The sequence below is a fragment of the Pinus tabuliformis genome, chromosome 1_2, assembly GCF_031772625.1.
Source record: "Pinus tabuliformis cultivar Carrire ecotype Pingquan chromosome 1_2, CPIR1, whole genome shotgun sequence".
Taxonomy (NCBI): domain Eukaryota; kingdom Viridiplantae; phylum Streptophyta; class Pinopsida; order Pinales; family Pinaceae; genus Pinus; species Pinus tabuliformis.
This window is the reverse complement of record NC_142298.1, coordinates 1291772276-1291844364: the sequence shown is the minus strand read 5'-3', so window position 1 is coordinate 1291844364 and position 72089 is coordinate 1291772276. Positions and strand designations below refer to the sequence as shown.

The following is a 72089-nucleotide window of genomic DNA, read 5'->3' as shown; positions in this document are numbered from 1 at the left end:
ATTATTAATATTGTAATTACTATATTAAAAATAGGTTTTTTTATAGGAAACTAATAAGGGAGATTCAATTAACTACCTAATTAACTAATATTATAAACTTTTAATGGAGAATTATTATTATTATTATTATTATTATATTATATTATTATTATTATTATTCTTATTATACTGTTGGGTTAATTTTTCTGATTAGGGGAAACCAGCTTCCACTGATCTCCATACCGTTGTCTCTGTTGAGATTGTGCGGGTGTTTGATAATCTCCAGGGCTTCTCTGATCTTTCGCTTATGGTGCTGTTCTTCCTTGGCGATAATGGAGGCGCTTTCCAAGAGGACATGGTGCTTAGTTTTTGACGAGTGTTCTGCAAGGGCGGAGGAACGAGATCTTTCATTTTTAATATCAGCCCCATGTTCTTTGAGTCTTGTCTGCAGAGAACGACCAGTTTCACCAATGTAGCTTTTCCCACACGAGCAATCGATTTTATAGACCCCTTTAAGTTGATGTTTATCAATGTTATCTTTAACTGATCTCATACTTTGCCTGATTGTCCCAGGGGCTGAGAATTGCGTGCTTATGTTTTTCCTTTTTAGGACTTTCGAAATCTTATCTGTGACTCCATGAATGTAAGGAAGAAAAACCCTACCACCCTCAGGTTGATCTCTGGTCTTAGGTTCATGAGATAACAATCTTTTCTCGGCTTTCTGGATTGCTCTTTTAATCTCGATTTCTTTGTAACCTAAACCTTTAAAGGTTGAGACTAAATGCTTCTTTTCTTCATCCAGATGATCAGTGTCGGAAATTCGAAATGCCCTGATAGCAAGAGTGTTTAGAACACCAAGCTTCTGAGCTGGGTGATGGTGGGAGTCAGCATGGAGGTAGTTCTCAGTATGGGTAGATTTTCTGAAAACTTTGTGCCCAATGGAGCCATCATCTCTTCTCATGATGAGGATGTCTAAAAAAGGAATGCTCCTGTTTTCTTCAAGCTCCACCCCAACCTCAACCACAGATAACTCATCATACCCCACCTAAGAAACCTCAAATTCCTACTCAACCCAATCCAAATGCTAACAATAAGAAATCACAAAAGGTCTATAGTGGAGGAAATACTATCTTCCTTATGCTACGGAAATCCAAGAGATCAACCTTTGGTCTAGGAGGGTGCTCCCAGATAATCACCCACCTTCTCCACCTAAGAGATTGAAGAAGAGAAGGAAGAGAGTTCCCCTCAGTCAATACCCTCCATTATCCTGAAAGGTTGGTCTACCCTAACCAACAGACCCCAAAAGAGGTTGAACTTTTGGGAGAATTGAAAGATTTGTGTGTCAAGATAACCCTTCTCCATGCCATTAAAGATTAAGGACAAATAATAAAAATTCCTAGGAGAAGAAGATGAGATACCCCCACCATCAACTTTGTTGGAAAACTATCTGTGAGGCGGAAAGAGTCGATAGTGCAGACACAACCAACCTCCCTAGGAGCCTAAGACTCTCTAGTGAAAAACAAGACAAACAAGAGCAATCCTTCTCTAAACATGCATTTACTATATAAGAAATCAAGTGTTTAGATCCTACTTGTAATCCAACGCTGTTGTAGCAGTCCAGCCTCACTGATCCGGATGAGCTCCTCCTTCACTTTGAAACCTGCATCCACTAACAATCAAACGATTAAATAGCACTTGATAATCTCATAGAATAAAACATATTTAACACATAGACCAAGGAGTACATGAAACAACTCATAAATAACAAGTTATTGAGAAGAATGGACTCATTTGCATTAATAGGAAAAAAAAGGAACAATTACAACCTGAGGCTTGGTGTTGTGCAAGTCCCTCCCAGGGTCCATCAAGAGTTCTCCTTTACTTTGACAAAGCTCACCCACTTCCAAATAGAACAAGCAAAGGTGGCAATCTCTCCTCACAAGCTTCTAAATGGGAGTCCTAATTCCAGCAGCATCTACCCTCAGAAATGTTTAGCTTCCAACCTCCCCTCCTTCTGGCCCAATGCCTGTATTTATAGTGCTCTAGAGGAAGTTATTCAGGTCCACCATCAATGGGATAAGCCCCTCTTTGGATGGGATAACTCCCTTATTGATGGGATAAGTTCCTCTTTGGTAGGGGTACATGAACCATCTGGAGGCGCTCAATACACGTCGACCAACCTTCTAGAATGCTCTAGAAATGACCACAAGTAAATTTTTAAAGATGAAACTTGCGCATTTTGACCTTTACAGGGGTACGCACCTGCCCCTTTACATACAGAGTGTACAAGTACGCAGCTTTTGTGAACATTAGGTGCGTACCCGCAGATAAGGTTGAGAGAACCTGCGTACCCAGAGATAAACACATTTACAAAGACTTTCTCTCTTTCTTGGAGTTTGACATGGAGATCAGAGGCATAAGACTTGCCCAGGAGGATAGCATGACTGTTGATAGAGCCACACCAACTGTAAATAGTCATGGTGACATTTTTTAGTGTAACAGATTGCCCCCTAAAGTGCGAAGCCTGTAGTTGATTAGGGTTTTGTATTATCTAGGAAGGCTGAAGCGCTTTATCATTTCAAGGATTATCTCATGGAGATCCTGGTCAGAACCTGCAATTTTCAACACAAAATACATGTATAAGATTATATCATCGCTGAGGTAGGCATTCCCATACTCAGATCAAAACTTTAACTAACAGACTAACTATTCTGATACAGGAATGATCTTGCAGTACATCATAATTATAGACTTTTGTAGACACAGTATGGGTGCAGCCATCTGTTTATGATTAGTATACTTAGATAATGAATACAAAACTCCTCGCAGCCTGGATGGTGGAAACTAGATCCAGGGTCTTCATTTCTACTTCCCGAATTGGTACGATTCTAGCCATGCGAATAAATGAGTTGATGTCGAACATGGTAGAAACCACTTGATTACCAGTCGATGATGTAAACTGTTAACAAGTGTGAGAGAGACCACCAGTAATGTCAATGGTTCTCAAAGTACCCAGTACAATCCATGAGATGTGAATAGATGAGTTGATGTCGAACATTTCACGGAGTCCTTTGATCGAAAGTCAATGATGTAAACTGACGTCAAAGGCGAGAAACCTGCCATTGATGCATGCAGACTTCAAGGTACTAACGATTTGTAAGTCATCTCTCTAGATAAAGTGCTGATGTCGATAGAAAGCGACTCGTTGCAGGCAAGCCCACAACACGAAATCATTGTTCAAGTTGAAGAAATGTTGTTGTAAGGACTGACTCAGGGATGGCCAAATGGATGACAAGTATTTTGCAGATGAAAGTTTTGCTTGCAGACCTCTTGAACACATAACGACACAGCAGATGGCTTGGTAACGAATGACTCAAAGTTAATCCCCGGAACCCGGCTGAAGACTTTCAATGTGGTTTGATCAACTGTGAGGTAAAGGATTTCCCAACCCAGGTGAATGAAAAGTGTCGTGTTCAAGAGAGGTAATAAGGTTTCTTCTGAGACAAAAGATAACAAATAGGCTCATTCTTCTCTCTTTTCCCCCACCATTTCTGGCAAGTACCTCTTTATTTTTAACAAGCTTGAGGAGGATAACATATGCTTGATTATAAGCTCATCCTTCGGATGAGTCCAACTTAGTTTAGATTTGGACCCTAAGAAGGAGTGGTCCGTTCCTGTTTGTAATTGAACATGTCCTTTACTGTGAAATTTTAACGAGTCCAGTATAGGAAAAACTCGGCGTTTTTCATTTTTAGAGAGTCTGAAAAAACTAAAGAAGACTCCAAGGTGAACTTTTTCGTAAATTTGTGTCTCCCAAGCCCGAAAAAGTATAAAATAATACCTAAGAGAACCGCTTGATCTCGCGACCAAGGAGTACTTTCATGATTAGTGTCTCTGACCTGAAAAGTAAAAAGCAATCAAGGACACGTCGTTTTATTTCCGTATCGAGTTTGAAACGACAAAAACCCGGCAATCTTTTCCTGTTTTTACGGTCAGAAAAGAGCTATAAGGGGACCGTCTTTTAATTCCGTTTTAACTAGTGTAAAAGAAACGCTCGGCGATGTTTTCATATTTTAGGAGTCAGAAAAGGGCTTAAAAGATGACTCTGTTGTTTCACTTTTTCGTAAGTTTTAACGAGTTCGAAAAAATGATAAAAATGTACTCATATGGCCGACTTTCAATTTAATTTACGAGCAGGAAAAGACGGAAAGAACTCAGCATTTTCATTTGTTTTACGAGAATGAAAGATAGAAAAATAATCTCGGTATTTTCATGAGTTTAACGAGTCTTGAAAATAACTGAAATTGACTCGAAATAGGTTTCATTTTTACAAAAGCTTGAAACAGAGAAAAACTATGCTTCAAAGTAGTTTCATTTTTTCACAAGCTTGAAACAGAGAGAAAACTGTGCTTGATGCCCCCTAAGGATAACTTCTAGAGCGCATGCCCCCCAGCTTCATTTCATTCAACTAAGTACAAGCTGGATGGAATGAAGGCTCATGAACGAGATCGTTTGAAAGACTCGACCTAAAACTGTAAGAAAATTATGAAAAACACTGAAATAACTAACCTAAATATACAACTTAACATTTTAGATCTAGACAAACTCTCGACTCAAGTAGAGGAGGATTTGTTTCATTTTTTAACGAGCTAGACACAGGAAAAGAACTATGCTCGGATCCGATTTCATGTTTACGCAAGCTTGAAACGAAAAACTATGCTTGTTATAAGTTCACATGCCCCCAGCTTAATGACGCAAAACGAGGGACATGCCCCCCAAGCTTCACTGCATTCAATGAGGTGGATGGAATGAAGCTTTACTTTCAAGATCTTGGAAAGACTTGTGGGGGTTGTTTCATTTTTTAATGAGCTTGACACAAGATAAGGAACTATGCTCATGTCTACTCTTTACAATCTACCTAACAAAAACTCTACTTTAAAAACCTTGATTCATTTTTTAACGAGCTTGACACAAGACAAGGAACTATGCTCTAAAATCCTTGTTTCATTTTTTAATGAGCTTGACACAAGACAAGGAACTATGCTCATAAAATCCTTGTTTCATTTTTTAATGAGCTTGACACAAGACAAGGAACTATGCTCATGACTACTCTCTACGATCTACCTACTTAACCTACCCTTGTTTCATTTTTAAACGAGCTTGATACAAGACAAGGAACTATGCTCAAAAAGTTCACATGCCCCCAGTTTAATGATGCAAAATGAGGTACATGCCCCCCAGGCTTCATTGCATTCAACCAGATGGATGGAATGAAGGTTTACTTTCAATATTTAACTTGAAAAGGGAGTTGTTTCATTTTTAAGGAGGTTGACACAAGAAAAGAACTATCCTCATACCTGATTCATTTTTTTAACGAGGTTGACTCAGTAACAGGAACTATCCTCTAACACCCTGTTTCATTTTTTAACGAGGTTGAGACAAGAACAAAACTATCCTCGTACTCACTGATTCATTTTTTAACGAGGTTGACACAGTAAAAGGAACTTTCCTCGCACTCCTTGTTTTGTTTTTTAACGAGGTTGATACAATAAAAAACTATCCTCGTGCACAATGATTCATTTTTTAACGAGGTTGACACAGTAAAAGGAACTTTCCTCGGACCAACTGATTCATTTTTTAACGAGGTTGACACAGTAAAAGGAACTTTCCTCACTCACACTGATTTATTTTTTAACGAGGTTGACACAGTAAAAGGAACTTTCCTCACAATATTGATCATGGCTTCCAACTGGAAGAAAGACATGTCAATGGACACACCTTGATCATGGCTTCCAAGAGGTCTTCATCAGAAGGAAGAATACTTCTCTAGAAGGAACACATGTCAAGGGACTCAAAAGGGATAAGAACATCGTGTTCAAGTAATCCCATAGAGTTCTCCATGTCAATTACCGGATCTAAATCAAAGGAAGATGAGCAAACAGTGAGAGGTTCACTTACATCGGTAACTGAAAACATGGGACCAGTTGCCACATAATTAACCCGTGGCAGGGTAGATACCACTTTAGAATCAGGAATATTTAGGGCTGTCATATTATTGGTAGTTGAAACAAGACTAGGGAACGAAAGCTGGTCTACAGTCACAATACTGCCATTGTGAGGGAAATACATCACGCGAAAGAGTGTCGATACGACAACTTTCATTGCATAAACATAGTCTCGCCCAAGGAGTAAATTGAAATCCAAAGGACCTCGAACTACCATAAGATCAATACAGACAGTTTTACCTTCCAAGGTAATAGAAAACTTAGGAAGGATCCCTAAAGGTTCACTAATGGTTCTGTTAAAAGCTTTCAGATTCTGCGTAATAGGCGCAAGTTGAGGGGAACCCAAAGCTTTCCAAACAGTTGAGGATAAAATACTAACAGAAGCACCTTCATCTACCTGAGTACGATGTATGTCCCTACCACCAGCCTTGACAATGATTTGGAAAGGGATGGAGTAAGGAAGACGAGGCTCTGTCAGTCTATTCCAATCAAAGGAAAAGACCTCAGTACTTGGAGGGGGTTCTGTAGAAACAGGTGAAATGCCCCCCAGCATAGAAGAATCTGATGTAACAAGAAGAACCTGAGCGGTATGAAGTTCACTCTCCAAAGGGAAAGTGGGATCGACCGAATGTGAAATTGAATCGACCACTTGATCAACTAATTGATCATCAACCTGAGTGACATGAGTTTCACTCTCCAATGGAAGAGTGTGATTGACTGTACTTGAATTTAGATCAATCACTCTGTCAGTTGACGGTAGGTTGTGAGAAAGTTTACGGTAACCAGTTGGAAATTCTTGCTGTGGAACAGTAAGGTTTTCCAACAATGTTGAGGCTTCATCCATGTGAGGGAAAATGTGAGTTTGATGACTCCCTTTTCATAACTTACAAGGAAACCTAACTTTACCCTTTTTCCCAGAAACCTGACTATCACTAGTTGATGGATCAATGGAAAGTTGATGAGATTTTTCTGACCATACTTCCAAGACCTTTGGAATACCAGGACAATTGACAAGGAAGTGTTCACCCTTACAAAGCCTGCAAGGGAATTTGGGTTTACGATGCATGTCGGAGTTTTCCTCAACACAACTAACACTTACAGTCGTGATTGGTTGGTTGACTTCTTTCTTATCTTGCTTCTTCTTCTTCTTCTTCTTCTTCCCTTTCTTCTTCTTCTTAGCCTCCTGGTTACTAGCATCAAGGCTTTTACCAGGCGAAGAGGAAGAAATGGAGGAAGAAAAATTAGGCGAAGAAGGTAAAGGGTCAACAGAAGGTTGGTGATGTTGAGATGGTGAACTCTGTTGAGGTGAAGCATCCGATTGAGGTGGAACAATTGGAGTATTTTGGGCCAACGAAGTTGAAAATAACCATATCAGTAAACCTATTGTAAATCCAGATAATGACAAAGTAGCCATATAAGGAGGACCAACATTTCCAAAGTAAGGAAAAGTACTAGGATTCTCATGAGGAGGGGTTCCTAGGTTGATAAATTCCGGAAAATTTGCCATTATACTCAACTTCAGTGAATTTTATTAACAATTTAAAACTAAAATTAACAATTCACAATTCACACCTAACAATTTAAAATTCACAATTCACACCTATGGTCTCTAAAAGTAAAAGCAAACAAATTAACATGCGCTATCAAATCTAGGAGTCAAACCACACACAAACAGTAGCCTTCCGGACAGAAAACACTAGTTGGTGATGAAGCCCAACATCGTCGAATTCAGTACAGAAGTGGCGGGTGGAACAGTTACCCCGGCAACCTGCTTAATGAATAGACCGGCACAAGTTCCTCCACTTTAACCGTCTCGAGTGAAGTGAACCCCCCGGAAAATCCAAGTGAGTCTAGCCGACGTCTGCTCCAGGTACAGTGGGATCTTCCCTCCACCGTCACCTTGGGTAGAATCCTAAAGATAATGGTCACTAAGGTTACCAACAGCAACAAATGCACCTGGGGGAACAGTCTACACTCCGACAGCACGCAAGGGCAGAGTATCAAGCTCAATCCCCTTGCCGGCTCCTTGACAATAATCCAAGGTTTACCGACAAGTGACCCCTGGCTCCTCGACAATGGTTAATCTGAGGTTTACCGTTTGTAATACGTGCGTGTCTGGCGTCGTTCCCAATGAGGGAGGATTGATCCCCTCACTGGTTCGGACACGAGCTCGTGCTTCTCCTTTAAGAGGAGCTTTCCCAGAGTACAAATGAAACAGTTGGATTTATCCTACCACAAGATGAGCTACTTGTTTGGTTTTACTGTCTTGGAGAGTTAATTACTCTCCTACTCCAAGACACTAGCCTAAGCTATGTTGGTGTATCAGAGCCCTAGAAATGTAAAAATTACTAGATGAATTTTAATTAAGCGCTGTGTTATTAAGGCTGTTATTACTCAAATGGGTAAATGGATACGAAACCAATGGTGTTATGACCCGACTCAACTGAATGCAATCGAATATGATAATGCAATCCTTTCAATTCGATGAATCCTAACTAGAGTAAGGAGAGAGTTTCCATTCACTTCCAACAATGCAAAAAATTGATCACTAAGAGAAAATATAACAAATTCTCTAATGCACTAATTTCATCAAGAAAAACTAATGCAAATCAATTCCAAACCATTTTTTTTTTATTTTTATTTTTGTGTAAATTCAAATCAAAGAAAATTGATCTAAATCTACGATTGATTTTTCAGAGTGTAAACTATGCAATTGTAATCTATGCACAATTCACTTGAAAAGTATGCAAATGTAATCTATGCACATTTTTCATTCATATTCTGAAAATGAGAATTCTAATTATGCAAATGTAATCTATGCAAGAGAATTCTCAAACACAAGATGATTCTAATGTAATCTAAGAACCAATCAAGTGCAAGTCGAGAAAATTGGGTGAGAGTTCCAAAGATCAAAAAATAAAAACACTCAAAGGCGATTAACACTCATACACAATTTAGCAAAAAGATGCAAAATTGTGAAAAGACTGAGACAAACCTCCAAGTAATGACCAAAGGAAATCAAATCAAGAATTTCTCAAAAAAGAGACTCAAAACACCCAATTGATGAAAGCTTAAAACAGGAATGCCAATGAAACAAGCTTAGGTGAAGATTTATGGCAGGTAACCAGTGGATCTGGGCAGTAAAAACAAATTGAAAACAAAATTTAAAGAGCAAAAAAGCAAAAATTGAAATTTTCTCAAAATTGACAGGGGTACGCAGGTCATACGTTTACACAGGCGCGGGTACGCACTGTGCACAAAGACGCAGTGCGTACAAGTACGCACTGTGTCAAACCCAGAGACTGCGTACTGCTGGCAAAGCTAAGAAAAATAAAAAACTAAATTGACTCTAAGCTAACCCACCCAAATACACAGCTAGACAACCAAAAATCAGAAAACAAGCACTTTTTCTCAGACCAAAATATCAAATCAAAAAGAACTCAAACACATTCATGGAGTCCCCAGCGGAGTCGCCATTTTGTCAGGCGGAAAGAGTCAATAGTGCGGACACAACCAACCTCCCTAGGAGCCTAAGACTCTCTAGTGACAAACAAGACAAACAAGAGCAATCCTTCTCTAAACATGCATTTACTATATAAGAAATCAAGTGTTTAGATCCTACCTGTAATCCAACATTGTTGTAGCAGTCCAGCCTCATTGATCCGGATGAGCTCCTCCTTCACTTTGAAACCTGCATCCACTAACAATCAAACGATTAAATAGCACTTGATAATCTCATAGAATAAAACATATTTAACACATAGACCAAGGAGTACATGAAACAACTCATAAATAACAAGTTATTGAGAAGAATGGACTCATTTGCATTAATAGGAAACAAAAGGAACAATTACAACCTGAGCCTTGGTGTTGTGCAAGTCCCTCCGAGGGTCCATCAAGAGTTCTCCTTTACTTTGACAAAGCTCACCCACTTCCAAATAGAACAAGCAAAGATGGCAATCTCTCCTCACAAGCTTCTAAATGGGAGTCCTAATTCCAGCAGCATCTACCCTTAGAAATGATTAGCTTCCAACCTCCCCTCCTTCTGGCCCAATGCCTGTATTTATAGTGCTCTAGAGGAAGTTATTCAGGTCCACCATCAATGGGATAAGCCCCTCTTTGGATGGGATAGCTCCCTTATTGATGGGATAAGTTCCTCTTTGGTAGGGGTACATGAACCATCTGGAGGCGCTCAATACACATCGAACAACCTTCTAGAATGCTCTAGAAATGACCACAAGTAACTTTTTAAAGATGAAACTTGCGCATTTTGACCTTTACAGGGGTACGCACCTGCCCCTTTACATACAGAGCATACAAGTACGTAGCTTTTGTGAACATTAGGTGCGTACCCGCAGGTAAGGTTGGGAGAACCTGCGTACCCAGAGATAAACACATTTACAAAGACTTTCTCTCTTTCTTGGAGTTTGACATGGAGAGCAGAGGCATAAGACTTGCCCAAGAGGATAGCATGACTGTTGATAGAGCCACACCAACTGTAAATAGTCATGGTGACATTTTTTAGTGTAACAATATCTGATCTGATGCTTAGAAGGGTGATCTCCCCAAAATACCTAGACCCTGGTAGCCTAGTAGTGGATGTGCACATCGATGGCATTATGGTCCCTAATACCCTGATTGATCCTAGGGCTGCAATCAATGTGAGGACTAGGGAAAACATGCTAAAGCTCAATCCCCAAGGGGCTTTGAGAAATACCACCACAATGTTGCAGCTTGCTAAGAGATCCACAGTAGCTCCTAAGGGAGTTATTGAGGATTCCATGGTCTCCATTGACTCTTGGGAGTATGCTACTGATTTCCTCATCCACCAACTCAAAACCAAGTTTGATATCCTCTCATCTTAGGAAGGCCTTGGTTGGCCATTGTTGATGCCTACATTAGTTGTAGGGTTGGGAACATGAATATCAAGAATGGACATTTATAAAAAAAAAACTTGTGTTGTATCCTCTTGCTCAACCTTTTATTGAACATGATATACCCATATGGTTAGAGGATGAGGAAGATGAGTAATTGTATCCCACAACCCCCTACCCATTCCGCATTCGAGATACTATTATAGGAAGGGGGAAACTTGGTGAACATGAGCTTATTGACCATATCTTACAGAACCAGCCTCCCGCTACCATACCAGTTGAGGAATTGTTGAAAGATTCCATAGTCCCTGGACTGACTTGTGCTCTTTTGACTCTATCCTAGAACATATCAAGATTGTATAATTTTTCCCATCGATAACTCTAAATATCAACCCCTCTCTCTCAGCCAAACATGAAGAATAGTTGTGCAATGTATTGAGGCAACATCTAGATGCTTTTTCTTGGGATTATAAGGAAATGAAAGGTGTGCATCCCTCAATTTTCACTCATCATATTTACATCGAGAAGGGATGCAACCTTGTGTGCCAACCCTACAAAGCCCAACTCTTAAGGACATTATGAGAGAAGATTTACAAAAGCTACTGGATGCAGGGTTCATATACCCCATTTCAAATAGTTAATGAGGTTCAGCTCTTATTTTAGTTTACAAGAATATTGGGAAGTGAATAATATGAATTGATTACTGGGAACTTAACAAGCCTACAAAGAGAACCATTTTCCTTTTACCTTCATTGACCAAGTCCTAGATGATCTTGCGGGAAATAAATTATTCTCCTTCATAAATGGATTTAGTGGATACAACCAAATCCATATAAGCCCTGAAGACCAATAGAAGTCCACATTTACATGTACTTGCGGTATCTTTTCCTATAGAGTTCTTCCATTCGGTCTGTGCAATGACCCTACAACTTTTCAAAGGGAAGTTCTGAGTATTTTTGTTGAATTTTTTCATGACTCTATTGAGATATACATGGATGATTTCACTCCTTATGGATGTGACTTCCAGGAATCTCTCTCCAATTAGTGCAAATTATTGCAGAAATTTATTGAAATTAATCTCTCATTGAGCCCTTAGAAATGTGATTTTTTGTTGAATGCAAGGACTTTCCTTGGCCATTCTATATCCAAGAAAGGGATACAAGTTGACCCAAAAAGGATTTCCATCATCAAAAGGGTCCCTATCCCTTAGAAACAAATAGATGTTAGGGGTTTCCTTGGATTAGATAGGTATTATCGGAGACTCATTAAAGATTTTAGCAAACTAGCTTCACCTTTGTTTGGATTGATGGCTGAAGATTCATATTTTTGTTGGACAAAAAACTGTCAAGAATCCTTTGAAATACTAAAAGAAAAGTTGACCACTGCAACCATCCTTAGGGGTTCGAACTAGGCATTACCTTTCCATATACACACAAATGCCTCACATAAAGTTATAGGGGTTTCCTTAGGACAAGTCGAAGACAAATTACCTTATGCTATATATTTCATTAGTAAGAACCTTTCGAAAGTTGACTTAAATTATACTGTCACTGAAAAGGAACCCTTGATTGTGGTGCATTCTTTGAACAATTTTAGGCATTATATCATTGGTTATCAAACTTTGGTTCACACTAATCATGCAAACATTAAGTATTTAATGAATAAACCTGATGTCAATGCTAGGATAATTACATGGTTGTTATTATTGGAGCAATTTGATTTGATTATTGTTGATAAACCAGGGAAATAGAAAGTGGTTCCAGATTTCTTATGACTACTAACCGTTCCTACAGGAAAGGAAGAAATGATATATAATTGACTTCCAAATGAACATATATTTGCCATCTCAGTTCTTTCTCCTTGTTTTGCTGATATAGCCAACTATTTGGTTGCTAGGAGGTTCCCTCCTAACCTATCCTCCAAGGAGAAAAGAAAGATTTTTAGGAAGAGATCCCCATTCACGTGGATTGGGGGAAACCTTTTCAGATTATGGCCAAATCATATCCTGATAAGATGTGTGAGGGAAGAATATGTCTTTGATATTCTCTTGGCATGCCATTATGGACCCTGTGGGGGTCACTTTGTTGCTAAGAGGAAAACCCTGAAAGTTTTACACTCTGGTTATTATTGGCTCACTTTACATCAATATGCAAGGAGGTATACCACCAAGTGTGATCAGTATAAAATAATGGGTAAGACAGCACCCAAGGATGAAATTCCCTTACAACCTTAAGTGAATCTAGAGCCATTTGAAAATTGGGGCATGCATTTCATTGGACCTATTGATCCCCATCAAGACAAAAAATGTATATCATTGTATGCATTGATTACTTGGCCAAATGGGCTGAAACAAAAGTAGTAGAGGCAACAAATGAGCATAAGGCGGTTGAATTTCTGAGGGAGAACATATTCTAAAATTTGGTTTTCCAATGGAAATAGTCATTGATCAAGGATCACAATTTACATCAAGTTTGATTGAATATCTTATGGAGCAACACCACATCAAGCATAGAAAATCTACTACTTATAACCCTCAATAAAATGGGTAGGTGGAAGTCACAAACAAAGAATTGGAGAAAATTCTTACCAAGGTTGTTACCAGCAGTAGAAAATATTGGGCAGACGGACTTATGGAACCCACTTAGGCCTACAACACCACTTGAAAGACTACGACTTGATTCACTCCATTTGAACTGGCCTATGGGAAGAAGGCTTTGTTTTCTATTGAATTTGAGTACAATGCCTTGAGGATGGAAAATAAATTAGACTTGGATCTCACTATAACACAACAGGAAAGGCTACTCCAACTCAATGGTCTAGATGAATTTGGAATGAAAGTTACCATAGACACTGAGGTAATCTAGCTACAAAGGAATATTTGGAATAATAAGCACATCAGGGAAAGGAATTTTCAAGAAGAATATTAGGCCCTGATGTATGATTCCAGATTCAATTATTTCAAGGGGAAGTTAATGATAAGATGGTTGGGTCCCTATCTGGTATAGAATTGTCATGCAATTGGGTTTGTCCAAGTCATAACACTTGATGGGGAAGGGATTCCCTTACTCGTCAATAGTCATAGGTTGAAGTTGTACAAGAAACCTTTTTCCAAGGAATAATTTGTCAGTTTAGTCAGCAAAGATTTAAATGTGATTGGGAGGCTCATAACCCTCAATCCATGAAATCTAAAAAGAAAAAAGAAAAATAATAAGAGGGACTAGATGAAATCTCTATGAGGCATCTGAGGCCAACCCCTCAATTGAAAACCTCTCTAAGGTAGCCTAGGAGAAAAAAAGGCAAAAATAAAAATAAAAAATTCCCAGGTGGAAACCTCCTATGAGGCGCCTAGGGTAGGCATGCAGGTTGAAAACATATGGAGAGGCAGTTTAGTTTTCTAAAAAAAAAACAAAAGAGAAAAAGAGAAATACAAGGAAGGATTTCTTACACCAATTCTGCTAACATTTTCTTTTTGCAAGACTCCAAATAATGACATAATCGTGGTGACAGATCAAAATCTACAATTATATTCCTCCATTCTTCCACCTATACATTTCATTTCCACACCCTCCACTCACATATCCACCTCTCTCCATCATCCAATCCACAAAAGACTACAATTTTGCCTCCACGTTGTGATGCTACAGGAGGAAATTTTCCTCCTCGTTGTGATGCTATAGGAGGAACCTGTAATGCTATAGGAGTTTCCTATAAGGTTATAAGAGGAGTATCAAATGGGAAAAAGAAACTATAAGGCTATGTTGTCTCTAGGAAATGCTAATAGGGGTCCTCCAATGTCAACCCCAGCACCCATCCACTCCATCTAGCCAAACATTTGTTTAAAAATTCCACTTTGTCATGCATCTAAAAAAAAGCACAAAAAATCCATGTTTTCTATTATTTTATCACCTACACCATTTCCTCAATATCCTAATCCTATCCTAATGCCTCTCATCACTTTCCATCAACCTAGAATGAAAAATGAAGACTTGAAGGGAGGATTAAATGACTGCCACATGAAGGGGACTCCTCCTAGAGCAGCCTGTACAGACACGACAAAACTCCCTAAAATTATTTATTTCACCCACATAGAGCATCATGGATCCATTTATATAGAAATGGGTAGGCACATAATCCTTAGGAAGAATGCCATCTACTCCATTAGTAGCAGCTTGGACACAGGGAAGGCACCTGCATAGATAAAAGTGTTATCTGTCAAAAAATAATAAAGTTGTGAAGGTATGAATAGAAATAAGCCAAGGAAATCAAATCCCTCAAGATCATGATGTTATGAGGCCTAGCTCTAGCATGCAACCATCTCGAACAATTCGATCCATAGGTAGGCTCAGGTATGACAACCCTCACCTCTTCCCTATGCATAAAATGCTAAATGGTGTTAATGGTCGAGGAAGGAGTTTTAATAGGATGGAGGTGGCTAGTGAACTTGGCCACCCTCGGGTAGTTAACTAAAGTTCATATTAAGTCACCCATGCAATGTGGAGATGTCAAGTCAAATGGGGTGGTGCTTACGAGGGTTGAGGTTATAATCACAAGGAGAGGGGTAATGATTGCAAGGAGTGGGGACAACAGTTTGAAAAAGGAAACTCATGTATGTTCCATGTCACCAAAGCATTCCAAGAATTTACCACAATGGGAATATAATGTATTGGGCTCGACTCCATTTTCACTATTACTCATTTCAAAAAAGGAAATTATAGGAAGATCAAGTTGTGGCTATCATACTACCTAGGGTGCACCGAGATGTTTCAAACTGTGTTTGCGGGTGCTACAAGAGGAAGCTACAAGAGGGTCTAGATTGCTTGAGGAGGGCCAAGAAGGAGCTACACGAGGGAATTTAAGGGTGAAAGAGATCCATAGTGACCCGAAATTGACTTCAACCCTCATGCACATACAAAGTTGTTTTAAAAATGAGTAATTGACTTCATCCATCTTTGATTTCCATACAATTACACGAGAAATTATGCTTGAATTTGTTAACCTGTAATATACAATTGACCAATAGATCTTTTGGACATTGTTATGTATAAAGGAAAGATAGGGGTAGAGAAAAAGAATTTATTTTGATATAAATTCTAACATCCTGCTGCCTCACTGATAAAAAAGAGGTTTAAGATTGTTTCTACCACTGAGATTACTCTAAAGAAAATTGAATTTCACACCTAAGTAACACCAAGAAGGGGTGGTAGAAGAAATGGGGTTAGGATTTAATAGCATAGAACCCACAGACACCAAGAGAATTCACCAAAACCCACCCATAGTGAAAACTTTTAGAAGGCATCAATGGTTCAGTTTCTTTGAACGTTTAAAAGGGTATGATGATGATATCACATGATTTTTCCATGGAATTTCATTCTAAAGGAGAATATAGTTCCACCACTATTGTTATACGATTGGCCATCTCTTTAAGCACTGAAACTATAAGCAGAGTGACCACCTTACCCATGGGAACTCGATGGAGAAAAGAGGACAAAGAATTGAATGTCATAGCTAAGAAAAACATCTTCATTCATTCAAAAAAAAAAACAAAACAAAACAAAAAAAAAACAAACAAAACAAAACAAACAAAACAAAACAAAACAAAAAAAACAAAACAAAAAAACCTTTAGAAGAGAAGAATGGAGTAAGAAGGGATAGTCTACCTCACACCTGTGATGACATGTCTTATAACATCCTCAAATATGTATCTTGTAAAGGGAGATTGAGTGTGGTATATGCCTACCATTTCAGGCTACCCCATGAGTTAAGATTTAAGGTAGAATTGCCTCTCCCTCAATGACTTAGCGTTGCCTATTTCCTCCTACAATCAATAATTCAAATGAGCCAAAAGGTGAGGGGAGGAAAGCATCAACACATAGCCCACCATGACCTCATCACGTTAATTATGATGGATGCTTTGAGGAACTTAAGGAACCCTATCCTATGGAGTGATTTTGTGAACATGGATAGGGAGTTCTTCATTGAAATCCAATCCATCACAATTGGAGGAACACTGACCTCTAAGGCTGGAGGTAAGGGAGAAAAAATAGAGGAAGAAGAGGCAAGAAAAAAAGAGGAAGAGGAAGCAGAGATTAAGGAAGAAGAAGAAAAGAAACAAGTAGAAGAAAAAGAAATCCCTAAGAAGACTTCTAAGTCCCAAGGAAAAGATAATTAAGGACATAGGTCAAGTCTCTCTCCAGGGAATATAGAACAAGAAGTGGCTACTATATTGGCCACATTTAGCACACAGCTCAAGCCTAAAAGGAGGCAGTCAAGGAAAGGTCCCCTATATTTTGAAATAAGGAAGAGAACCCGGATCAGGTAGGGGAAACCATAGCCTCCTTCAAAGGTCCCTATCACTATTGAGGAGCCACCTACCGATTCCACTTGGACCCCCACCATTGTTTCTTTTCAGTTTCCTTAATTGTAGCACAACTGAATGTTATTAGCAGTTTTTCAAGTCCTAAATTTCTGAAGCCATTTTGAGGGACTAAAAAACGTTTTTAGGGAAAACAGAGAGACTAGAAAAGTCCCAAATTGGTTTACCAATTTATTTACAGCCTCATCTTTGAGATCTTCAAAACGAGGTATTATGATATCCAAATGGAGATCGTATTCCAAAGTTCAGACCATGGGAAGTTGATGTACCAATTTACCCAAACGCGACCCATAATTTTGGCACTTCATCTCCTATGGTTAGGTTTTTGGATGTTTAGGGTTTTCAATTATTTCTCAATAATAAATAGGCCTTTGAGCCTCTTTGTAACATAGTTCAAAGGCATGTTCCGCCACATCTCTTCTCAGAGATAAGCTACCATCGCCTGAGCTAGTTTATTTCCATTTCAGTACGTAAGCATATTTCAGTTCTTTGATATTAATGAAATGAATTTTTATTTCTGCTGCATCTCTGTGTTTATGTGTACATCTATATTTTGTTGTATTCCTACATAAGTATGGATCAGTAGGATCAGAGCGGTCTTCTCTTTCTCTATTTTTCTTTTCATGTCCCCAACGAGGTCAGGGTATAAGGAGTTAGGGCTCGATCTAGTTGAAACTTTGCAGGACCAACCTTGCAACCCGCAATGGCCTCCCATGGCAAAAGAAAAGAAAGATGAGGGGTTAGGAGATCCTTTCACAATATTCCTTCAATAAGCCCTCGAGCGACAAAGGAACAGGATGATGGATAAATTTGCCCATATCCTTTAGCGGCTACACACAGGCGATGCATCTTTATCTATCAGCCACTCTCGAGGTGCCACTCCTTTTAAGGTACAGGTTAACATTGACATTCCCATATTTGAACGACAAATAGATGTAGACACTTTAGATAGATGGTTAAATATGTTGGAAGGATATTTTTCAATTCATGACTTTTCCAATCAGGAAAATATTACTTTTGCACTCCTCAAAGAATCCCCACATGTCAAGGAACAATATTACCATGTCGGGAGCTATGAAGATAAATACATAAAGTGGACCACGCTCCAGCAGGGAAGGGACCAAGATGTGTCAAAGTTCCAAAATGTTTTCCATGCCCTTTGCACGAAGTTGGGTATCAAGGACTCAAAGCAGTATTTGGTACTCAAGTACCTCGTTTGTCTACACAAGTACCATGGACACGATGGAGTTCCTGGAAATCTCCTCGCTTGGCATCGCCTATTGATACGTTTTCAATATAGACTAAAAATTTAAACAGAAGAAGCGAGACTTTCAATCTATGAATCCAAAGCAAGGGAAATGTGCCCCCAAACAATAGAACAAAGGAGAAATCCAAGGCGGGGTGACCTAGGAACCCTTTTCAAAGCTGCAAAAAAATAACAACACACCAAAGGCAAATAAGGATTTAGGGAAATGGTGTGAGTTCCATAAGAGCCCCACTCACAACACAAGTGAGTTTTGAGCCAAGAATTCGCTGGTGGCTGAGTTGAAGGCTTCCCAATCAGATACATGATCCGACTCTGAGTCAAAAATTGATAAGGTGAATGACAAATGGAAGCAGATTATTAATGCGGAGCCTAGTGCCACCATTGCCACCACAAAGATCTAGAAGGATGAGCTTGGAGATCCAGAGGAGGGGGAGCGACTCTTCCACTCATAGATATGGGTGAAGAGTTCTTTATTGCAGTTCATTGTCGACAATGGGAGCCAAAAGAACCTCATTTCAGCGAAGGTCATGAAGAACTTGGGCCTAACGACAACACCACACCTAGAGTCATTCACCATCGGGTGGCTTCACCAAGGGCGAGACCTCCACATCAGTCAACAATATCGCCTTCCCTACAACATCACACCCTTCACAGATGATGTATTGTGTGATGTTTTCCCTCTTGCATTTTGTGATGTTTTTTGAGGCCAACTATACTTGTGGAAGCGACATGTTTTTTATGAGTCTAGGCCTCACACTATTATTATTATTTTGGAAAATAATTTGTACAAGATATCAAAGGTAGCCCTGCCTACCTCCATCTCTTTGATAACTACAAATAAATGTAGTAAGATCATTTCCTAGACTAGGAAATTTGTTTTCCTTATGATTCACCCTCAAGGCAAGAAGAAGGTTGTGGCCACGGCTTCCATACAGGGTCCCTTCACACAACAACAACATATGTACAAGTTCGTGGCATAGTAAAGGGACATTTTTGCCTCACCTACAGGGGTACCTCTACATGGTCTGGTCAAGCACTCCATCTATCTGATCCCGGGCACGTCGCTACCCAATGGACCAATCTATCAATGCTATGTTCTGGACAATGATGAAATCAAGAGGGAGATTCAAGAGTTGTTGCAGAAAGGGCACATCAGGACAATTTCATCACCTTGTGGGAGCCTGATCGTGTTGGTACAGAAGAAGGATGGGACATAGAGACTGTGTATTGACTATCAAGCAATGAACAAGATCACTCTTTAGAATAAGTATCCAATCCCACAGATTGATGACCTTCTGGACTGGCTCAAGGGGGGCAAATATTTCAGCAAGATTGTTGGATTATTAGGGCCTAACCCAGGTTCAGAGGTGATTTAGCCAAACAAATCCCATTACTACTAGCCCTTTCAGCAACAGTCCATGGAGCACAGACTCAGGTCTCACCCGAAGTAGTATGGGAGGGTGCTAGAACCAGGTTTCTGTACCGTGGATATGTCTGATGAGTTCAAGTGGTCTGTGCGCAAGTCTCTTCGCGCACTTTCCTCTACCTTGCAGCCTGAGATACTACCTTCGCAAAACCCTACTCAAGGGTTGAATGCTATGCTTCTGCGTTATGACCCAAGGCTTTACTGATATTCCAATGTTAGTTGATTATCTTAGCCTACTTGCATGTTTTAAGTTATACTTAACAATATAAACCATTCATACCGATGCACGCAATAAATAAATAGTATATTCACAAATTATAACAAACATGCATTAACCAAAGAATAGATACACAAAATTATGATAAAAAATCTCTTTATTAATTCTTTTCTCTGCTACAGACTCGACTCCACCCTGCGCACTCAGCTGCATAGCCTTCTCCTACTCTATGACCCAAAGACACAATTTACACTTGGTCACTCAGACTCTTGCTTCTCTACTATTTATTCTCTTTTACACATAGAGCCTCGCCTTATTTATACAATCCCATGGTCCGCAAACCATGGGTAGGCCATCATTACATTACAAAACTAGGGTTGACATCCCTGTGACTCTAACATACTTCCGCATCTGCAATTCGCGGAGCTTTACAACACAATTTCGTCAAAACTTGGGCTTTGAGCCCCAAAACATGCCTTGTGGGCGATTCTATGCCCAACAGGACCCCAACACAAACATCATGACTCACCCTCAAGTCACTCTGTAGGTGCGTCAATATTTGTGCTGAGTCCCTCCAACTATTCTTGAAATAAGATGCTGCTTGCTGGATCTGCTGCATATGATGTTCCGAGACCTCTGTGTCCAAACTATTTCTCTTCTCCTGTGCTAGTATCCCTTGCATTTGTTTATAGTTCCGCGCCTTTCGTCCGAATCCTTGGAGCATGAAAATTGTGCTTCCACTGGTTAGTCAAATAGTCGGGCCACCAGTGTAGGTCTTCAAGCGGCTACCATTTACATTGTGTGGAAAAGGTTCTCCATTTAGTATGACTAGCTAGACCGTGCCTCCATCTGTGACCTCCTTAACCACATATGTTCCCAGCCAATGCACTTTGAACTTTCCCAGAAATTTTTCAAACTTACTGTCATACAGCAGCACTAAGTCATTTACCTTGAAGGTGCGCAACTTAAAATGGAGATCATGCCAAGCATTTTCACACTACTTTTGTACTTGCTAATGAAAACTAGCCAAGAACTATTCCTCCTCAAGTTCTTCCAATTGTGCGAGCCTTTCTTCCAGATATTTGTGGTTCGTTATACCTGTGAGTGCTGCTATGCGCAGACTAGGCACAATATATTCCATTAGCATGACAGCTTCCACGCCATAAAATAACCACAAAGGTGTTTGTCCCGTCAGTTTCTTGTACGTTGTCTTATAAGCCCATAGGACTGCCGGTACACACAGGTCCCAATCACTTCACTACGCATTGCACACTTTGGTTAGCGCGGTCTCTAGTATTTTGTTGAATGCTTCTACTGTCCCATTGGCTTGTGGGTGATATGGTGTGCTCTTTTGATGATAAACCTGGAACTCTTCTGTGAGTGCGCTGATGGTTTCATTCAAGAAATGTGTTCCACGATCACTCATTAAGATTTTGGATAGCCAAATCGAGTCAACACATGTTCAAACAAAAACTTCACAGCCATGGCGGTTGTGTAGCCTTTGACCGGCTGCGCTTCTGCCCAGTGAGTCAGGTACTCTGTCGCGGTGATGATGTACTGCACACCATTTTTCCCTGAGGTTTGATAGGTCCTACGAAGTCGATTACCCATTTCTTGAATGGCTGTAGCGTCATTTGTGGATTCAATGGCATCTCATCCCTCCGTGATGGTTTTCTGGTCCTTTAACATATATCACAGGCCTTACAGTGTGTTTTTTAAATTCTGGTGAAGGGTTAGCCACCACAATCCTGTGCACAGAATCCTTTGTGCGGTCGCTCATCCTACATAGTGTCCTCCTACAACACCCCCCATGTGCTTATGTGAGGATCTTACTTTGTTCAAATTCAAGTACGTACCTTCGCAAAATCTCATCATTTCCCATTTTGTATAGGTGCCCGCGATGACAGAAAAATCTGCTACGCGCACTACCAATTCACTCTTTTGTTAGATGGAGTATTCCTTCGGCACAATCCCCGTTGTTAGAAAATGGATTATATCTTCTAAGTGTCTGTACGTGACATGTATAGCAAAGAGTTGTGCCTCAGGTAATCCTTCCTCCAAACTAGTACGTTCCTCGCCTGTCTCAATACGCGACAAGTGATCTAGTCCTGCGTTTAGGCATCTAGGTTTTACCACAACCTCAAAGTCATATTCTTGGAACAATAAGAGCCATCTACATATGCACCCCCCCAACACAGGCTTATTGACCAAGTATTTTAGTGCGGAATGGTTTGTATACATCTTGAAATGTCCTCCTAGCAAATAGTGCCGGTATTTTTGGAGCACGTACACCATAGCCAATCACTCACGCTTGGTTGTGGAATGGTTCTTTTCAGCTTTGGAAAATCTATGACTTGCAAATGTGATAGGGTGATCCAAACCTTCTCTGCCCTCTTGTGTGAGCACCACTCGTAGCACGATACACGACGCATCAACATGGACATGAAACTCCACATCCCATTTTAGGAAGACCAGGATTGGAGCAGAGGCCAATTTCCCGTTTAGGACATCAAGTCTCTTCAGGAAATCATCATTCTAGCAAAAAGTGACATCGCTTTTCAATAGTTTCTCCATCGGCGCGGTGATTTGGGCATAGCTTTTAATGAACTTCCTATAGTACCCTGTGTGTCCCAAGGTAGCGCACAACTGTTTAATACTTCGTGGTGCTTCCAAATTCAGAATGACTGCAATCTTCGCGAGGTCTACCATTAGTCCCTATTTGCAGACCACATGTCCCAGTAGGTTCCCAAAGGGAATGAGGAACATGTACTTCTTAATATTCAAAGCAATCTCGTGTCATCGGCAAGTATCTACCATCAAGTGTAAGCTTGCTACGTGGTGCTTAACCAATCCAAACACAATCCAATCATCTAGATAGACCTCCAGGAATTTGTGGATATATTCTTTGAAGGTAGCAACAACTATGGGTGAAACGATGTCTGGCACGCACTTTAACCCAAATGGCATGACAGTGTACTAAAAATAGCCCCATTCAATGGCGAAGGTGGCCTTGCTCCTGTCTTCTGGTGAGATTTTGATCTAGTGGTACCCTGAGAACCCATCGGTGAAAGAATATGCTTCTTGCCTGCCAACATTTTCTAATAATTCATCTGCAAATGGTGTCGGGAATGGGTTGTGTACACAGGCATCATTCAACTTCTTGAGGTCCATGCATATTCTTATCTTGCCCTTCTTCTTTTTCTCCAACACTGCCATAGGGCTCACCCAGTCAGATTCTTCCATCGGCTCAATAATTCCGACTACAAGCATTTTGTCTAGTTCTACGTGGACCTTTTCCTTGTACCTCAGATTCAAGAGGTAAGGCCTCTGCTTAACCAGCTTCACATCGCGTTTTAGGGTGATCTTTATCATCCTTAAGTCACTAACGATCCCTTTTAAGTCCGTAATCTTGGTCAAGAATAAGTCTTGGTACTCGCAGAGTAACTCAATGACCTTATCCACCATGGCATCATCCCAATAATCATCGAGCATTGCATACTTCAGTTTAGCCTCCATCCCAATGTTTATGTTCTCCGGTTTTAGCGGCACGGTGATGTCAAGATCTTCAATAAGTGGTCCTTGAACCTCGTGATAGCCTTTAGTTTCTAGAATTTTAATTTTCTGTGGATCCTCATCCTCCTCCTCAATATTTACATTATAACACTCCAACACGCAACTCAGGTAGGTTGCCCATTCCGGCTGAAGCACTTCCATTGGCTCCTGGGGTATTTTGAAGATAGATGCTTTTACTACTTGTAGCGCATCATCAATATTATCCCGCCAATGTGTTGGAAATAATACTGAGAGGGGGGGTGAATCAGTATTATCAAGTTCTTTTAACAAATCTTCCTTATTTATAATTTGAATTATTTTTGCATATCAGTACCATAAAATAATGAGCATGAACAAGAAAAACACATAGTCACACCAAAGAACACCAGATGTAAGGTGGAAAACCAATGTGGGTGAAAACCACCTGCTGCAATATGTCTCTATCTTCTTTCAAATTAGAACTCCTTTTACAATGATTTTGTACTGGTGCAGTCCTTTACCAGTACACAGGCTGCAACCTGTAGAGAGCTACAACTCTCTCTCGTTTTCCAGTCTTTCCTGGAAGGGAGCTACAACCCCGTTTCTTTTCTTACAAGGACCACTTTTCATAAATTTTCAAACTGGATCCATAAGCATCAAATGATCATCAAGTACATGTAAATTACACAGTCAACTGCAGTAACCAGATCAACAGTAACAGAACTAACCCAGAACACCTTATCAACAAAAAATTCAGTAAACATAAGATCTTAAGACAGATACGCAGTATTTCTTTCTCTGACCCGCGTCGCTACGCACTTCACCTTTTGCTTCCCTGCGTATACCCATAGAGAGCCTTCTGCTGCACCGCGTACCCACGCACTGGTTCTTCAATCGTGTTGCGTACTGTTACTGTAGGTATGCACCCAGAGACACTATCGCACCGCGTACTGTTACTGTAGGTATGCACCCAGAGACACTATTGCGCCGCGTACTGTTACTGAAGCCACGCACTCAAAGATACTATCGCACCGTGTACTTTTGTTGTACGTACGCACCTAAACCTTCATGTTATCACATAAGATGGGGATGGGTGGTGTACAAGTGATTTGAAAGTCCTGCAAAGTCTGCATCATCCAAAGGAGTTGAGTGCAGCAAGATGCAGCAGCAACATATTCCGCTTCGGCTGTAGACAAGGCAATCGAACTCTGTTTCTTGCTGAACCAGGATACTAGTCTGGAACCCATAAAGAATGCACCACCACTTGTGCTTTTCCTGTCATCCACGCTTCCGGCCCAATCTGCATCTGTATAAGCATGAAGTGTGAGATCTGTATCTCTAGGATACCATAAGCCATAATTTTGAGTCCCTTGAAGATATTTGAAAATTCTCTTCACTGCCTGAAGATGAGTCTCCTTCGGATTTGCCTGAAATCTTCCAACTATTCCAAGTGCATGCATGATGTCGGGCCGGGTACCTGTCAGATAAAGTAAACTTCCAATCATAGATCTATAGGTTGGTTGATGCACTGCTGCAGATTCATCATTTGCACTGAGGCTACATCCTGTGACCATGGGTGTACATACTAGTTTTTCATCTTCCATGCCATATTTCTTCAAAATCTGTTTGAGATACTTGGTTTGAGACAAAAAGATCCCTCCTTTTTTTTGGATTTGCAAACCAAGAAAATATGTCAGTTCTCCCAGCAAGGACATTTCGAATTCTTTCTGCATCACCAAGGCAAAGCTTTGACTCATAGCTTCTTCATTGCTGCCAAAGATAATGTCATCTACATACACAACAAGTATTAGCAATTTGTCATTTTCAACTTTTATATAAAGATTGCTATATGTTGATCCTTTTGAAAAACCTTGTTGATGAAGATATTTGTCCAAACGATAGTACCAAGCCCTTGGAGCTTGTTTGAGACCATAGAGAGCCTTTTTCAATCTACATACAACATTTGGATCATTTCCAAGAATGAACCCATCTGGCTGCTCAATGTATACTTCTTCTTCCAAGTCTCCATTCAGAAAGGTTGATTTCACATCCATTTGAAATACTTTGAAGTTTTGAAAGCTTGAGAGAGCAAGGAACATTCGGATGGCCTCAAGTCTTGCAACAGGAGCAAAGGTTTGTTCGAAGTCTATTCCTTCTTGCTGCGCATACCCTTTAGAAACCAGTCTGGCCTTGTTTCTAATTACTTCTCCATTTTCATTCAATTTATTTTTAAAGACCCATTTTGTTCCGATAACATTCTTATCCTTTGGTCTAGGGACCAGCTCCCAAGTCTTGTTCTTTTCTATCTGCTCAAGTTCTTCATCCATTGCTTTCACCCAACATTCATCTTTGCATGCCTCTTTCACATTTTGTGGTTCACTAGAGGAGAGTAATGCCAAATAGCTTGAAGCTTCTGCAACTGTTCTTCTTGTTTGTACACCTGCTTCTTTCTACCCCATAATCTGAGATTTTGGATGATTCTTCTGAACATATCTGAATGGAGTCTTTTCTTCTATTCTTGTCTGCTCCTCTGGTTCTTCTTGAGGTTCTTCTTCTTCATCATTCTGTCTTTGAGGGTAGCCTTCATCTTCTTCGATGTCTTCATGATGTACTTGCCTAGGAATGTATCCCTTCTCATCAACCACTACATCAATGTTGTCAACAATTCTGCCAAGTCTTATATTGTAGCATTTGTATGCTTTGCTATGTGGAGAATAACCAAGAAGAATGCCTTCATCTGCTCTAGGTTCAAGTTTGCCAAGTTTCTCATCAGTATTCTTAATATAACATTTTCTCCCAAAGATTTTGAAGTGCTTTACCGAAGGAGTCTCACCACACCAGAGCTCATGAGGGGTTTGAGTGCTGTTCACCCGGACATTTGTTTTGTTGAGAATAACAACCACAGCATGTGCAGCTTCACCCCAGAAAGTTGCGGGAGTTCCTGATTCATCAAGCATAGCACGAGCCATTTGTTGGACTGTTCTGTTCATTCTTTCCACAACTCCATTTTGCTGAGGTGTTCTAGCTGTAGAGAATTCTCTTCTTATCCCATGTTCTTCACAGAAGTAGAAAAATTCATTTGAGGTAAACTCCCCACCTCTGTCGGATCTGAGGCACTTAATTTTGTGTCCTGATTCATTTTCACCCAAGGCTTTGAAGGATTTGAATTTTTCGAATGCTTCATCTTTGTGCTTCATAAGTCCTAACCAAACAAACCTGGAAAAGTCGTCAATGAATAATATCAAGTATTCTTCTCCTCGAGGTGTCCTTTTCCTGAATGGACCACATGTATCTATATGAACTAGCTCAAGAGGCATGCTAGCTGATCCTTCCTTCTCCGGAAAGTTAGTTCTGGTTTGCTTTCCAAACTGACATGATTTGCATATGGTGTTGTCTGGAATTTTGATATCTGGAAGATCACAAACTGCCTGATATCTGCATGCTTTCCTTATTTGTGAAAAGCTTAGATGCCATAACCAGTGTTCATCATCCTTGCTTAGATAGCATTGTTGTTGTCCTTCTTCAAATATGTATAGATTATTTGGAGTTCTTTTACCTTTGATAATTGTTTTACCTGTATCAAGATCACGAACAAGACATCCATTTGATCTGAATATCACCTCGGTTCTTTGATCACACATCTGGCTGACACTTAGAAGATTATGTTTCAATCCATCAACATACAAAACATTTCCAGCTTTGACCTTTTCTTTTAACTGAGCAATGCCTTTTCCTTTTATAGTTGCAGGAGTATCATTTCCAAAAGAAACTTTCTTTCCTTTTTCTAGAGCAGAATATGATTCAAGTTTTTCTTTATCACCTGTCATATGCTTCAAACATCCACTGTCAATGTACCATAGATTTTCCTGTCCCTCTGCATAAAATGCTATCCCACATCTTTCTGGTTGTGGTTCCTTTATTCTCCATGTTTTGGTGCTTGAGGCTTGTTCCTTTGTCTGCTGAAACCTGCTCCTGCATTCAGAATCTTCATGACCAAAGTTATTGCAAATAGAACATTCAACTTCATTTTCAAGAACCTAAAAGTTGTTATAGGTCCTTTTTGTAATCCCGGTCATACTTCTTTGTTTTTGAGCTTCTCTAGTCATGATCGTTTTATATGCAACACATTGAGCTGCTTTGTGACCAAAGTTATGGCAAGAAAAGCATTGTCCATTGAAGAAACTTCTGCGGTTATCAAATCTACCAGCCAAATGATTGTAATTTCTGTTGTCATCCATTCTTGAACCAAATTGAGAAGATTTTACCTGTGGCTGGTTGTAGCGTTTGTTCACCCTTAAGACGGATTGCCCCTGATAGTCTCTGTTTGCAATTCCTTCCTGCTTTACCTGATGGTCTCCATTGTGCTTTTTCTCATTTCTTCTTGCTGCATCAAGATAACTTTTTGAGGTGGATGCTTGAAAAGTTTCTCCATTATAGCCCAGACCTGTCTTATTTAGTGGAGACCGCTGTACATTGATAATCTCATCCAAAGTTTCAGATCCTTTGACAAACTTAAGATTAATAGCTTTTGTTTTCTCAATCTCTTTTCTAAGACCAACAATTTCACCTTCTAATTTTTCAAGATGTTTTTCTTTTTCATCAATTTGAAATTGTAGAGTATCAATGATCATATTCTTTTCTTCTATACATCTCTTGAGTCTAGTAATTTCTTCATAGAGGTTATCCACATCTATAGCATCCATATAATCATCATCTTCAAATGCCATTAACAATTTATATTCATTACCTCGTTCATCTTCATCACTGTTTGATAGACCATCACTATCTTCATGAGTGTAGTAGCTTTTCTTATTTGCACTTTGTTTCTTGTTCCATCTAGCAGGTTCCTTTCCTTTATCCTTATAAGGACATTTTGCATCATAATGACCTACTCTTCCACAAGCAAAGCATTTAAAAGGTAGCTTACCTCTGAACCTTCCAGAACCCCTTTGAAGATTTCTGACAAAATTTGATTCTTCTTCTTCTTCTTCTGGCACGTCACTTGCTTCATAATAATCTCCTTTACCTGAAGCCTTGAAAGAAGCTTCTCTTCTGCCTGAAGGACCTCCCTTTCTCATTTCATAAGCAGTTAGAATTCCGTGAAGCTGAGACATAGTAAGAATTCGTAGATTTTCCTTTTCTTCTATTGCAGACACTTTAGATTCAAACTTGAGGGACAATGATCTTAGAACCTTTTCAACCACAATAGCCTCTTTTATTTCTTCACCCAAATTTTTCATGCAATTAACAATCTCATCTACCCGAAGAAAATAGTTAGCCACACTTTCATCATTATACATCCTGAGATTCTCATACTGAATCCTAAGAGTTTGAAGTTTAGCACGCTTTACCTGTTCATCTCCTTCGTAGCTCAAGACAATCTTGTCGCATATTTCTTTTGCAGATTTATATTGCATAACCTTTACGAATTCTGTTTGAGATAAGCACCCCAGCAAAGTATTGACTGCTTTAGCATTTGTTTCATATTTCTTCTTTTCGACCGCATCTGTAGGAGTAGCTGAAGGAAAAGTGTAGCCTGTATCTATGATATCCCAAGCTTCTGTACCAAGACATTGAAGATAGGCAGTAACTCTTACCTTCCAATAATTGAAGTTTGTCCCATCAAAAATTGGTGGCCTGATTGATGCTTCCCTCTCGTAGTTTCTCATGATGAATGATCTTCCTTCAAGTGATCAAGCTTCTCCGAAGGACCTGCTCTGATACCAATTTTTGGAAATAATACTGAGAGGGGGGGTGAATCAGTATTATCAAGTTCTTTTAACAAATCTTCCTTATTTATACTTTGAATTATTTTTGCATATCAGTACCATAAAATAATGAGCATGAACAAGAAAAGCAGATAGTCACACCAAAGAACACCAGATGTAGGTGGAAACCCAATGTGGGTGAAAACCACCTGCTGCAATATGTCTCTATCTTCTTTCAAATTAGAAACTCCTTTTACAATGATTTTGTACTAGTGTTGTCCTTTACCAGTACATAGGCTACAATGTGCAGAGAGCTACAACTCTCTCTCGTTTTCCACTCTTTCCTGGAAGGGAGCTACAACCCCCTACTTATTTTCTTACAAGGACCACTTTTCATAAATTTTCAAACTGGATCCATAAGCATCAAATGATCATCAAGTACATGTAAATTACACAGCCAACTGCAGTAACCAGATCAACAGTAACAGAACTAACCCAGAACACCTTATCAACAGAAAAATTCAGTAAACAGAAGATCTTAAGACAGATACGCAGTATTTCTTTCTCTGGCCTGTGTCGCTACGCACTTCACCTTCTGCTTCCTTGCGTATACCCGCAGAGAGCCTTCTACTGCACCGCGTACCCACGCACTGGTTCTTCAATCGCGCTGCGTACTCTTACTGTAGGTACGCACCCAGAGACACTATCGCGCCGCGTACTATTACTGTAGGTACGCACCCAGAGACACTATCGTGCCGCGTACTGTTACTGAAGCCATGCACTCAAAGATACTATCGCGTCGCGTACTTTTGCTGTACGTACGCACCTGAACCTTCGTCGCACTGCGTACCCACGCAGTTCTCCTTCTTCTTCTCTGCGTACCCACGCAGCTCTCCTATTTCTGCTCTGCGTACCCACGCACCTGTACCATTAATCACCTGCGTACTTCTAATTAGGGCCGAATTGGCAGTCCACCAGTGTGGCACAGTTAGTCAGATGCCCAAATCTGATCATGCGCTCGAAAGATCACCCTTCACAGATTCGCTTTTAACTTCACTTACATATAGATCAAGCTTTTAAGACCATAACCCAATATTTCAGATCTTAAGATATTCAATTGCAAAAGATGCTTAGCCAAGTGATCTCCTTTGCTTTATATAGGCAAGCTCCTCCTAAAATCATGGATCAATACCATAGATAACCCATACAAGGGGCCCAAAAACATGGGGCTCAATAATAATAATAATACCATGGGCCAAAACCATAGAATCAAGAGCGGCGGGCTAAATACCATGGGCCAAACATAGGAAACCCCACGTGAATGCGCTTCTCTGCCTTGAAGTAAGTGAAACTGGGGGTACGCACCTTCTAAACGGGTGACCTGCGTGTCTGGGCGCGGTCCCTTCATGGTGTACCTACGTGTACGCATCTTTTGAACTGTTCTCCTGCGTACTTCTTAATTTTCAACATTTTGAGAGCCTGATCAGAGCATTGCCACTTGAGGGTGTTGCCATCAAGTACAACATCTGTAACATAGAGCCATACCAGAATCATAATGCCAACACAATGATCCTCAAACGTGAAGTTTAATAGGAATCCTTCATGCAAGATATCCCATTCACTCATGCCATGGCGGAGCTCCATCTTAATATACCAATTCATGGGTATGATATCCAGGGTATGACAGAACAGGTGCACCCACTCAGGTTGTGGTTCTTCCCTATAGACCTTGGTCCATTTTGCGAGTTGTGCACGTGGATCATCCTGTCTATCATATTTGTCTATTAACCGCATCTTAAGCGTCCGAAACTATATGCGCATCATCCTTCTACATTCGCGCCAGTCCTCAAAATTTTGTAGGTGCGTACCCCACCACCTTGCAAGCGTAGCACACAGTACCCATTTTAGAGCATCTAACCGTTGCTATTCCGACACTTCTTTTTCATTTTTTTCAGGAAATCATCCACCTCGCTCAACCCATCATACATAGGCATATCTCTTACCTCCATTTCCAAGCAGCACAGTGACCTTATCATCATGTTGCAGTTGAGTGTGGTTACCTCGTGCAGCTGGTTCTGGCATCGTTCTATTTCTTCGTCCGAATATGAGGTGCAGGCACTTTCATGCTCCCACGAAATCCTGCCATCCGTTGTTGGATTCACCTAGTCCTTCTCCCGTGTGGTTCTTGTAGGCAAAGTCTAGATTGTCGTCGCTCTCGCAGTTGCGCACTGGCTCTATGTAGCGTGATCCTTCTGCAGGGTCTAAAGGTACCACTACACGCAGGGAATTTTTCTCAAAAATCATCTTACGCTTCTTTAGATTTATCACTCCATTCATGTCAGTGGCCCAATATATTCCCAGTAGTGCAAGATAGGGATTGTTGTCATCAACAATCTCTATCACTTCAAAATCTGCAAGCGTGCTCGCACCTTTGATATCTACCGTTATTCCCTACAATCATCCCATAGGTAGGATCTTTTACTGGTTTGCCATTTGCAATTGAATAGGAGACCATTGCAACGTGGGCTTGCCCATGCACTCCCATGTCTGCTTCGTCAGGACGTTCGCATCCGATCCTAGATCCAAAATCACTTGATCCATTTCATATTCCCCAATCTGCACGAACAATCTCACCTCTCTTCCTGTTCACGTTGTGTGCTTCACGATCTTCTGGACTATGCGTGGTTCTCTTGGCATGTTCCCAGCACATCTACTAATGAGTTCTTGCAGCCCCTTCAAAGCCTTGCTGTCGCACTGTAGCTTCATGCATGTCTCCAGAAAGGTAGTGAGCATTGATGGGTCCATTTCTGGTTCCAGCTTGTCTTTACAACCTGAAGTGGAGACGTCCATGAAGCTCTTCTTAGCTTCCATGAATGTCTCCTTAGTGCGCTCCAAATCAAATTCTCGTTCCTTTGTTGGAGCCTTGCGAACCCAACCACTCTCTTTAGGCTACTTACCTTTGTCATCTCCTATCATAATACCACTTCGGAGCATGATATTTACATTCAGGTCTTATGCTTACGGCTCATACCTCATCATTTGTAGGTTTTGAGTTGGGGGAGGTTGGAGTGTTCCTTTATCGCACAACCTCGCTATCAGCATGGGACAGTCCTCCGTTTCGTGATCAAACTGGGTACAATATAAGCATGATGGTCTCATCGGATTTGTAGAATCATGGGCATAATACCCTGGCCCTCCGCAATTGTAACAAATCAGCTGGTTGTGACCTCTTCCTAGTCCCATTCCACCTCGACCTTGTCCGCGCCCTTGAAATCCAGTGTGTGTCACCCCTACATTTTGATCGAGGGCTTGTGTTTTGGTCTGCACTCTATAGGTAGGAGTCTGATCCTTCATCAGTTCATAACTTCTACAGGTATGCTCATCGTGGCCTACTGACTTGCAGAAATTAAATAACAACTGCTGGGAAGTCTGTGTATACTTCTGTAATAGATGGCAGTTATATGTAGCATGATTTCCTCCTATCTGACAAATCACGCACCATAATGCAGCCACCATGCTTAGTCCCACTTATGCCTCTGGCCTTAATGGCATTAGCCCTCCTCCTACTAGGTTGTTCACGAATACTGGACAATGGTCCTTTTCATTTCCCTGGCCTTTGAACTTTATGCACCATACCTCTTCGCGTGCTTCTGGGTGAGTTGTCCTGTCTTGTTTCAAACTCTACATCTCAAGACACAAGTTTTTCAACTGCACGTGGATTTGTTGGGCTCCCAGGTTAGGATCTTGTATCAGGGTCTCTTGTAGTCTCATTGCGATTTCCAAGGCTTCGTCCTGAGTGGATAGCTTCTACTGTGACAGCGCGTTCCTTAGATATGGCATTAGTGATGCTACGAACCTGTTGATGCGGCAAATTTTTGCTATGTCAACAAGGGTAACCAACCCGATCACAGACCCCGATTAGATCTGCTTTTGTTTGGAATGGCTAGTTCCAATGGGTTTTAAAGGACTCTGTAAACTATTATAGGTGTTGAAATATTGCTCCTCGGAGGAAGACTTCCATTAAATCAACAAAAGAAACAACTAACCTATATGTATCAGATCCTATCTATATTGATTCTAACTACTTATGCTAGTCCTAACTATTCTAATATATCCTGTAGGAGCATAACAAAAAGAGATTAAACATCATATATAGATTCCAAGTCCAAATGAATCAATTACTGGTTCATAGATGAACAAGGCTGTATTAAATCTTAATTGCAATCTAATTACTCATACAGGAATACACATTCCTTTCCATACAAATAAAACTTGCAACTGATGTTTAACAAGGTTTCGAATCAGCAACCGCTCATGAATTAACCATGGTAACAAATTATATTTGAATAACCAAGACTAGTCACGAACTGTCTATTATCAATATGCACAAAAACAAAACATATTTATATTTATGCCAGCAACAACACCTTGATTCTAAACACATGAAAGAAAAGGAAGATAAATCGGAAAAAGGCTCCTTCTTGACCCAAACAGTCTTGTTTATTAGCACAATAAATCCAAAAGTTGTTCTGCCCAAAAAAAGTCCTCTACCCATCTCCAAAGGTAATACTTGTGTAGAAAAGACTGACCCTTCATCTTCCCCCACCCCAAATTTCCACCTTCTTGCTCTTTTCCATATACACATTAAAATATGCAGACGTAGAATCGATCGATGAAATGGCTAACACGTAGAGGGCATATCTACTAGAGCGCTTCATTTCTTGGGGAAATGAATAGATGTTGATTAAAATAGAATGACTGTGTGTCATCTCTTTGCACCTAGATTGAGCGGATGTTATTCACTATTATTTCTTGAAGGAATCTGAAGACACTGCACTCATCATCCCACATCTGGCATGATTGAAGGTGTGTTTGGAGGTAATAACATCTTGATGGATCAAGGCTGTCATGAGCGCTTCCTCTTGAGATAGAGCGTTCCTCCATTATGCTCTATGGCGGTTCATATCCCTTTCTTGTAGAGTATGTCCTTTCAATATCGACATCGGTGGTGCAGAGATGTCGTCTTGATATAAATCGCATTTATCCATTACCAGGTCCACTCAAACTCGCCTTTCTTCTCTTGGTCTTTGCCTGCAGAAATAGTTCATATTAGCTATGATTATGAGAAATATGACAAACATTCGCACAAACAAACCTTGCATTCAGTCACAGTTTCTATTTAATCTCGCAACGCAGAGCAACTATAATTATTAAACCACTGAACCTGTTGTAACATGTATTCTTGTTGCCCATAATATTCATTTTTATTCAGGAATCGCTTGAATGCTTCAAAAGTGGACCATTCACTCTATTCAATTTTCTTTTAAAAACCCAGACCACAACACTTTATCGAAACACGTGGGAACACACAGGAAAACCCACAGCTGAACCATAAGGCTAGACTTCAAATACTAGACACCCAAATCTATAATTATCGTCGGGTCTGCTCATTGCCCCTTCACATATCACATGTCACTTCGCTTTCTCTGACTGTTGATTGTGATTTGCGATTAGTCGGACCCGAAAATATATAAGTTGTGTTTAATAGTCCTGGCAGGTCCGCCATATCGCATCGTGCCTTATGTATAAGCCTTGGGCTCTACCAATTGCAATTTGTGATAGGCCGGATCTGAAAAATATATGTGTTGTAGTTAATAATTTCGGTGGGTCCACCATATCGCATCGCGCTTTATGTATAAACACTGAACTCTACCGATTGTGATTTGTGATTGGAGAAGCGGACCTGAAAAATATATGTGTTATGTTTAATAATCCCGGCGGGTCCGGTGTATCGCGGTGCGCCTTATGTATCAACATTGAAGGTGTTGATTGCAATATCCAATGCAATCAGAGACTTGATAGCATCGTAGTAACTCATGGGAGATAGACCTTAGCCCTTTACCAATGCGAAAAGCAATATGTGATGGAGGAGTGGTTAAGCGATTGCGATTAGCGATGAAGGAATGCATCGATAGATGTGTAAAGACCAAGGAAGCATGAAAAGGATAAGTTATGCATAGTTGTATAGTATTTCTACTTTCAAAGCATTGATATAGAAATAAGGACTTGATAGAAGGTTTTGAGGGTTCAGTCCATATACACACATAGTAAAGAGTGGGGGTTGGTTATATGTGGAGCCATAGAGCACCATGAAGGTTTATGAGGATTGAAAAAGTCCCGATGAAGGATATGAATGAAGGGCTAGACTGGGTTATAAATGAATCATGCCGCAAATATTTATTCAGGGGGGTCTTAACCATTAAGAATTGAAGATTTGACTCGATAGAGAGTTAAAATCCCTAGGATAAAAAAAATCATTCAAAGAGTTATCATTCAGAGAAATGAAAGATCAAACTTCTAGGGGACCCATTCAAATTTGCTACCAGAGAAGGTTTTGATAGGGTGGTGGTTGTGGCCACAACAAATAGCGAACCATTGGGTGAACTAGTTATCTTTGTTACCAAATAAACTTTGGATCAATGGAACATCAGGGTGTTAAGATGAACTTGAAATGCAAACTGTATAGATGGATAGGCAAGGGTTCCACTTCAACATTAATAGAGTTAGGCAGGATAAAGACAAATAAATTCTACTTATTGATAGGGTTTTGACAGGCATTCCCCAGTGGTCGTATTATGGGATTTCTTGACCTTCCTTTACCTATTTCCTACTTTCAAAATCCTTTCTGGTCCATCACCGGTCTATCAATACCTGTTTAGGTGTGTACCTCAGCTCTTTATCGCTCATCAAAATTAAGGTAGATATGTTTCTCTACACTTTATGTAAGAATTTTAGTGCTATACTTTCGTATGATTGAATGGGACTCAGTAATGGATCACACCATATTTTTAAACTGCTTAAGTAAGGTTGGGCTTGCTGTGTCAACTGGTACTCTGATTCCAACAACAGTCCCTACTCCAACTGACTTCCCAAACAACCTGTCCTTCCAGATTGGCACAAGGACTCAAGATTTCATTTTCTTTTACATAAGGCCTTCTAGTTTCAGGCAAAAGTACTAGAGCACAATTAAATTTGCCACAGGATATACGACAACGAGTTTAGCCCATGAGAGGAGGTTTACTTGTAGATGAGAGAGATTGGAAATTTAAGTGTGGTGGACAAAACCAATGGAGAATGACTGCAAACCTCATAGACAAGTATAGTCTAGGTATGGATGGGATCTTAAAAATGCAGCATTCCGCCATGCCAGTCCATCTGTGGTTACACATTTTTCATTTTATAAAGATGCCCCTACATGCTCCGAGTATCCAGGTTATCAAGAAATCCTACCTAGTTCCCAACAAATGTCAATGAGTGGCTTTGATTTGAATTTCACCGCTGATTTTCCAGTTATCATAGGCTCATTGAAAGTTTGCTTGATTTGCAAGGTAACGATGAATTTAGGATTGGCAGAGTCAACAGCTGGTTACTGAGGGAAGAAAAAAGCTGAAGGTGGGGAATGAGGGAAATCTGAAGAGAGTTATAAAGGTGAAAATGAGACTGAAGGACCAAAATAAATTGGCTGAAAAGGAATGTAATTCAAAATAGAAGGAAAATAAAATTTGCGAAAAAACAAGAACGAACGAGATGAAAATATAACTTAAGCTAACAACATAAATAAAATGAATCCTAAAATACTCAGGAGGTAACCACCATGTGGTGGCTACTGGAAGTATCTCTTAAGATGTTGGCCATTAAGAGGGAGTTTTTCAGTTTCTCCCTGTAAATTTTTCAATCTGTAAGTTCCCTGACCAAGTTTTTCCTCAACTGGGGACGGCCCCAACCATAACCGTTGGAATTTTGTGTGGTTACCTTTTGGCTCACTCAACTTGTCCCATTTCAAGACTAGCTCTCCTACTTGGTAATATTTTTCTCCTACCAGATGGCAATCAAACAATCTCTTCACAATCATTTGGTGATTTCTAAATTTATTTCTAGTTTTATCTCTCAATTCCTCCAACCTCACCAGTTGGTTGATCCTTTTTTGAGGTAAGGCTGAAGGGGTCCCTCTCGAAGCTTGGGAGAGCTATAAAGAGGGAAGGGTTACATTAGGACGCAAGATGGATTCCGATCCATAGATGAGGAAGTATGGGGAGTTTCCTAATGCTATTTTTGGGGTGACCCTATTAGTATGGGGAGTTTCAGTCCATCTAGTGAAGTAGTTGGTTGTCGTGAGTATATACTTATTTTGCTGTGAAGAGTTTGGAGTGATCTCACCTATGACATCTAGGCCACATTGCTGGAATGGACGATAAATCATAATGGGCTTGAGGGGAACAGCTCACTTTCTTTCTCGTCCTATGGCAGTTTGACATACCTTGCATTTCCAAGCATATGCATGCGAGTCTCTGAACAATGTGGGCCAATAATATCTAGCTCTTAATATTTTGTGAGCGGTGGTCTCTCCTCCATAGTGACCACCTGCTGAGCTGTCGTGCATTTCTTTCAAGATGTGATTGGCATCATCCTTTTCCAAACACCTCAGCCAAACTCCATCGTAGTTTTTTCTGTATAATGTGTCATTGGCCAAGTGATAATGATTAGATTTCAATATGAGCGCTCTCCTTTGTGATGCATCCATCTGCTCAGGACATGATCCCCGTGTTAAATAAAAGCATATGTCATAATACCACGACTCAAGGTCCAAAGGGACTTTCGACGTTTTGCACTCACACATCAACATCTCATTAATCCATAGGGGCTCTTCCCTGAATTCTACTTGTGCATTTTGTATGCTCTCCACTTCCAGTTCTTCGGATGCCCCTTCTTTATCCGCCAAGGCTTTTGCCTCGAGCTCACACAATCCCTTCCCTCGAACCATCTTTGCTAGCTTAATCTCAAGGTCATATTCTTGAAGGGTGGTTATCCAATTCCCTCTCCATTCACCCATTTCTTTCTGCACGAAGAGGGCTCTTACAATAGGGTGGGGAACGATTACTTTAGTCCTAAACTTTAATAAATAAGGGCAAAAATGTTTTATGGATTTAAAAACCGCAATACCTTGTTTCTCCATGTCTGGGTAGTTCAGTTCTGATCCCTGAAGATTAGAGCTCATATAAGAAATAGGGACTTCATTGCGATCATCATTTTTTTGGGTGAGGATTGCGGCATATGAAACATCAGAACCAAAATTGTACAAGAAGAATTCCTTGTTGAAATTGGGGCTAACCAATGCAGGAGCTTCTGCGATGGCCTCCTTAATTCACTGAAATGATTCTTAGCTTCATCACTCCACCTATACACAACATCTTTCTTCATCATTAGCTACATGGGATGCACTATTTCTGTGAAACCTGAAACGAATTTTCTAACGAAATTAATTTTCTCGAAGAAAGATTGCATTGCCCTTTTATTTGCAGAGGGTTGTATTCTCATGATGGTCTCTATTCTTTTAGGATCAATAACAATCCCTTATTTAGAAAGGATATGACCCAATAGTTTCCCTTCTATAACTGTGAAGACGCTCTTCTTGGGATTCAACGATATTCCTTATCTTCGACATCTTTCGAAAATATGTTTTAGGTGATAAATATGATCCCTTTTGCGATACAAATACACAATAATGTCATCCATGTACACTACTACTGATCTATTAATCAATCCTTGGAAAGATATGTCCATAGCTCTTTGAAATGTGGTGCCCACATTAATAAGTCCAAACGGCATTTTACAGTATGCGTAAGTGCCCCATTTAGTGTTGAAGGTTGTCTTAAGCTGATCTCCATTAGATACCAACACTTGATTATATCCTGAAAAACCATCCAATAAGGATAACATTTTAGACCCAGAAATGCACTGAAGAATGTGTTCCATAGAAGGGACAGGATAGTTATCTTTCTGTGATGCTTTGTTCAAGTTTCTGACATAGATACATAACCTGATGTCTCCATTTTTCTTTCTTACTGGCACGGGATTGGCTACCCAACGGGTGTGCCTGAAGGGAAAAATGGTATTTGCGCCTAGAATTTTGTTTAATTCTTTCTTCACCAATGGTTCCAGGCTTGGATGCATCTTGCAAAGCTTTTGTTGGTATTTCCTAACATCCTTCTCCAACAGAATCACATGTTGCATAACGCTAGTATCAAAGGTTTTTATGTCGCCATATGTCCATGCAAAGATGTCCTTGTACTCTTTAAATAGCTTAACAAATGAAACCTTTTCTCGTGGAGAGCATCCCAAGCCCAAAATAACAATTTTTGGGTCTTCTTTGGTTCCAAGGTTGACCGATTCAAACTTATGGATGAGCTATGCATTTTGCAGTTAGTCAGCTTCTTAAATTTATCATGCAGGTCATATAAGTGCTCCATCTTGACAACTGACTTGGGAATAATATTGAGCTGCTCCTTTTCCTCATCTCCACTCCTATTCATAAGATTTCCATGCTCTTTTTCATCAATGACTGTGTTTTTTAATGTTTTTTTGCCATGAGGGAACTCAAGGATTTTCTCATCACCCTCCAACACCTGCCAATTCGAGATGTTATCAGGCATGGATGGTCTGAAAATCAATTCAACGTAACATTTATTCTTGTTTAGTCTAAGATCAGGCAAAAGTTTTGTAGCCATAGTAGCCATCAGATCGGCATCTTGGTTTGCCTCGACGTATGTATGTGATATTAAAAGAATCAAAATTGTCAATTAAGCACCATACCTCATGTTGGTATCTTACCAAGTGTGGCGAATTGCAGTGTATCCTTTTCCTTACCTAGTCAACAATTATCTGTGAGTCACCAAAAAATTTAAGATTTTTTACCTTCATATCATTGGCTTTTTTCAGGCCTTGTAGAAAGCCTTCGTATTCTGCTGTGTTTTTGGTGCATGCGAACTCCAACCGGCTGGCCATGAGATGTTGATTCCCTTGTGGGTCAATGATAATTCTCCTAGCACCTGCACCTTCAAGGCAGTTAGAGCCATCAAAGTAGAGTGTCGAGAAAATAGAATCTAATGTTGCATTAAATGAACTACTTCCTATGAAATTGGGTCTATCATCTACTATATTACAGGATGGCTCATCAGTTGGACTATGGGGGAGAGCTTCCAACTGTGTGTTTGTCACAGTTTCTTCAACTGTCTCTGCATGGAATTCTCTGAAGCAGGTTTCAATGGCACAAATGTCAAAAGTATAATTCCTAATGATAGAGTTCATAAACATTATAGTTTTATTAGGGCCGTTTAGTTCTATCACCACATACTTCATGTATCTTTCTTGATCAACTCTCAACATATCACCTTTTCCCTTCTGAGGCAGCAAGAGACGGGACCAATCAGCTAAGAAATATCCATTTAGCTTTGCTGACCAGTCCCTACTAAGCAACATTCCATAAGCCTCAAGTATGTCTACTACCACTATGTCAATGACTTCTGTGTACTGTGGTTTGGTAGCCATCTGAATCAACACATCTTTAATTTCCCCAATTCATTTCACATTTGTTCTATCTAATTACATAATTCGAGTTCCTGTTTTCTCGGGTATCACATGAGGTCTTTTAGCAACAGCGTAAGGCATAACAGTGGACAAGGCACCAAAATCTACCAAGCAATTGTGTACGTTCATGTTGAAGATTTCAAATGTGATAAGGAAAGGTGGAGTCATGGATTTTGATTTCCTTCCTATCATGGCCGCACTGACATCTTGGGGGGTTCGATTCATTTTTTACAGAGTGGCTTCCATAGCTAATGGTGTTTGGGCTATACTAGGGGTACTAACAGGTCTAGACGCCGACTTCTTGGTTTGGCTACTCGGAATGGTGGGAGATTTGCAATTCCATTCATTCATAGCTTTCAAGAGAAGATCTCTTTGCTGCATTAATTTTAGCAAATCAAAGTATGTGATATTAGCTCAAGATTTCTTAAGATCATCCACAATGTTGTAATCAATGTTATAAACAGCGCAGGGTAGAGTAAACATACCGGTTTTTCCATTCTTAGGTGGGAGTTTACCATTTTGAGTCGCCTTCGTTGCAGTCAGATATGTATTATCTTTCTCTAGATAGTTCGCAACCGGAGTACTCTTGGAATCACCACTAGGTCTACCCTTCTCAACAGGAACTTCCGGAGCGGATGCCTTCAAAGGTCGAACACCTTTCTTTACCTAGTCTGCAAGCTTCATCATGCCTGGAAGTGACCCTTTACTTCATGTGTGGATTTCATTAGTGTGGGTTTCTACCGTACTATCTCCTTCGTCGTCATCGTTCTCATTTGTATAGAAATCCCACAGTACATTGATTTGTTGGGTTGTGTTATATTCTTTCCACGACTAGCCCACATAGTTAACCAGGGGTTAAAGGGGGGGAGGTCACAAGGGATTTGAGGGGCACCCGTAACCCCACTTTATGGGGTCCGGTGTAGCGCCCCAGAAAATTTTGGTTTTGGACCCTATGTTAGGTTGGGCGGACCCACCTATGGTTTTGTGCATGATTTTCGCACATGTTTTTTTGGACGCAATGGTTTTCAGTCCACGGTTTTGGACGCGATGGTTTTCGGTCCATGGTATTGGATGCTTCGGCATGTATAAATATGTATTGTAACATTGAAAGGAACATAATGAAAAAATCAAGCTGGTAGTCCCAGTTTTGGGATCAAGGGGAAAATCTTTGTGTATATGTGTTTTATGTGCTATGCTCTCACATTGTTTATTTTCTGTGTTTTAGAATTCGTATGCAGGTAATTTCTGTATGGGGTTAAAACCTATGTTTGGTATCAAATCTGTTTTGGCTTCAAGAGGATGCCTTTGTTGCTGAGGGGTTTCATTTGAGCTTGTGGTAGACCTTGTTCAATGGGAGATATACGAGATCAATTCTGTTGGTGAAAGAAGATGGTGAGCAATAGAAAGATAGAGATCAAGAAATTTAATGGTCAGAGTTTTCAGTTGTGGAAACTCAAGATGGAGAATCTGTTGGTGGATAAAGATCAGTGGATCGCGGTAGATGCGGGTACTAAACCAACGGGAGTTTGTGATGAAGAATGGAAGAAGTCGGATCGGAAGGCAAAGAGCACAATACGATTGTGTATCTTAGATTCAGTATTGTTGAATGTATCAGGGGAAGCTACGGTGAAGGCTTTGTGGGTGTTATCTCAAAATCAGACCATGGAAGGCTTCTGACCAGGAAGACTTTAAGTAACTATTTCAAACCTACTTTAGGCTAAGGCGTAGCCTCCCCAACCTGAGAGGACTCTCTCAAAGGATTAATGATTTTTTATTATGATTAAGATGGCTAACTCTTATGAAACAAAGGTAAAAATGTAAGTGGTGGAAACACAACTAAAAAGTATCCATTGGGCTTATGGAGTCACAATCGTTTCAGTATAGCAACGAGATCAACCTTACATAGAAGTCAGGGCATTTAGGTTTATACCATTCAGAACACACCAGAAACATATAGGGCAACACAGTTTATAAATATGTGAAGGAAATTAGAGCACAATCAGTGATTTCTAAGTAATCACACATTTATACCACTAAAAATATTGAAGAGAAGATAATACACAACATTCTTAACAGTAAACTCCTTCTGATTCCTGAGAAGTAAAGCCAAGTCTTGTATTACCAAAACAGTCATATACATAGCACAATAGTTCCAATTTCTCTAAAATTTTCCAACCCCAAGTACATTGTTGTTTCTCCTATATATAGAATTCTTTACAAAGCTGACATTCCTCCTCCAGCATGAGGGGAACTCGAATTCTGCTTGCTATGACACCTATTCCAACTTTAACTGTTTATTAAAGGCAACAAACTACTAACTAGATATTTTAGAAACCTAAGACAATTAGGAGTCTAACTCCACATCATGCTGGTAAGAGCATTAATTACAATCAAATCTCATTCTCTGACAAGTGGTCTCCTTCAATTTAGTTGTGGTGGATTTTCAAAGCTCCTTACTGATCCTTAATGTCTTATCCCTTTACGGCTACTAAGAAGTAGGAAACTACCCCTGTTTATATGCTTTTGGTTTCATCAAAGATATTCGGAACCAATTAACCATGTTGATCTTCTTTAATTAGCCAACAATCTATTGGAGTGCCACGTTCTTCATGTGCTGTAAGCGTTTCCCGTATACATATGTGATGACAAAACCTTTTTTTAAAGCTGATTGAAAAGTCATTTACACATACTAGAGGTGATCATTTGTATAACAAAAAGTTTAAAGTTCAATACTTTCTTCTGCTTGTTTTGCCCTGGCTATTTGCTTGCACATTGTATATGACCTTTTTCCTTTCAAAAATTACCCCTCGGTTACTCAAAATTGGTCGACTGAGTTTAATTTTGCAGCTACAGCAGTTTCGTAGCACGCTACGACACTGCTCTGTAATTTCAAAGACACAGCTTAGGATCAAAATTTTACTTTCTTGAGTCTTTCTTTTTTTTGCAATGGCTTTTTCAACTATCATGAAGCTGTCCAAACTGAATATATGGACACCATTCTTCAAAGGTAAACTTCAAGAGGTAATTCATCAAAACTTTGGACTCAGCCTTACTTGCTTATGTGATATCTTTTAGCTACAAATATTCTTCATGCTGGCTTGGTTACTCTTCTTTGGACTGCTTCTCCTGTGGATTGTTCCTGTATTTCCTTCTTTGACCTGAACTTTCCCTTTCTTTCGGTAGACCCCTCCATGGAATTCCTGCAATGTGAATACTAAAGAAGTCTGCATCGTCTCAATCTCTGTCACTGCCTCACTTGCAATGGATGAGGAAAGCTGCTTAGCTTGATTTTCAAAAAATCTAAATTGAAATCCATAATCACTCAAGCATAAGATTTTTACAGATTGCATCTAACTGCCACATTACAAAATATTTACAAGCACGACATTAACACGACTCATCTTTTAATATGGTAAAAGAAACCCACAAGAGAATACTTGAAGTTGAAGATCTAAATAGAAAATAATCTACTCAGTAACAGACAACGTTGAAAGCTCAAATGGCCCTAGAATGGATTTGATTGTGCAAATTCGAATCAGAATTCATATGAATAGGATCCAACGCTTTTACTTAGTATATTATCCACATTGTTGTCTGCTCTGGGGGATATGAAAACACCTAAGCTACATGGCCAAGAGACAACAAATGAGGTATCTGAGAATCAAATTTTGCTGGACGAATTGTTGGCAGATATGGCGGTGTTTGTTATAACAGGAGGCCGATTGGATTTCAGTCCAAAAACTCCACAAAATCCACCAGCGAAACCACCAAGAGCTCTGCGGGGATCATTTTGTAGCTGTGAACAGGCAGAAGTAGTATCTAAATAGTAAATACATATACATGAAATCTCAATTTCATGATAAAGTTCAAGATGATAATTCAGGGTTTCCACTGCATTTATTTTCAGATCTCTTCTTGAACTGCACTATGATGATGGTCATGTTATCACAACCCTCACCTAAAGTTGTTGATGGCGCAAGACATTTGGCAAGCACTTTTTCACAGACTGTTGAAAGTTTATCATCAACATTAATGTGCTCATGTATAAAGTCCACAACTTGTTGGCTAGACATGACATCCCAGACTCCATCGCATGCCAAGACAATGAACTCATCATCCTCACATAGCTCCACAACATTTATATCTGGATTTGCAGTTACAATCTGTTTTTCAGCAGGGAGAAATTTGTTTTGTTTGAATTCCATATCTCCAATAGCCCTCGCCAAATTTAAGCTTCCATTGATACGTCCAGCATGAATGAATCCTCCAGCTCGAAGAATTTGATCCCTTTCGATCTCAAGCTCTGGCTTGTGATCTCGTGACAAGTTGTATGCCTGACCCTTTCTTGAGAGGACACAACGAGAATCACCAGCATTTGCCACAATAAGCTGATTATTTTGAAAAAGGGCAACACATGTCGTGCTTCCAGAAGTTGGCCCAGAAAAATCAGCATGTGGTCCCTGTTCAAATGCCCAGTCATCTACTAGATCTTTATCTTTTTTCTCTATGTTTCTTGGAGAATAAGACCAAATAAATCCCTCTAATAAGTCAGTCAATTTGTTGAACTTATCCCCAAGTATAGCTAATTTCCTCCAGCCCCTTTACCCATGCATCATCTCATCCATCCTGTAAAATTCTCTTCGAATACTTCCACATAAATCACCATTTGTGTATGCCTCACTCTTCAAAACTTGTTTATGAAGATATTTTAGAATAGCCTTCTGATAGATAGTTTCATCAAGTTCCTTTTTCTTAGTGACTTTTAAATTCAGGATACCTGATAAGATGTTTCTGAGATTTGGCACTTGTTTAAGTAAGGGCAGCGTAAATAATTGCTCACGTGGACCACTTTGAGTTACGTCATTCAGGAGCAATTGGGACAGTGAGTTGAAGAAGCTATATCCACCTTCTCAGTCTAAAACAAAAGCAATAAGCATCCCAACTGTGTGACCAACGAAAAGTAACAGAAGAAGAAACAAAGCTTCACTATTGCTACCTTTTGCCAAGATGGCAAAAATTTGCATTCCCATACCAAGCGCTCTTGAGAATATGTGTATGCAGAATGGAACATGATACAGGATACTCATGAAAATGCACTGGATCAAGACCACTGGAAAACTAAAACTGAGCTCAAGATTGTTTACAAGGAATAGTTTCAGACTGCCCCAAATCCAAAGAACAGATGCAAAACCTAGAAGGACATTTCCCCAATTGCTCTGATACCATTTCGAAAAGCCTAATTGAACGACCAAAACCGCAGAGAAAAGTACAGCTACAAACATGTGCCAGTACCAAGACACCTAACGACCTAACAATGAGAATAAGCGGTTTGATATGATAGACGAAGTGTATAAGCTGACAACTGTTGATCTAAACATAACGAGTTTTAATAGATATGACAGCTGGGTGAAATTTGCTATGGATCTGAATGAATCGCTGGTTTCATAGCGTAGCCAGTGCAAATTCTGGGTTTTGTGCTACGAAAACACCTAGATAGTTTCGTAACACATAAAAAGCTTAAAACAAATTTGATACATGGAATTTATGTGAGTTGTGGAACCAGTGATGAATGAGAATGGAGTGTTTGATCTTTATTTAACCATACCACCAAGACTCCTAGGACTTAGATACTAAAGGAAATTTGAAAGAAAACTAAACCCAGACTAACACCAAAATTTTACAATCAAAATGATGTGAGCAATTTAGAAATTGTTTCTTAGGTGATAACAGGTGGCTCCACTTGGGATAGTGTGCTCCTGTAGTATGCTAAGAACTCGCAGGTCCAGTGCTTTATCCTCTTATGAAAAATGGACAATTGCTTAACAATCATCCCCTTCAATCTTCTTGGGTCTTCACCTCGGGCTTAAGCTTGATGATCACTGTAGGAGAAAGAAGTCTATATCTACTGAAAAAATTCTCAGTCAACCTTGAGCTTATTTGCATTTTCCTACCTACCTACCCTATCAACTGCAATCTCCACTTGTAGCTCAAGGAACATGAAATTTCCAATGAAGCCAGTCATCGATGTGATCTGACACTTGAATCTCTTGACTGCATTCAATCTCAAAATAACTATGATAATGAGATGACCAAATCAACGCATAATGTATATGATCTTCATAATGAAAATTAAAATGAAATATTGATGTGCAAAACTTTGCCATGTATTCCTTTATTGGGTCAAAGAAAACATGGCTATTTTGATAATCATCATAACATTCTATCTCTTCAGACAACTGATCCTCAGCCAAACAAAATTCCTTTGATGTGCTATCCAACTGCCTTTCTACATGATTCCCATAGACAATGTAATTTTCCTCACTATTGTGATCATTCTTTGAAGTAATATGTTGCAAGGAATTACAAAATTGAACAACCTTTTCCTCTGCATGAGGGCTATAAAAGCTATTTTCCAATACTTCTTCTTGATGTTTGCAATCAATTTCATACTCATAATGATCTGAAGCCTGACAAGCCTACTGCATCTCTACATCAATCTTAGAGGATGTAATATGATTTTCATAAGTAAACCCCTGCTGATCTTCATGCTGCATTTCATGAGATGTTATACTTTCTTCTTGGTGTTGAAATGAATTGTTATGAAGAGCCTCTAAAATTTCTTCATCCATAAATTCATCATCATCATAACAATCCTCCAAGTACTGAATAATACTTAAAGAATGTCTATAGCAATCTTTGAGCAACAATAAGGAAGGATAACATTCTTTATACATCTCATAGAATTCGTCATGAAAATTAGCAAGTGAATATATTGAACCATTTTCCAAATTTTTATACCAAGACCATGCTTTTCCTTCTAAGGTGGTCATAAACATCTTTATGAGACAATCCTCAGGAAACTGAACCTTAAGATTGCGTACATGCATATGAAACATAACCAAATGAAGAGCAGCATTGTCTTTCTTTTCATCTTTGAATATCGGAAGATCCTCTAACCAATCAACCTTTGGCATAGGATTTGGAAAACCAGGGATATGAGACCGATTCATAGGAGCATACCTGGCATTCATTCTTGCAGTGGAACTCATCTTGGAACTTCATCAAGCTACTGATCTTCTAGCAGTGAGTCACCTTCCAATTTTTTATTCAATGTGTGGAGTCGCCAAGGTAGTTTTGCAGCCTCAAAAAGATGTCTGAGCTCCTGCTACCTTCAGAAGTTCAGCCTCTTAATTTCGGGATTGAATAGACTTCAGGCTCCCGACAGACGCACCAAAATGTTATGTCAAAATCAGACCCTAGAAGGCTACTGAGAAGGAAGACCTTAAGTAACTATTTCAAACCTACTTTAGGCTGAGGCTTAGCCTCCCCAACCTGAGAGGGCTCTCTCAAAGGATTAATGATTTTTTATTATGATTAAGATGGCTAACTCTTATGAAACAAAGGTAAAAATGTAAGTGGTGGAAACACAACTAAAAAGTATCCATTGGGCTTATGGAGTCACAATCATTTCAGTATAACAATGATATCAACCTTACATACAAGTCAAGGAATTTAGATTTCTACCATTCAGAAAACACCAGAAACATATAGGGCAACACAATTTATAAATATGTGAAGGAAATTAGAGCAAAATCAGTGATTTCTAAGTAATCACACATCTATACCACTGCAAATATTGAAGAGAAGATAATACACAACATTCTGAACAGTAAACTCCTTCTGATTCCTGAGAAGTAAAGCCAAGTCTTGTATTACTAAAACAGAGTCATATACATAGCACAATAGTTCCAATTTCTCTGAAATTTTCCAACCCCAAGTACATTGTTGTTTCTGCTATATATAGAATTCTTTACAAAGCTGAGATTCCTCCTCCAGCATGAGGGGAACTCGAATTCTGCTTGCTATGACACCTATTCCAACTTTAACTACTTATTAAAGGCAACAAACTGCTAACTAGATATTTTAGAAACCTAAGACAATTAGGAGTCTAACTCCACATCATGCTGGTAAGAGCATTATTTACAATCAAATCTCGTTCTCTGACAAGTGGTCTCCTTCAATTTAATTGTGGTGGATGTTCAAAGCTCCGTACTGATCCTTAATGTCTTATCCCTTTACGGCTGCTGAGAAGTAGGAAACTGCCCCCGTTTATATGCTTTTGGTCTCCTCAAAGATATTCAGAACCAATTAACCATGTTGATCTTCTTTAATTAGCCAACAATCTAATGGAGTGCCACATTCTTCATGTGCTTTAAGCCTTTCCCATATACATGTGTGATGACAAAACCCTTTTTTAAAGCTGATTGAAAAGTCATTTACACATACTAGAGGTGATCATTCGTATAAGAAAAATTTTAAAGTTCAAAACTTTCTTCCACTTGTTTTGCCCTGGCTGTTTGCTTGCACATTGTAAATGATCTTTTATCTTTCAAAAATTACCCCTCGGTTACTCAAAATTGGTCGACTGAGTTTAATTTTGCAGCTACAGCAGTTTCATAGCGCGCTATGAAACTGCTGTGTAATTTCAAAGACACGGCTTAGGATCAAAATTTTACTTTCTTGAGTCTTTCTTTTTTTGCAATGGCTTTTTCAACTATCATGAAGCTGTCCAAATTGAATATATGGACACCATTCTTCAAAGGTAAACTTCAACAGGAAATTCATCAAAACTTTGGACTCAGCTTTAATTGCTTATGTGATATCTTTTAGCTACAAATATTCTTCATGTTGGCTTGGTTACTCTTCTTTCGACTGCTTCTCCTGTGGATTGTTCTTGTATTTCCTTCTTTGACCCAACCTTTCCCTTTCTTTCGGTAGACCCCTCCATGGAATTCCTTCAACGTGAATACTAAAGAAGTCTGCACTGTCTCAATCTCTGTCATTGCCTCGCTTGCAATGGATGAGGAAAGTTGCTTAGCTTGATTTTCAAAAAATCTAAATTGAAAGCCATAATCATTTGAGCATAAGCTTTTTACAGATTGCATCTAACTGCCACAATACAGAATATTTACAAGCACGACATTAACACGACTCATCTTTTAATAGGGTAAAAGAAACCCACAAGAGAACACTTGCAGTTGAAGATCTAAATAGAAAATAATCTACTCAGTAACAGACAACGTTGAAAGCTCAAATGGCCCTAGAATGGATTTGATTGTGCAAATTCGAATCAGAATTCACATATGAATAGGATCCAACGCTTGTACTTAGTATATTATCCACATTGTTGTCTACTCTGGAGGATATGAAAACACCTAAGCTATATGGCCAAGAGTCAGCAAATGAGGTATCTGAGAATCCAATTTTGTTGGACGAATTATTGGCAGGTATGGTGGTGTTTGTTATAACAGGAGGCCAATTGGATTTCAGGCCAGAAACTCCACAAAATCCACCAGCGAAACCACCAAGAGCTCTGCGGGTAGCATTTTGTAGCTATGAATAGGCAGCAGTAGTATCTAAATAGTAAATACATATACATGAATTCTCAATTTCATGATAAAGTTTAAGATGATAATTCAGGGTTTCCACTGCATTTATTTTCAGATCTCTTCTTGAACTGCACTATGATGATGGTCATGTTATCACAACCCTCACCTAAAGCTGTTGATGGTGCAAGACATTTGGCAAGAACTTTTTCAAAGACTATTGAAAGTTTATCATCAACATTAATGTGCTCATGTATAAAGTCCACAACTTGTTGGCTAGACATGACATCCCAGACTCCATCACATGCCAAGACAATGAACTCATCCTCCTCATGTAGCTCCACAACATTTGTATCTAGATTTGCAGTTACAATCTGTTTTTCAACAGGGAGAAATTTGTTTTGTTTGAATTCCATATCTCCAATAGCCCTCACCAAATTTAAGCTTCCATTGATATGTCCAGCATGAATGAATCCTCCAGCTCGAAGAATTCGATCCCTTTCAATCTCAAGCTCTGGCTTGTGATCTCATGACAAGTTGTATGCCTGACCCTTTCTTGAGAGGACAAAACGGGAATCACCAGCATTTGCCACAATAAGCTGATTATTTTGAAAAATTGCAACACATGTCGTGCTTCCAGAAGTTGGCCCAGAAAAATTAGCATGTGGTCCCTGTTCAAATGCCAGTCATCTTCTAGATCGTTATCTTTGTTCTCTATGTTTCTTGGAGAAGAAGACCAAATAAATCCCTCTAATAAGCCAGTGAATTTGTTGAACTTATCCCCTAGTATAGCTAATTTCCTCCAACCCCTTTGCCCATGCATCATCTCATCCATCCTATAAAATGCTCTTCGAAGACTTCCACATAAATCACCATTTGTGTAGGCCTCACTGTTCAAAACATGTGTATGAAGATATTTTAGAACAACCTTCTGATAGATAGTTTCATCAAGTTCCTTTTTCTTAGTGACTTTTAAATTTAGGATACCTGATAAGATGTTTCTGAGATTTGGCACTTGTTTAAGTAAGGGCAGCGTAAATAATTGCTCACGTGGACCACTTTGAGTTACGTCATTCAGGAGCAATTGGGACAGTGAGTTGAAGAAGCTATATCCACCTTCTCGGTCTAAAACAAAAGAAATAAGCATCCCAACTGTGTGACCAATGAAAAGTAACAAAAGAAGAAACGGAGCTTCACTATTGCTACCTTTTGCCAAGATGGAAAAAAATTTCATTCCCATACCAAGTGCTCTTGATCAATATGTGTATGAAGAATGGAACACGATACAGGATATCATGAAAATGCACTGGATCAAGACCACTAGAAAAATAAAACTGAGCTCAAGATTGTTTACAAGGAATAGTTTCAGACTGCCCCAAATCCAAAGAATAGATGCAAAACCTAGAAGAACATTTCCCTGATTGCTCTAATACCATTTCGAAAATCCTAATTAAACGACCAAAACCGCAGAGCAAAGTATAGCTGCAAACATGTTCCAGTACCAAGACACCTAATGACCTAATGATGAGGATAAGCGGTTGGATATGATAGACGAAGTGTATAATCTGACAACTATTCATGTAAACATAACGAGTTTTGATAGATATGACATCTGGGTGAAATTTGCTATGGATCTGAATGAATCCCTGATTTCATAGCGCAGCCAGTGCAAATTCTGGGTTTTGTACTACGAAAACACCTAGACAGTTTCGTAACACATAAAAAGCTTAAAACAAATTTGATACATGGAATCTATGTGAGTTGTGGAATCAGTGATGAATGAGAATGGAGTGTTTGATCTTTATTTAACCATACCACCAAGACTCCTAGGACTTAGATACTAAAGCAAATTTGGAAGAAAACTAAACCCGGACTAACACCAAACTTTTACAATCAAAATGATGTGAGCAATTTAGAAATTGTTTCTTAGGTGATAACAGTGGGAAAAGTTAGGGACTTTGTGTTGGAAATAGTATTGAGAGGGGGGGTGAATCAGTATTATCAAGTCAAATATTCCCTTTTTCAAATCCAAATAATATACGCTACTTCAGTTAATTAAATCCGCGTATATACGAAACTATGTAGAAGGAAACCCGCGTATACAATTCAAACTTATAATTTACTTTATCTTTCAGATGTTGATTTTTAATTGATGTATCAGAATTAAATAACCAGTAACCAGAAACAGTAAAATAGAGTAGAAGACAATCACACACAAGAACACAAGATATAAGGTGGAAACCCAATGTGGGTGAAAACCACCTGCTGCAATTCGTCTCTATCTTCTTTTAATTAGAAACTTCTTTTTACAATGTACTGGTGCAGTCCTTTACCAGTACGTAAGCTGCAACCTGCAGAGGGCTACAACCCTCTCTTGTTCTTCAGCTTCTCCTGGAAGGGAGCTACAACCCCCTTAGCTCCTGCACTAGCCAAGATACTAGTACGTAGGTGCTAGCCTACAGAAGGCTACAACCTTCTCTTTCTTCCAGGGACCACGTTTCATAAATTTTCAGACTGGATCCATGAACATCAATCAATCATCAAGAATTTCTGCATCAAACAATCTCCTTTTCACCAATTAGAACTGAATCAAGTAGATACTTCTCTGACAGCTGTACCCAAAAACACAGTAACAGTAATAACACACCAAATTCTGAACCCAGACCACTGCAGCAATAAACAGAAGCAGCTAGATCACAACTCAAAAGATATACGCTACTTCAATAACCTGAAACCTGCGTGCATACGCTTCTGAGTGTGGACCAACCTGCATATACACTGTTTGTATTCACTTAACCAGCGTGTATATGCGCCTTCGCTTCACTAAACCTGCGTACAGATCTATAAAGGATAATTCACTCTTTCAAATATTTAGACGGTAGCTAACCCAGATTATCCGATTTATAGATCAAGCCTGTGCCACATATAAAAGGTCAAAATCATACAAAGATACTATCATTCAAGCCTTAAGATTATGACCCATCAATAGAAATTATCCTTCTCTTTGCGCTAAGGTTCCTCCTTCATTCAGATCCAGATCTGCACCATAACCCCAATCACTAATATTTCAGATCTAGTACTTATTAGATATTCAATTAATTCAGATGATCCTTTGCCAAATGATCTCCTTCCTCTTTTATAGTTTGAGGTCTTTCACAGTACCACAGTCCAAAACCATAATAACACAATACTATGGACCCAGTACTTGGGATCACCACTTCTAATGAGATACCATGGTCCAAAACCATAGGTTCAAATACCAAGGACTAACTACAATGGACCAAAGGTAAGTTCTCCAACATATACACACTTTTCCTTGAGTGAAAGTGCATGTATACACATACGCGCCTTTGTAGCGTCTAACCCACATGTATACGTGCCTTAGTCTAGGTGAACCTGCGTATATGTCTTTTCCTTCATTCTGAAAGCCTGAACTGAGATCTGTCACCAGAGAGAGTTGCCATCAAGGACAACACTTGTGCCATAGCTCCAAACCTGTGCCATAATGCCAACAATCTCCCCCTTTAGTCTTGATGGCAACCCCAAGATCCTCAAAGTCATTCTCCCCCTTTGTCATCAAGGGCAAAGGGTTGTGCCCCCTCTGAGTACATGCTAAAATCTCTGCCCTGATGTGCTGACCATGCTCCCCCTAACTGTAGGCAAGATCTGCAAAAAGATGTTCTTCAAGAAGAACGATGACATATACATCATAAAAGACCTTCCTATCACCAAAAGACTCAAAACATACATCCATCATCCAACTAAGTGAGGATCATCCACCCAACCAAGTGGGGATACATCAGAAATTTACATATGACAACCAAGTACATTACATCTTCATCCCAGGCATAGTGGGGAAACCAAAATAGGCCGTTACATGACCTTGACACCTTAAAAGAGATACATGACATAGAGACGAAATAACTAGAGCAAGACTTATGAAAGTCACCAATAACTGATATCAGCAGCATTTGTCAATCACCATTCAGATCAGCAACCAAGATTTCCTTTTGTTCTCCCTCTACCTCTGTTCCACCTGAAACCAACAACAGCTTAGAATCAAAAGCTTCTAAGATAATGCCAACAATGCATCATTAGAAGTTTATCTGCTCCCCCTGAACCTGTGCCAGATGGTCTCTGCCAGACCCATATCAGAATATCTTCAACCAGAGCCTGTCCCTACTGATATCCATCAAACCTCCATATACGCGATTGTCTCTGCACAAACCGGTGTATGTACACGGATCCTCCTCAGGAAACTCACGTACACCCATTTTTCTCTGAAACAGACAAGTTTTAACAGCAAGATGATGCATCAACTACTCCCAGCTTCTGTCTGAGGTATTCAAAACTTTACCTGGGCAGTGGTTTGGTGAGAATATCATCAACTTGTTCCTTAGAAGGAACATACTCCAATTTTACCTTTTGTGTCAACACCTGTTCCCGGAGAAAGCAATACTTGATCGGTATGTGCTTGGTCTTTGAATGCATGACTGGGTTCTTTGAATTGCTGATTGCACTTGTATTATCACATAAGATGGAGATAGGTGGCGTACAAGTGATCTGAAAATCCTGCAAGGTTTGCATCATCCAAAGGAGTTGAGTGCAGTAAGATGCAGCAACCACATATTCCACTTCAGCTGTAGATAAAGCAATCGAACTCTGTTTCTTGCTAAACCAAGATACTAATCTGGAATCCATAAAGAATGCACCACCACTTGTGCTCTTTCTTTCATCCACGCTTCTAGCCCAATCTGCATCTGTTTAAGCATGAAAAGTGAGATCTGTATCTTTAGGATACCATAAGCCATAGTTTTGAGTTCCTTGAAGATACTTGAAAATTCTCTTCACTACCTGAAGATGGGTTTCCTTAGGATTTGCTTGAAATCTTCCAACTATTCCCACTACATGCATGATGTCTGGTCGAGTGCCTGTCAAATAAAGAAGACTTCCAATCATGGATATATAGGTTGGTTGATGCACTACCACTGATTCATCATTTGCACTGAGGCTGCATCCTGTAACCATAGGGGTACATACTGGTTTTGCATCTTCCATGCCATATTTCTTCAGGATCTGCTTGAGATACTTGGTTTGAGACAAAAAGATACCGCCTTCATTTTGTTGGATTTGCAATCCAAGAAAATATGTCAGTTCTCCAAGCAGGGACATTTCGAATTCTTTTTGCATCACCAAGGCAAAGCTTTGACTCATAGCTTCTTCATTGCTGCCAAAGATAATATCATCTACATACACAACAAGTATTAGCAATTTGTCATTTTCAATTTTTATATAAAGATTTCTATCTTCTGATCCTTTTGAAAAACCTTGTTGATGAAGATATTTGTCCAAACGGTAGTACCAAGCCCTTGGAGCATGTTTAAGACCATAGAGAGCCTTTTTTACTCTGCATACAAGATTTGGATCATTCCCAAGAATGAAACCATCTGGTTGCTCAATGTACACTTCTTCTTCTAAGTCTCCATTTAGAAAGGCTAATTTCACGTCCATTTCAAATACTTTGAACTTCTAAAAGCTTGAGAGAGCAAGGAACATTCGGATGGGCTCAAGTCTAGAAATGGGAGCAAAAGTTTCTTCAAAGTCTATTCCTTCTTGTTGAGCATACCCTTTACAAACAAGTCTAGCCTTGCTTCTAATCACTTCCCCATTTTCATTCAACTTGTTTTTAAAGATCCATTTTGTCCCTATGACATTCTTATCTTTTGGTCTAGGAACCAACTCCCAAGTGTTATTCTTTTCGATCTACTCAAGTTCTACATCCATTGCGTTGACCCAGCATTCATCTTTGCATGCCTCTTTTAAATTTTGTGGTTCAGTGGAGGAGAGAAATTCCAAATAGCTTGAGGCTTCTGCAATTGTTTTTCTTGTTTGTATACCAGCCTCTTTCTGCCCCAAAATTTGAGATTCTGGATGATTCTTCTGAACGTACCTGGATGGAGTCTTCTCTTCTATCCTTATCTGTTCCTCTGGTGTCTCTTGAGGTTCTTCTTCATCATCAGTCTGATTTGAAGGATGGTATTCATCCTCTTCGATATTTTCATAATTTACTTGCCTAGGAATGTTTCCTTCTTCATCAACCACTACATCAATGTTGTCAACAATTCTTCCAAGTCTTTTATTGTAACACTTATATGCTTTGCTGTGGGGAGAATAACCAAGGAGAATGCCTTCATCTGCTCTAGGTTCAAATTTGCCAAGATTTTCATCATTACTCTTAATATAGAATTTTCTTCCAAAAATTTTAAAATGTTTTACCGAAGGAGTCTCACCATACCAGAGCTCATGAGGAGTTTGAGTTCTGTTCACCCGGACATTTGTTTTGTTGAGAATAACAACCGCAGCAAATGCAGCTTCACCCCAGAAGGTTGCGGGAGTTCCAGACTCATCAAGCATAGAACGAGCCATTTGTTGAACCGTTCTGTTCATCCTTTCCACTACTCCATTTTGCTGAGGAGTCCTAGCTGTAGAGAACTCCCTTCTTATTCCATGTTCTTCACAAAAATTGAAAAATTCATTTGAGGTAAACTCCCCACCTCTATCAGACCTAAGGCACTTAATTTTGTGATCTGATTCGTTTTCAACCAAGGATTTGAAAGATTTGAATTTTTCGAAGGCTTCGTCTTTGTGCTTCATAATTCCTATCCAAACCATCCTAGAGAAGTCGTCAATGAATAATATAAAGTATTCTTCTCCTCGAGGTGACCTTTTCCTAGATGGACCACATACATCTGTATGGACTAGTTCAAGAGGCCTGCTAGCTGATCCTTCCTTCTCAAGGAAGTTAGTTCTGGTTTGCTTACCAAAGTGACATGATTTGCATATTGTATTGTCTAGAATTTTGATGTCTGGAAGACCACGAAATGCCTGGTATTTGCATGCTTTCCTTATTTGTGAAAAGCTTAGATGCCCCAACCTCCGGTGCCATAACCAGTGTTCATCATTCTTGCTAAAATAACATTGTTGTTGTCCTTCTTCAAATATGTATAAATTAATTGGAGTTCTTATGCCTTTTATCACTATTTTTCCTCTATCAAGATCACGAACACTACATCCATTTGATCGAAATATTACCTCATTTCCTTGATCGCACATCTGACTGACACTCAGTAGATTATGCCTCAAGCCATCAACATACAAAACATTTCCAACTTTGACTCTTTCTTTCAACTGAACAGTGCCTTTTCCTTTTATGACTGCAAGGGTATCATTTCCAAAAGAAACTTTCTTTCCTTTTTCTAAAGCACTATATGATTGAAGTTCTTCTTTATCACCTGTCATATGCTTCGAACATCCACTGTCGATGTACCATTGATTTTCCTATCCTTCTGCATATAAAGCTATCCCACATCTTTCTGGTTGCGGTTTCTTCATTCTCCATGTTCTGGCACTTGAGATTTGTTCCTTCTGAGTTGTCTTCCGAAACCTGCTCCCGCATTCAGAATCTTCATGACCAAAGTTATTAAAAATAGAACATTCAATTTCATTTTCAAGGGCGGAAAAGTTGTTATAGGTCCTTTTCGTGATTCCAGTCATACTTCTTTGTTTTTGAGCCTCTCTAGTAATGATTGTTTTATAGGCAACACATTGAGCTGCTTTGTGGCCAAAGCTATGGCAAGAGAAACATTGGCCATTGAAGAAACTCCTGCGATTATCAAATCTACCAGCCAAATGATTGTAGTTTCTGTTGTCATCCATTCTTGAGGCAAAATGAGAAGATTTTGCCTGTGGCTGGTTGTAGCTTTTGTTCATCCTTAAGGTGGATTGCCCCCGATTTACCTGGTAATATTTTTTTATTCTTGATGTAAATCGTCCCTATTTTACCTGGTGATCTCCATTGCGCTTTTTTTCATTCCTCCTTGCTGCATCAAGATAACCTTTTGAGGTGGATGGTTTCTGCGCTTGAGATGCTTCTTCATTATATCCCAGACCTGTCTTGATTAGTGGGGAACGCTACACATTGATAATCTCATATAGAGTTTCAGATCCTTTAACAAATCTAAGATTAAGAGCTTTAGTTTTCTCAATCCCTTTTCTAAGTCCCACAATTTCACATTCCAATTTTTCATGATGTTTTTCCCTTTCAGCCAGTTGACATTGCGAAGAATCAATAATCACATTTTTCTCTTCTAAACAAATTTTGAGTTTAGAAATCTCTTCATAAAGACCTTCTTCATCTGTAGCATCCATGTAATCATCATATTCAAAAGCCATTAAAAGTTTATAATTATTACCTCGTTCATCTTCGTCACTATTTGAAAGTCTATCACTATCTTCATGAGTGTAATAGCTTTTCTTATTTGCATTCTGTTTCTTGTTCCATCTAACAGGTTTATTCCCCTTGTCAATCTTATCCTTATGAGGACATTTGGCAGCATAGTGACCGACTCTTCCACAAGAAAAGCATTTGAAAGGTAACTTACCATGAAATCGTCCAGCACCTCGTTGAAGGTTTTTGACAAAATTTGATTCTTCTTCTTCTTCTGACACGTGTCCTGACTCATAGTAATCTCCTTTGCCTGAAGCCTTGAAGATAGCTTCTCTCCTGTCTGATTGTCCTCCTTTCCTCATTTCATAAGCAGTCAGAATTTCGTGCAGTTGTGACATGGTAAGGTTTCGTAGATTCTCTTTTTCATCTATTGCAGAAACTTTAGATTCAAACCTAGGGGACAAAGATCTTAGAACCTTTTCAACCACAACAGCCTCTTTTATTTCTTCACCCAAATTTTTCATACAATTAACAATCTCATCTACATGAAGGAAATAGTTAGCCACACTTTCATCATTGTGCATTCTGAGATTTTCATACTGAATTCTAAGGGTTTGAAGTTTTGCTCGTTTTACCTGTTCATCTCCTTCATAGCTCAGAACAATCTTGTCCCATATTTCTTTTGCGGATTTATACTACATAACCTTCACGAATTCTGATTGAGATAGACATCCTAATAGAGTATTGACAACCTTTACATTTGTTTCATATTTCTTCTTCTCAGCCGGATTTGTAGGAGTCGCTAATGGAAAAGTGTACCTTGTATCTATGATATCCCAGACTTCTGTACCAAGAGATTGCAGATAGGCTGTGACTCTTACCTTCCAATAGACGAAGTTGGTCCCATCAAAAATTGGTGGCCTGATTGATGCTTCTCTCTCGTAGTTGCTCATGATGATGGATCTTCCTTCAAGCGATCAAGCTTCTTCAGAAGGACCTGGCTCTGATACCAATTGTTGGAAATAATACTGAGAGAGGGGGTGAATCAGTATTATCAAGTCAAATATTCCCTCTTTCAAATCCAGATAATATACGCTACTTCAGTTAATTAAATCCGCGTATATACGCAACTATGTAGAAGGAAACTCGTGTATACAATGCAAACTTATAATTTACTTTATCTTTCAGATGTTGATTGTTAATCTATGTATCAGAATTAAATAACCAGTAACCAGAAACAGTAAAACAAAGTAGAAGACAATCACACATAAGAACACAAGATATAAGGTGGAAACCCAATGTGGGTGAAAACCACCTGCTGCAATTTGTCTCTATCTTCTTTTAATTAGAAACTTCTTTTTACAATGTACTAGTGCAGTCTTTTACCAATACGCAGGCTGCAACCTGCAGAGGGATACAACCCTCTCTCGTTCTCCAGCTTCTCCTCGAAGGGAGCTACAACCCCCTTAGCTCTTGCACTAGACAAGATACTAGTATGTAGGTGTTGGCCTACAGAAGGCTACAACCTTCTCTTTCTTCCAGGGACCACGTTTCATAAATTTTCAGACTCGATCCATGAACATCAATCAATCATCAAGAATTTCTGCATCAAACAATCTCCTTTTCACCAATTTGAACTGAATCAAGTAGATACTTCTCTGACAGCAGTACCCAAAAACACAGTAACAGTAATAACACACCAAATTCTGAACCCAGACCACTACAGCAATAAATAGAAGTAGCTAGATCACAACTCAAAAGATATACACTACTTCAATAACCTGAAACTTGCGTGCATACGCTTCTGAGTGTGGACCAACCTGCGTATACGTTGTTTGTATTCACTGAACCAGCGTGTATACGCGCCTTCGCTTCCCTGAACGTGCGTACAGATTTATAAAGGATAATTCACTCTTTCAAATATTCAGATAGTAATTAACCCAGATTATCAGATTTATAGATCAAGCCTGCGCCACATATAACAGATCAAAATCATACAAAGATACTACCATTCAAGCCTTAAGATTATGACCCATCAATAGAACTTATCCTTCTCTTTGCGCTAAGGTTCCTCCTTCATTCAGATCCAGATATGCACCATAACCCCAATCACCATTATTTCAGATCTAGTACTTATTAGATATTCAATTAGTTCAGATGATCCTTTGCCAAATTATCTCCTTCCTTTTTTATAGTCTTAGGCCTTTCACAATACCACGATCCGAAACCATAATAACACAATACTATGGACCCAATACTTGGGATCACCACTTCCGATAAGATACCATGGTCCAAAACCATAGGTTCAAATACCAAGGACTAACTACCATGGACCAAAGGTAAGTTCTCCAACATATACGCGCTTTTCCTTGTGTGAAAGTGCGTGTATACACATACGTGCCTTTGTAGCGTCTAACCCGCGTGTATATGCGCCTTAGTCTAGGTGAACCTGCGTATATGTCTTTTCCTTCATTCTGAAACCCTGAACTGAGATCTGTCACCAGAGAGAGTTGCCATCAAGGACAACACCTGTGCCATAATGCCAACACTTTGTACCAATCTAAGTCTCTGGTGAATAAACTGTTCCTATGGAAAAAGTTGTATAACCTGAGGATGAAAGATGGAGACTCGGTGACAGAGCATCTGAATGAATTTAATACTATGGTAAGTCAGTTAGCATCTGTTGATATTAAAATTTCAAATGAAGATAAGTGCATCAGTTTGTCGTGCTCTCTACCAGATTCGTGGGATAGTCTCGTTATTGCAAAAGGTAGCAATGCAACTGCCTTGCAGTTTGATGAAATAGTCTCATCCTTGCTGACGGAGGAGATGAGACAGAAAAATAGGTAGAGCCAGAATAGTGATGCCTTGTTTGTATGAGGATGGTCCTAGAACAAAAACAAAAATAAGTCATTGAGTGGGAGATCTAAATCTAGAGGGGGATCTAAATCTCCTGGAAAACTTGTAAAGGTGGTGTGCTGGAAATGCGGAAAGGATGGGCACTACAAAAGGGACTATAAATATAAAGCGCTTGACAAAGGAAAGGAATCTGATGATGCTCCTTCTGCAGAGACAAAAACCACCTCAAATGAAGGTGGGGATGTGTACTTGGCTTCTTCAAGTACACATGTAGATCATGAGGCATGGTTGATTGACTCAGGTGCATCCTTTCACTGCGCTCCCCATAGAGAGTGGTTCTGCGAGTATGAGAAATACGATAGTGGTGATGTCTTCTTGGGGGACAACAGGAAGGCTAGAATCATTGGTCATGGAAAAGTAAAATTGAAGTTGCAAGGTGCAAGGGTTAGAACACTTCCGAGTGTTCTGCATATTCCTGCATTGGCCATAAATCTAATTTCTGTAAGCTAGTTGGATGATGCAAGTCTAAAAATAGTGTTCGAGAAGGATACCTACAAACTGGTTTGGAGAGAACTGGTATTGATGTGGGGAGTTTAGATTGGAACACTGTACAAGCTGCAAGGTAGCACTGTTGTTGATGGTTGCAACAGTTCTGTGGTTCCTGAAAGTCGAGAAGAAAATCTAGTGGTCTCTGGAGAGAAGACCATGTTGTGGCATCAAAGGCTTGGACATATTGGAGAGAAAGGCCTTCAAATACTTCATGGTAAAGGTATGGTAGAAGGTATGAGTAATAGCTCTTTGGATTTTTATTTTTGTGAAAATTGTGTATAAGGGAAGTAGAATCAGGTGAGTTTCCCCTCTGGTAGTAAGAGGGCAAAACAGATATTAGAGCTTGTGCAAAGTGATGTGTTTGGACCTATGAAGGTTCCATCAGTAGGTAAGTATGTGTACTATGGATCATTTATAGATGACTTCTCAAGGAATACATGGATATATTTCCTTAAGAAGAAATCTGAAATCTTTGACAGGTTTAAATAATTTAAGGCTCTCATGGAAAATCAGACAGAGAAGAAGATAAAGGTGCTGAGGACAGATAATGGTGGAGAGTTTTGCAGCAAGGAATTTGAAGAATTATGTAAGAAGTGTGGTATATCACGACAGAAGACTACTCCATATACACCTCAGCAAAATGGAGTTGCAGAAAGAATGAACAAGACGTTGATTGAAAGGGAAGGAATCATGCTCAGTGGTGCCGGGTTAGGACAAGAATTCTAGGCAGAGGCGGTGGATATTGCATGTTACCTGGTCAACAAGTCACCTTCATCAGCGTTGGAAGATAAGACTCCACAAGAGGTATGGATGGGTAAGAAACCCTCTCTTTCAAATCTAAGGGTATTTGGATGTGATTCATATGTACATGTTCCAAAGGAGAAACGAACCAAGTTGGATAGTAAATCTGAAAAGTGCATCTTTATTGGGTATAAGAATGGTTTAAAGGGTTATAAATTTTGGAACCCAGTAATAGGGAAGGTTGTGTACAACCAAGATGTGGTGTTGAGAGAGGTGAAAGATGTTATTAAACATGAAGTTCAACCAAAGGAACCTAAGAAGATAGAGTTTGAGCTAAAGGAGGAAGAATCAGACTCTACAGCAGAGGAGGAATTAGAAGATGAAGAGCCACAAACTCCGATTGTGAGAAGATCAGTTCGAGAAAGAAGGTAGCCAGAAAGGTATAGTACATCTACTTCCTATTCAAAATTTGTTTTGTTTGTTACTGATGATGATCCTAGAACTATGAAGGAAGCAGTGGATTCAGAGGACGGAAAACTCTAGAAAGAGGCCATGGTTGATGAAATGGCATCTTTGCACAAAAACGAGGCTTGGGATCTAGTGGTGTTTCCGATTAGAAGGAAACCCATTGGCAGAAAATGGGTGTTCAAAAAGAAGACAAATGCAGAAGAAAAAGTGGAGAAATACAAAGCTCGGTTGGTAGCAAAAGGTTATTCCCAAGTGCTGGGAATTGATTCTGGTGATATTTTTTCTCCTATTTCCAAGGTAACTTCTATTAGATTACTTTTATCTGTTGCTGCTTCTTTTGATTTTGAGGTAGAATAGATGGATGTGAAGATAGCATTTCTTCACGAGGATCTGGAAGAGGAAATATACATGAAGCAACCTGAAGGCTTTGCGGTGAAGGATAAGAAAGAACTGGTATGCAAGTTAAAGAAGTCTTTGTATGGGTTAAAACAGTCACCAAGGATGTGGTATCAGAAATTTGATACATTTATACGGGGACTTAGCTTCACCAGAACCAAAGCAGATCACTATGTGTATTTTAAATTAATTGGTGACCGTGTTATTTATCTGGTCTTGTATGTGGATGATATGTTGCTGGTTGGAAATGACAAAGAAATTATCCAGGATTTGAAGACCCAATTGTCCTCCAAATTCGACATGAAAGATCTTAGTGCTGCAAACTATATTTTGGGCATGGAAATTAAAAGAGTTCGAGCAAAGAGGAAGCTCTGGTTAAACCAAAGGAAGTATGTCTAGACAATACTACAGAGATTTAATATGCAGGATAGTAAACTGGTGAAGGTTCCTACTCCTGTAGGTGTGAGGTTATCTGCTGAACAGTGTCTCAAGACACAAGAAGAGGAAGAGGACATGTCCCGTGTTCCATATGCAAGTGCATTCGGTAGCCTGATGTATGCAATGGTCTGTACTAGAATAGACATTACACATACAGTGGGAGTATTAAGCAGGTTTATGTCAAAACCAAGAAAGGAGCATTGGACAATAGTGAAGTAGGTTTTCAGTTATTTGTATGGCACTAGTGATTATGGTTTGTGCTACCAAGGAAGACCAGGATTGGATAGAGTGTTGGATATTCATGGCTTTGTTGTTGCAAACTGGGCTAGAGATTTGGATCAGACAAGATCTACAAGTGGGTATGTGTTTAACCTATTTGGAGGTGCAGTCAGTTGGATGAGTAAGAAACAATCTGTAGTTGCACTATCAACTACAGATGCAGAATACATGGCAGCTACTCATGCAAGCAAGGAAGCAGTTTGGTTGCAGAGATTGTGTTCAAGTATAGGGTTAGTACAGGAAGCTATAAGGTTAGACTGTGATAGCCAAAGTGCAATTTTCTTGGCAAAGAACCCCACATATCATTCAAAGATAAAGCACATTGATGTTCAGTATCACTTTGTGAGGGATATGATACAAGACAAAAAGGTGTTGCTGGTAAAGGTGGACACTTTGAAGAATACTGCAAATGCATTGACAAGATCTGTGAGCTCTGAGAAGTTCTCTTCGTGTAGAGAAACAATGGGCATTGCAGCGCTGGATAAATGACTAAGATCTCTTGTGGCCCCATGTGGAAAGAAAAAAACAAGTGGGACAATGTTGGGTTGTGTTATATTCTTGCCATGACTAGCCCACAAAGTTAACCGGGGGCTAGAGTGGGGGAGGTCACAGGGGGTTTGAGGGGTACCTGTAACCCCACTTTATTGGGTCCCACCTATGGTTTTGTGCATGATTTTCACACATGTTTTTTGGACCCAATGGTTTTCGTTCCATGGTATTGGATGCTTTGCATGTATAAATATGTATTGTAACATTGAAATGAACATAATGAAAAAATCAAGTTGGTAGTCCGGGTTTTGGGATCCAGGGGAAAATCTTTGTGTATATGTGTTTTATGTGTTATGCTCTCGCATTGTTTATTTTCTGTGTTTTAGAATTCGTATGCAGGTAATTTTTGTATGGGGTTAAAACCTACATAATTTGAGATTCCTCATCCAAAGGCTCTTCTACTTGGTATTCTTCCTCATTTTCTTATTCTGGCTCCATCTCTACTATAGGTTCTTCTTTAGTAAGGAGTGATCCGATAAGAGCCAACTCTTCCATATTTAAATTCCCTTCTTTGGGTGGAGTAGGCAACGCAATTTGACCATGACCACCTTCTGTCTTCTTATGATAGGAAGGTTTGAAGGGTTTTCTGTTGTTATAATCTCCTCCATTCCCATTTGTACTTTCTTCAGAGTTCCTTTTCATAACGATGACTGTGTTCGTCAATTTCTTAATGATTTGATGCAAACCCTCCACATCTGTGGTATCCTTTTCTTTGATCTCAACCACTTTGTTATCACTCCCATTATTCTTCTTGGATGATTGAGAGGCTTTCTTTTCCTCAGTTGTATGATGACATGCTGTGAGACTGATCATTTCATTCTCAACTTTTACTGCTTCATCAATAGCACCCTATAAGGTTTGTGCATTGCTCCTTTTGACCCACATCGAAGTAGGGACAGGGAGAGCAGTGATGTAGAATTCCATGAGCACCTCATCAGTAGATCTAGCATTAGCCAGGATTTTGTTGAACAAAGTGTTGAACCGGATGTTAAAATCCTTGACCTCTTCTTTGGCTTGCATTTTTAAACGGGATAGTTCTAAAACTAAGGCCACAGGCATCTTATCATCGCTAAACTTGTCTAAGAAGGCCTGCTGAAAGGCACCCCATGAGGTGATCGATCCTATTCTCAAGATAAAGTACCATGTGGAGGCTGCACCAATCAGAGTAAAAGGGAATAAGCGACATACTACATCTTCATCAGCTACTCCCAACATGCGCACGACTAGGAAGAAAGAGTGAATATGGTTATCAGCGATGTCTCCCCACTAAGGGTCGAATTTAGACAATACTCTTTCTATGTTGTTGGGTAAGGCATGTTGTTGCCCAGGTACCACTATGGCATCCTGTGCTAGCCAGGGAGGGAGTGCCCCTGGAGGAGGTGGGGGTTGATTCCCACCTGGAGGAGGTGGTAGAGGCAGATTCCTAGCTGGAGGGGGAACGTTAGCCATATTATGGATAGGGAGGTTCTCGTTGAAGGTTTCTTCGAGGCGTTCTTTGTTATAATTTTCCATATCAAGCCACGGATTTCCTTTAGAGGGGGAATGCTCATGAATTTCTTCCCAATGAATGCAGATACTTTGCAAGGACTCTAGCAGAATATCTTCCAAAGAAGGGGCTGTAGATGTCTCTTCGCTTATGGGCAAGACCCTTGGTTTTATTCTAGTTGTCAGAGGTAAGGAGTGAAATATGGGCAGCTGAGAGAGGGAACGAGCATAAGCTCAAGTAAGTACTCTGACTCGTTATTCCTGAGTAACAGGATACTCCCACAGTCTCTCTTCTTTGGGTGACCCAAACACGTTACATAGATGAATCTCTGCTTCTTTGAAATGAGGTTCTTCCAAATGGGAGGAATGATATTTTTGACCTTTGCGATCCATACATTAATCTTTTCGAATCCATGCGCGAAATTTATAGATGAAATCATGAAAATCTATGGATGGCGGTTCAGGCCCTCCTTCTAGTGCCAATTTGTTGACGCAGAGAATTTTCTCTATGCTTGACAATGCTTCAAAAGTGGACCATTCACTCTATTGGATTTTCTTTTAAAAACCCATACCACAACACTTTATCGAAACACATAGGAATACGCAGGAAAACCCGCAGCTAAACCATAAGGCCAGACATCAAATACTATACACCGGGATCTATAGTTATCATCAAGTCCGCTAATCGCCCCTTCGCATATCGCATGTTGCTTCACTTTCTCCAACTGCCAATTTCGATTTGCGATTGGCCAAACCCAAAAATATATAAGTTGTGTTTAATAGTCTCGATGGGTCCGTCGTATCGCATCGGGCCTTATGTTTAAGCCTTGGGCTCCGCTAATTGCGATTTACGATAGGCTAGACCTGAAAAATATATGTGTTGCAGTTAATAATTCCAGCGGGTCTACCATATCGCATCGTGCTTTATGTATAGACACTGAATTCTGCCAATTACGATTTGCGATTGGAGAAGCAGACCCAAAAAATATATGTGTTATGTTTAATAATCCCAATGGGTCCAGTGTATCGCGGTGCGCCTTATGTATTAGTGTTGAAAGTGCCGATTGCGATATTTGATGTGATTGGAAACTTGATAATATCGCAGTAACTCATGGGAGATAGAACTTAGGCCTTTACCAATGTGAAGAGTGATATGTGATGGAGGAGTGGTCAAGCGATTGTGAAAAGTGATGAAAGCATGCATCGAGATATGTGTAAAGACCGAGGAAGTGAGAAAAGGGTAAGTTATGCATATTTGTATAGTATTTCTATTATCAAAGCATTGAAGTAGATATAAGGATGCGATAGAAGGTTTTGAGGGTTGAGTCCATATACAACCATAGTAAAGAGTGGGGGTTGGTTATATGTGTGGGAATAGAGCACCATGAAGGTTTATGAGGATTGAAAAAGTCCCAGTGAAGGATATCAATGAAGGGCTAGACTGGGTTATAAATGAATCATGCCGCATAGATTTATTCAGGGGGGTCTTAACCATTAAGAATTGAAGATTTGACTTGGCAGGGAGTTAAAATCCCTGGAATAAAAACAAACCATTTGGAGAGTTATCATTCGAAGAAATGAAAGATCAAACTTCTAAGGGACCCATTCAAATTTGCTACCAGAGCAGGTTTTAATAGGGTGGTGGTTGTGGCCACATCAAATGGTGAACCCTTGGGCGAACCAGTTATCTCTGTTACCAAATAAACTTTGGATTAGTAGAAGGATAGGCATGGGTTCCACTTCAGCATTAATAGCTTTAGGCAGGATAAAGATAAATAACTTCTACTTACTAAGAGGGTTTTGACAAGCATCCTCCAATGGTAATATTATGGGATTTATTGACCTTCCTTTACCTATTTTCTACTTTCAAAATCCTTTCGGGCCCATCACCGGTTTGTCAAGACCTGTTTAGGTGTGTACCTCAGCTCTTTATCGCTCATCAAACTTAATGTAGATATGTTTATCTGCACTTTGTGTAAGAATTTCAATGTTATACTTTCATATGATTGAATGGGACGCAATCATAGATCATTCCATATTTTTAAACTGCTTAAGCAAGGTTGGGCTTGTTGTGTCAACCAATACTCTGAGTCCAACAACAGTCCCTACTCCAACCGGCTTCCCAAACAACCTGTCCTCCGAGAATGGCACAAGGACTCAACATTTCATTTTCTTTTACATAAGTCCTCCTAGTTTCAAGCACAAGGACTAGAGCACAATTAAATTTGCCACAGGATATATGACAGCAAGCTTAGCCCATGAGAGGAGGTTTACCTATAGATAACAGATATTGGAAATTTTAGTGTGGTCGAGAGAACCAATGGAGAATGACTTCAAACCTCATAGACAAGTATAGGCTAGGTATGGATGGGATTTTAAAAATGCAGCATTCCTCCATGCCAGTCCATCTGTGGTTACACATTTTTCGTTTTATAAATATGCTCCTACATGCTCTGGCTATACAGGTTATCAACAGATCCTACCTAGTTCCCAACAGATGTCAATGAGTGGCTTTGATTTGAATTTCACTGTTGTTTTTCCAGTTCTCATAGCCTCATTGAAAGTTTTCTTGATTTGCAAGGTAACGATGAATTTAGAATTAGCAAACTCATCAGCAGGTTACTAAGGGAGGCAAAAAGCTGAAGGTGGGGAATGAGGGAAATCTGAAGAGAGTTATAAAGTTGAAAATGAGAGTGACCGACCGAAATCAATTGGCTGGAAAAGAATGTAATTCAAAATAGAAGGAAAATAAACTTTGTGAAAAAACAAGAACGAATGATACGAAAATATAACTTAAGCTAACAGCAAAAATAAAATGAATCCTAACCTACTCAGGAGGTAACCACCATGTGGTGGCTACTGGAAGTATCTCTTAAGATATTGGTCATTAACAGGGAGTTTTTCAGTTTCTCCCTGTAAAGTTTTCAACTTGTAAGTTCCCTAACCATTTTTTTCCTCAACTTGGAACAAGCCCATCCATAAGCGTTGGAATTTCGTGTGCTTAACTTTTAGCTCACTCAACTTGTCCCATTTCAAGACTAGCTCTCCTACTTGGTAATCTTTATCTCCTACTAGATGGTGATCAAACCATCTCTTCACAATCATTTGGTGATTTCTAAATTTATTTCTTGTTTTATCTCTCAATTCCTCCAACCTCACCAGTTGGTTGATCCTTTTTTGAGGTAAGGTTGAATGGGTCCCTCTCGAAGGTTGGGAGAGCTGTAAAGAGAGAAGGGTAACGTTAGGAGGCAAGATGCCTTCTTGTCCATAGACGAGGAAGTATGGGGAGTTTCCTAATGCTACTTTTGGGGTGACCCTATCAGCCCAAAGGGTGTTTGTTAGAGTGTTGTGCCAATTCCTCTAGTTGTCGGCGACAGATTTACGGATTATGCAGATGAGGTTTTTATTTGAGGACTCTGCAACTCCATTTCCCTGGGGGTAATAGTTTGATGCATACCTTATGTGAATTGATTTATCGATAGCAAATTCAGTGAATTTCAGTGATGAAAAGTAAGAAGCATTATAAAAAACGAGAGTCTCAGGGATGCCAAACCTATTGATAATAAATTTCTCAATAAAAGATATTACCTCATCTTCATTAACCTTCCGAAGCGGGATGGCTTCGATCCATCTAGTGAAGTAGTTAGTTGTCGTGAGTATATAATTCTGTTGCTGTGAAGAGTAAGGAGTGATCTCACCTATGACATCTAGGCCCCATTACTGGAATGGGCGATAAATCATAATGGGCCTGAGGGGAAAGGCTAGCTTTCTTTCTCGTCCTGCGGCAGTTTGACATACGTTGCATTTCCGAGCATGGGCATGTGAGTCTCTGAACATTGTGGGCCAATAATATCCAGCTCTTAATACTTTGTGAGCAGTGGCCTCTCCTCCATAGTGACCACCTGTTGGGACGTTGTGCATTTCTTTTAAGACGTGATCGGCATCATCCTTTTCCAAACACCTTAGCCAAACTCCATCATAATTTTTTCTGTATAATGTGTCATTGGCCAAGTGATACTGATTAGATTTAAATCTGAGTGCTCTCCTTTGTGATGCATCCATGTGCTCAGGACATGATCTCTATGTTAAATAAAAGCGTATGTCGTAATACAACAACTCAGGGTCCAAAGGGACTTCCGACGTTTTGCGCTCACACATCAGCATCTCATTAATCCATAGGGGCTCCTCCCTGAATTCTACTTGTGCATTCTGTACGCTCTACGCTTCTGGTTCTTCAGATTCCCCTTTTTTATCCACCAAGGCTTCTACCATGAGATCATGCAATCCCTGCCCTCGAACTATCTTCGCAGGGCTTAATATCAAGGTCGTATTCTTGAAGGGCGGTTATCCATTTCCCTCTCCGTTCACCCATTTCTTTCTGCACGAAGAGGGCTCTTACAGCAGGATGGGAAATGATTACTTTAGTCCTAGCATTTAATAAATATGGGTAGAAATGTTTTATGGATTTAAAAACTGCAAAACCTTGTTTCTCCACGTTTGGGTAGTTTAGTTCTACTCCCTGAATATTACAGCTCATATAAGAAATAGGGACTTCGTTGCCATCATCATTTTTTTGGGTGAGGATTGTTGCATATGAAACATCGAAAGTGAAAGTGTACAAGAAGAATTTCTTATCGAAATTGGGGCTAACCAACGCAAGAGCTTTTGCGATTTCCTCCTTAATACGCTGAAATGATTTCTTAGCTTCATCGCTCCACCTATACATAATGTCTTTCTTCATCATTATCTACATCGAACGCACTGTTTCTGCGAAACCTGAAACGAATTTCCTAACGAAATTAATTTTCCCAAAGAAAGATTGCATTTCCCTTTTATTTGTAGGGGGTTGTATTCTCATGATGGTCTCTATTCTTTCAGGATCAATAAAAAACCCTTCTTTAGAGAGGATATTACCCAGTAGTTTCCCTTATGTAACTGCGAAGACGCTCTTCTTGGGATTCAACAATATTCTGTATCTTCGCCATCTTTCGAAAATTTGTTTTAGGTGGTAAATATGATCCCTTTTGCGATACGAATACACAGTAATGTCATCCATGTACACTACTATTGATTTGTTAATCAATCCTCAAAAAGATATGTCCATAGCTCTCTGAAATGTGGTGATCGCATTAATAAGTCCAAATGGCATTATACAGTATGTGTAAGTGCTCCATTTAGTGTTGAAGGTTATCTTAAGCTGATCTCCATTTGATACCAACACTTTATTATACCTCGAAAAACCATCCAATAGGGACAACATTTCAGACCAAGAAATGCACTGAAGAATGTGTTCCATAGAAGGGACAGGATAGTTATCTTTCTGCGATGCTTTGTTCAGGTTTCTGAAATCGATACATAACCTGATGTCTCCATTTTTATTTCTTATTGGCATGAGATTCGCTACCCAGTGGGTATGCCTGACAAGAAAAATGATTTTTGCATCCAAAATTTTGTTTAATTCTTTCTTCACCAACGGTTCCAGGCTTGGATGCATCTTGCGAAGCTTTTGTTGGTATAGCCTAACATCCTTCTCCAATGGAATCACATGTTGCATAACACTGGTATCGAAGGTTTTTAAGTTTCCATATGTCCATGCAAAGACGTCCTTATACTCTTTAAACAGCTTATCAAATGCAACCTTTTCTCGTGGTGAGCATCCCAAGCCCAAATTAACAATTTTTGGGTCTTCTTTGGTTCCAAGGTTGACCAATTCATACTTCATGGATGAGCTATGCATTTTTCAGTTAGTCAACTTCTTAAATTTATCATGCAGGTCATATAAGTGCTCCATCTTGACAACTGAGTTGGGAATATATTGAGCTACTCCTTTTCCTCATCTTAACTCCCATTCATAAGCTTGTCATGCTCTTTTTCATCAATGACTACGTTTTTGAATGCTTTTTTGCCA

At 39.6% G+C, this 72089-nt stretch overlaps 1 protein-coding gene and 4 pseudogenes across 1 annotated transcript; all 5 read right to left on the bottom strand.

The window, feature by feature from the left end:
• Positions 1-163: 163 nt before the first annotated feature.
• Positions 164-940, bottom strand: LOC149210954 (uncharacterized). Its single transcript, XM_089399151.1, has one exon. It carries the CDS (start codon positions 938-940, stop codon positions 164-166), a length of 777 nt encoding a protein of 258 aa, XP_089255277.1.
• Positions 941-44299: 43359 nt separating this feature from the next.
• On the bottom strand, positions 44300-49800 carry LOC149210952 (uncharacterized; annotated as a pseudogene).
• LOC149210953 (putative protein phosphatase 2C 11 pseudogene) lies at positions 44605-45429 on the bottom strand (annotated as a pseudogene).
• Positions 49801-49894: 94 nt separating the features above from the next.
• Positions 49895-71166, bottom strand: LOC149210950 (uncharacterized; annotated as a pseudogene).
• LOC149210951 (putative protein phosphatase 2C 11 pseudogene) lies at positions 50202-51106 on the bottom strand (annotated as a pseudogene).
• Positions 71167-72089: the final 923 nt, after the last annotated feature.

Coding starts and splice junctions, on each gene's coding strand:
- LOC149210954 (XM_089399151.1), bottom strand. CDS start 940: ATGAGAAGAGATGATGGCTCCATTGGGCACAAAGTTTTCAGAAAATCT.